The sequence below is a fragment of the Pseudophryne corroboree genome, chromosome 1, assembly GCF_028390025.1.
Source record: "Pseudophryne corroboree isolate aPseCor3 chromosome 1, aPseCor3.hap2, whole genome shotgun sequence".
In the NCBI taxonomy this organism is placed as follows: domain Eukaryota; kingdom Metazoa; phylum Chordata; class Amphibia; order Anura; family Myobatrachidae; genus Pseudophryne; species Pseudophryne corroboree.
The window spans coordinates 90,750,935-90,822,382 of record NC_086444.1 but is presented as its reverse complement, the minus strand read 5'-3'; the positions used below and the strand labels follow the sequence as shown (position 1 = coordinate 90,822,382).

At 47.4% G+C, this 71,448-nt stretch overlaps 1 protein-coding gene across 1 annotated transcript; it reads right to left on the bottom strand.

The window, feature by feature from the left end:
• Window positions 1-14,564: 14,564 nt before the first annotated feature.
• Window positions 14,565-34,582, bottom strand: PTGER4 (prostaglandin E receptor 4). Its single transcript, XM_063961288.1, has 2 exons — window positions 33,235-34,582; window positions 14,565-15,674 (listed from the first exon to the last, which is right to left on the bottom strand). Exons 1-2 carry the CDS (start codon window positions 34,048-34,050, stop codon window positions 15,081-15,083), a joined length of 1,410 nt encoding a protein of 469 aa, XP_063817358.1. The 5' UTR covers window positions 34,051-34,582; the 3' UTR covers window positions 14,565-15,080.
• Between the last annotated feature and the right edge of the window lie 36,866 nt (window positions 34,583-71,448).

Here is a 71,448-nt window from a genome sequence, read left to right as displayed (position 1 = left end):
ATATTTCTGCCACCGCTACTGAGAGAGCGGCTACATGACCAACCATCTCAACATCAGGCCCATTGTCAAGTATTACAGCTGTCTCAGACTGTGCCAGTCTCAGGTGTCTGCTCCTTCAACAACCTCTATTTCTCATACATCCTAGAGGTTGCTGGGGTCCACTTCATGACCATGGGGGTACAGACGGTTCCGCAGGAGCCATGGGCACTCTTAAGACGTTTCAATGGGTGTGAACTGGCTCCTCCCTCTATGCCCCTCCTCCAGACCTCGGTTTTAGAAATGTGCCCAGGCAGACTGGATGCACTCTGAGGAGCTCTACTGAGCTTCTCTGAAAAGACTTATGTTAGGTTTTTTGTTTTCAGGGAGAACTGCTGGCTACAGTCTCCCTGCTTCGTGGGACTGAGGGGGCAGAAGTAGGAACCAACTTCCTGAAGAGTTTCATGGCTCTGCTTCTGGCTGACAGAACACCATTAGCTCCTGAAGGGTACTGAACGCTAGCCGTGTCTAGATGCTCACTCCCACAGCACGCCGTCACAGAGCCAGAAGTCAGAAGACAGGTGAGTAGAAGAAGACAGATCTTCTATCAAGTAAAGTGTCGGCTGAGGTACAGCGCGGCTGGCGGGAGTGCAGCGCGCCATTGCTGCCCACACACACAAACACTGCAGGGTGCAGGGCGTGGAGGAGGGGGTGCCCTGGGCAGCAAAAACACCTCTATAAACTGGCAAAAAGGGGGCATAAGATGCCCAGGCACAGCCCTACCCCTGCCAGTATAAATATTATGAAAAGTTTCTGAGGTAAAAAGGGCGGAGTTTCTTCCTCAGGCAGCCAGCACACTGCTCAGTGCCATTTTCTCTCTCCTCAGGCTGCAGAGACATCACTGGTCCTCCTTCACTTCTGACTACAAGTATCAGTGCAAAACAGGGGGGGCATAAGCGAATTTGGTGCTTTACAAGTGTGTTTTACTGTGTAAAAAGCGCTGCATGTCAGTGGGCATTCTGTGTTCACAGGCATTAGATACTGGCGCTGGGGTTGGGAACTGGCTGCTCCTATACTGTGTCCCTCTGACAGATTTTACTGTGGGTCTGTCCCCTATAAGTCCCAGTGTGTCTGTGTGTGTGTTGTACACGTGTATAAGACATGTCAGAGGCAGGGAGTTCCTCCCCGGAGGAAACCATTTTAGGGACACAGAAGTGTAATGTGGTGGCGCTGCCGGCACACCAAGAGCCTGCATGGGTGAAAGAAATACGTGATAGTATGCATCATATCAATAGGAGATTAGATAAGTATGAATCTCATGCTGAGTGCTGGAGAAAATCTGTGGAGGATGTGATTTTTCAGGGCTCTGTTCTTCCATCCGCAGGCGACCCCTCTGGGTCACATAAGAGACCATTTGCGAATATTGTGAATACTGATACCGACACGGACACTGATTCTTGTGTCGACGATAGTGACTCCAAAGAAATAGATCATAAATTTACAAAAAATATACAATATATGATTGTGGCTATAAGGGAAGTTCTGGAAGTCACGGAAGCCACTCCTGTACCTCAGGAGAAGGCTTATTTATATAAAGAAAAGAAATCCAAGGTCACTTTCTCTCCTTCTTACGAGCTTAATACACTCTTTGAAGGGATGTGGGTGAATCCCGAAAAGAAATTTCGTATTCCCAAGAGAATTCAGATAGCTTATCCTTTCCCGGTGGAGGACAGGAAAAAATGTGAGTCACCCCCTATGTTAGACAGTGCAGTCCAGGTAGACAAAGAAGGTAATTCTCCCTGCACCTGGCAAAGCTTCACTAAAAGAGCCGGCAGACCGAAAGATGGAAACTACATTGAAATCCATTTATGTTGCCAATGGTATGCTGCTCAGGCCCACAATTGCTTGCGCGTGGGTGAGTCGCGCTATTGAAAAATGGTCAGAAAGCGTGTCATCAGAAATTGACACGATTGATAAAGATGAGATGCTCCTTAAGTTAGGGAATATCAAAGACGCTGCCGCACACATGCTAGAAGCGATGAAAGATATTGGACTCTTGAGTTCACAAGCCGCTACCATGGCAGTATCGGCTTGGCGGGCGTTGTGGATTCGCCAGTGGAACGCGGATGCAGATTCCAAAGGAAATATGGAGGCTCTCCCATATAAAGGTGAGGCCTTATTTGGCGATGGACTGGATGCGTTAGTCCCGGCGGCTACCGCAGGTAAGTCGACATTTTTGCCCTCTGCGCCTGCACCGGCAAAAAAGACATATCACCCGCACATGCGGCCCAATAAATACAAAAAAGCGTGAGGTTCCCCCTTCTTTGCGGGTAGGGGAAGGGGAAAGGGAAAGAAGTCCACAACAGCTTCAGGTCCCCAGGAGCAGAAGTCTACCCCTACTTCTGCCAAATCTTCAGCATGACGCTGGGGCTCCTTTGCGGGAGGCCGCTCGGGTGGGGCCACGTCTCAAACTGTTCAGCCAAGGTTGGATTCTGTCTGGCCTGGATCCCTGGGTGTTGCAAATAGTGTCCCAGGGATGCAAGCTGGAGTTTCAAGACGTTTCCCCATGCCGATTTTTCAAATCGACCTTGCCAGCTTCTCTTCCAGAAAGGGAAGCAGTAACAGCGGCAATCCAAAAATTATGTCAGGATCAGGTCATAGTCCTGGTACCTTTGTCACAACAAGGGGAGGGGTTTTATTCAAGCCTTTTTGTAGTTCCGAAGCCGGACGGCTCGGTCAGACCGATCCTAAACCTGAAAAATCTGAATCTCTACTTGAAACGATTCAAGTTCAAAATAGAATCACTGAGGGCAGTGATTTCCAGTCTGGAAGAGGGGGACTACATGGTGTCTGTAGACATAAAAGATGCTTACCTTCATGTTCCCATTTATCCTTCTCACCAGGCTTATCTGAGATTTGTGGTTCAGGATTGCCATTACCAATTCCAGACGTTACCTTTCGGTCTCTCCACGGCGCCGAGGGTATTCACCAAGGTGATGGCGGAGATGATGGTTCTCCTACGTCAAAAAGGAGTCAATATAATTCCTTATCTAGACGATCTCCTGATAAAGGCGAGATCCAGGGAGCAGTTGTTACAAAACATCACACTCTCCCTGTCAATACTCCAACAACACGGTTGGATCATAAATTATCCAAAGTCACAGTTGGAACCGACGACAAGATTGTCTTTTCTCGGGATGATTCTGGACACAGAAGTTCAGAGAGTATTTCTTCCGGTGGAAAAGGCTCTGGAAATCCAGCGAATGGTAAAACAGATATTGAAACCATCGAGTGTGTCGATCCATCAGTGCATTCGGTTGTTGGGGAAGATGGTGGCGGCCTACGAGGCCATACAGTTTGGCAGGTTCCATGCCAGGATATTCCAGTGGGACCTGTTGGACAAGTGGTCGGGATCCCACCTACACATGCAGCGGAAGATAATCCTGTCGTCAAAAGCTCCTGTGGTGGCTACACAGTTCTCACTTACTAGAGGGACGCAGGTTCGGGATTCAGGACTGGGTCCTGGTAACCACGGATGCAAGTCTCCGAGGATGGGGAGCTGTCACTCAGGGGGAAAGCTTCCAAGGAAAATGGTTAAGTCAGGAAGCCTGCCTTCACATAAACGTGCTGGAATTGAGAGCCATTTACAACGACCTTCAACAAGCGGTACATCTTCTTCAAGATCATTCCGTGCAGATCCAGTCGGACAATGTAACAGCAGTCGTGTACATAAACAGGCAGGGCGGAACGAAAAGCAGAGCGGCAATGGCAGAGGTGACGAAGATCCTCCTCTGGGCAGAAAAGGCTCTGTCGGCAATTTTCATTCTGGGAGTAGACAACTGGGAAGCAGACTTCCTCAGCAGACACGATCTCCATCCAGGAGAGTGGGACCCCCACCAAGAAGTATTCGCAGAGGTGACAAGTCTTTGGGGAGTTCCTCAAGTAGACATGATGGTATCTCGTCTCAACAAGAAGCTTCAGAAATATTGTTCCAGGTCGAGAGACCCTCAAGCAATAGCAGTGGATGCGCTAGTGGCCCAGTGGGTGTTCCGGTTGGTGTATGTCTTCCCTCCACTTCCGCTGATCCCAAAGGTGCTCAGGATCATAAGGAGAACAAGAGTTCGAGCAATCTTAATTGCCCCAGACTGGCCAAGGAGGGCTTGGTATCCAGATCTTCAGGAGTTGCTCATAGAAGATCCTCGGCCTCTTCCTCTTCGCGAGGACCTGCTGCAGCAGGGGCTGTGCGTGTATCAAGACTTACCGCGGATACGTTTGACGACATGGCTGTTGAGCGCCGGATCCTAGCCCGTAAGGGTATTCCCAAGGAAGTCATCCCCACCCTTATTCAGGCCAGGAAAGGAGTAACGTCGAAACATTACCACCGTATTTTGTGAAAACATGTGTCTTGGTGTGAAACCAAGAAGGCTCCTACGGAAGAGTTTCAGTTGGGACGTTTTCTCCATTTTCTGCAGGCTGGTGTGGAGGCGGGCCTCCGATTGGGGTCAATCAAGGTCCAGGTTTCGGCCTTGTCAGTGTTCTTCCAAAAACAACTGGCCTCTGGTAGAGGTTCAGACCTTCGTGAAAGGGGTTCTGCACATCCAGCCTCCATTTGTTCCTCCAGTGGCACCATGGGACCTTAATGTGGTGTTGCAGTTTCTTCAATCGGATTGGTTTGAGCCTCTACAAGAGATAGAGTTGAAGTTTCTCACTTGGAAAGTGGTGATGCTTTTGGCATTGGCATCCGCACGGCGGGTTTCTGAGTTGGGTGCCTTGTCTCACAAAAGCCCTTAACTGATCTTCCATGAAGATAGGGCAGAGTTGAGAACTCATCAACATTTTCTTCCAAAGGTGGTTTCATCTTTCCACATAAACCAACCTATTGTGGTGCCAGTAGTTACTGACACGTTCACTGAGTCAAAGTCTCTAGATGTGGTTAGAGCTTTGAAGATTTATGTCGCTAGAACAGCTCGAATACAAAAAACAGAGTCTTTGTTTGTCCTGTATACTCCCAACAAGATTGGGTGTCCTGCTTCCAAGCAGACTATTGCGCGTTGGATCAGAAGTACGATTCAGCACGCTCATACAACGGCTGGGTTGCCGTTACCGACGTCGGTGAAGGTCCATTCCACTAGGAAGGTGGGCTCATCCTGGGCGGCTGCCCGGGGGGTCTCGGCATTGCAACTTTGCCGAGCTGCTACTTGGTCAGGGTCAAACACATTTGCAAAATTCTACAAGTTTGACACCTTGGCCGATGAAGACCTCAAGTTCGGTCAATCGGTGCTGCAGGGTCATCTGCACTCTCCCGCCCGTACTGGAGCTTTGGTATAAACCCCATGGTCATGAAGTGGACCCCAGCATCCTCTAGGACATATGAGAAAACAGGATTTTGAGACCTACCGGTAAATTCTTTTCTCCTAGTCCGTAGAGGATGCTGGGCGCCCGTCCCAGTGCGTAGTTTACCTGCAGTTTTGTTATTACAGTTACATAAGTTGTGTTATATTAGTTTCAGCATGTTGCTGTCATTGATTCATGCCTGTTGGCGTGTGTTCTGTTGAATGCCATGTTGTGCGGCATGGTTGAGGTGTGAGCTGGTATGTATCTCACCACTAGTATTAAAGTAAATCCTTTCCTCAAAATGTCCGTCTCCCTTGGCACAGTTCCTATAACTGAGGTCTGGACGAGGGGCATGGAGGGAGGAGCCAGTTCACACCCATTGAAAAGTCTTAAGAGTGCCCATGGCTCCTGCGGAACCGTCTATACCCCCATGGTCATGAAGTGGACCCCAGCATCCTCTACGGACTAGGAGAAAAGGATTTACCGATAGGTATCAAAATCCTGTTTTTGTTAAAAAGAGCATATGGTGTTTCCAGGCTCTATGGTACGCAGTTATAAAACAAAAGAAGAAAGAAAAGCTTTCTCCAGTTGACACTTCCATCCGTAGAAGTATATCTGTAGCTTCAACCATCCACAGCTGTGCGTTCCAATACTCAAAGCGTTCCTATCTCTAAGCGTTTTGAAAATTAACAGTTAAAAAAACATTAGAACAAACACTGAACAACACCAAGAAAGAATTCAGGAACATTATGTTTACTCACCAAACCTCTGCAATGAAATCACCAGGACCAGGCCTACTAACCCACTGGCAAAGAACATCAGTAGTGATGTTGAGCAAGGAGCACTGGGGGGGTAGAGCACCAAGGCTAGGCCCAGCAGGGTCATTTTCATCGGATCTTGGTGTGCTCCCCACATTCTCATACCCCCCGTACTGCTCCTATTAGACCAGGATAATTGCCCTCCTTTCGTTGTTTACCAGTAAAGGTGATCTCACCATGTGCTTTCTTTAAAAAAAACTAAAAACTTTTACTGCATACTTCCACCCCACCGTGTGGTATTCCTGTGAGGTGTACCTCCACTGATTGCACATTCTGCCAGCAGCATCTAACACAGTGCACCCCAAATGGGGGCCTCTGGTGGTTCCTCTGCGGGCAGGATGTGCCTCACGTGGATTGTTCATACAGGTTATATTATATCATACGACTACACAAGTGCCCATTCTCCCATGTATGCATTGGGCCCAGGTATGGCTTACCTCCCAGTGTAACTTCCGTAGTGCGCCCAACATGGCTGCCTTATCTGGTATGCTTGTGGATGGGATGGAAATACATGGACCTGACAGTTTTGTTGGTACCCTACTCTGAATGTTAGAACACTGCAATCACCCCCATTTTGTGTCATCTCTTCTAGGGGCGGACTATTCCACCCAGGGTAATCCTACGCAGTGCGCCCAAGATGGCTGCCGCACCTGATACCCTGTGAGGGTGGAATACACAGCCCATGAAAGTTATTACCCAAAATGCCTACACCAGTCCTGCATTATGATTACTCTATGCATTCTAGGTTTTCATTTTTATGTCTGTGTGTATTGCTGTATTAATCCTCTGTATTATGTTTATTGTTCTGATGTCTGTAAAGCGCCTTGAGTCCTGTTTGGAGAAAGAGCGCTATATAAATAAAATTATTATTATTATTATCTCCGACAGTCAATCAGACAGGTTGTTAACATAAAATAATCATCAGGCTTGTCATGTGCTATGAGCTGATGGAAATTGCTCTTTATTTCTGCTTTTAATGTCATTTCTTTATGATGTGGAGTTGAAGGTAATTGCAGGCAGACGCTGCCAATAACACTTGGCCGGGACGGTGTGAAACTTACAGACTACACAATAATGAAGAAAATGTGATGTGTTTGTAGTTGACATTGCAAACATCATTCACAGGTACGTACTGCGTTCTATACATAATGGAGCTATTTGCCTAATTCTGCGTGATGAAACGTCCGCGTCTTCTTCTTGTCTGTTTTCCAGACTTATGGAAATTTTTAGGCTTAACATGAATGCAATTTGCTTTGTGTCGATAAATGACCGGTGCATGAAATACTCCCATAGAAAATCTGTCATGGATAAGCAGATGGCCTGTTCAGTTACCTGCTGTATTATTTAAACATGTATTTTATAATAACAATTAACTCTGTAGACGCACAAGAAACGTGAAGGTGGCAGGAATAGAAAAGAGAGAAAAGAGGTTAATAAAGTAAGGGAGATTGAAAAGAGTATTTTCCATGGTTCGGAAATGTCAGGTCTGCCCGAAGGATTGTAACCATGGTACGTACATGTGCAAAGAGCAGGCTTTCTATACAGCCCCACAACTGACAGACGTATTCCAGCCAGCACACCGGATCTATCTAAGGGTTTTTCTGTAAGGTTCCAGGATCTGAGGGATAGGGCAGAAATTAAGACAAATCCACCTCAGCTTCTATCCCAGCTGGTCTGTTCTATTCATAGAGCATTGCCCTCTGGGAAATGTCATTTACACTGGAAGTCGTCTGAGTCTTATCCCCCAACATTCCTGATGTCCTTTGGTCATAACGCTAGTAACCGCACAGATATGGGAGTTCGGCTGAGCATAAGAGAGCAAGTGTTAGGGTAAAATTGGCCACAATCCAAATTCTTTCCCATGGAATAGCGAAAGCTATGGTCCATACTTTCCATAGTCCGGATTTCCCCATAGCAAAGACAGGTCCTCAGTCAATGTAATTCTGTTCCTCATATCATTTCAAAGCCATAATTGAGACAACATAAGCCTTTCCCACAAACCAACAAACTAGACCCCTAATTGGTGGAAACTGTTTCTACATTTTCGTAAAGACACATTCACCTTCCAATAGGCTCTTCCTCTTTTAGGGTCTGAGAATTAGGACTATTGGAAGCCTCATGCTCAGTCATAAAACTTTACTTTTAGAGCAGACACTTTTGAAATGAAATGCAGCCAAATGTTCTGTTATATTAATGGCAAGGTTAGGGTACCATACTGCAGTGCCCCGCACATAACCTGGCAGAAATACTGGAAACAAATCTGAGTATCTGAGAGCTGCACATAAAGGACGTTTGAGGCCCAGCTAACATCCCTTTAAGCATTATTAAAATACAGCATAACTCTCATCTAGACTTCATGTTCTACATTAATTGTATACAAAACAACTCCAACCTGTATCATTTCTGTTTGTTGCAGAAATTTGATTTTTCTTTTGTCTTTCAAGTGTTCTTTTTTTTTAAGAGCCTTTTTCATTCACATGGGGTTTTTTTTCTGTGCAGGGTAAATACTGGCTGCTTTTGCATGTAGCCCAGAAATACTGGACAGCTTTATTTTTACACTGTAATGTATATTTCAGTTTAGACACCCCTCCCACATCCTAATCTATATTTTTGAGGAAATGGTTTGCATGGGCTATAAACATGCTCTATTTTTTGTTTAGTGTTGGTAGTCTTGGTTTGAGAGGAGGATGAGTGGGGATGTATGGGAGGATGAAAGGGGGCTGATAGGGTATGAATGGGGATGAATGTATGATGGTAGAGGGAGAATGAATGGGTGGGAGTTTGGAGTTAAGTATGTGCTCCTGGCAGGGCTGCCATCAGAAATTATGGGGCCCGCGACTGGCCAAATAGGCAGCGCCCCCCCCCCCCCCTCCCCCGAAAAAATAAATAAATAAAATAAAAAATATCAAATAAAAATAAAATAAATATATATATAAATAAACAAAATAAAAAAGAAATATATATTTAATAAATAATAATAATAATAATTCCTATGGCTCCATCATCGTATTATTTAATGCCCCAGTACCTGTAATGTAGTTGTAATCTTTGTCAGGGGTTCTGTTGATCCTCCTCCCTTCCCTGCCACCGCAGCAGGCTCTTCAGCAGCCTGCTTCTAGCAAAACTATTGAAAATGTCCCTCCCAAAATGGCCACTGGCTCGGAGGAGACGGCCATCTTAAGAGGGACATTTTCAATAGCCTGCTTGCGCTGGGCAGTGGGAACACAGAGGCAGTGGTGGTGGGCGGGCAGCGGCATGAGCCCTCTCCTCTCTGTCAGAGAGGCCTGGCCCGGGACGGCTGTGCCCGCAGCACCCCCCTGATGGCGGGCCTGGCTCCTGGAGACGGACAGGGACTGGAGAAAGGAGGGTTAGAATAAAGATTGCCTAGAAATTTAGAATCAAGAGGAGGATTCAGAAGGGAAGACTTTAGGTGGAAAGGGACGGACTAAAGAGGTTGTTTTTGTTATTTTCTTGTTTAAATATAATTTTATGATTATGTGGTATATGTAAAAGTTTTGGTTTGGTTTATTTTTTGTTCAGAATTACATATGGAATATGCTGGTACCTTATTATTTATTTGAAATTGTAAAAATATAAATATGTGATTGCAATTTTCAATAAAAACATTCCCAAATCTAAATCTATCTGCAAATGTTACATCTGCCCCACCTGCAGGGCAACATGGTTTTACCTAGGTGCACAGGGCCCGATTCAGAGTTCGACACAGAAATGTGGCAGCACGAAGATTCATGATTAAATCGGGAATCGGTGTCTGCACAAGGTCCATTGCGATGTCGCCATTAGCTCCCCTTTGCTGCTGCCTGATTTACAGTAAACGGCATTGCGGTAGTAGGGAGGGGAGGAGGGAAGCCTGCATTCTTGCAAAACGGGACCATGTCGCCTAATTTTCTGGGAGGGGAGAACCAAGGGTCTGCGTGTCACCACGCAGACTTCCTGGCCTCGCAGCCCCAGCTTCCATTGGAGCTTCCATTGGCCAGCTACATAAGCTGAGGCTTGCTAAGTTGTCCGTCTGCATGGAACATTCCTAGGTTGCTACGTCGGGCGCAGGTCTGGTATCGCAGCTACATGTGGAAGCGACTCTTCTACTGAGACCTTCTCCTGCATGTCCCTCCTTCTAATCGGACGGAAATTCAATGCAGTCTACACGCGGCATTGAATTTCCGCCCATCTCTGAATCAAATACAGTTACTTGCTTTACTTCCAAATCAGAATCCGGCCCAGGTGGACCTGTTCTTGCTCGGGCTCCTCACTGTAGGACAGGGTCTTTCTGGTCATCATGTGACGTGATGTATAGACAGCCTCTCTTCCAGTGTTTGGTGAAAATGTTATCGCCCTAGAAGTGTTGTCCTGTTTGTGACATTTCCCAGAACTCTGTTCTTCTGGATAAGACTGACCTTTTGCACTTTTAGACTCCACCCACCCACTTACATAACATAACTCAGCCTGGAAATGCTGTATGGTTTATTGTATTGTATCAGTGCAGATAAACCACACTTAGGTATAGGGTGACTTTGTGCTAGTTTAATGACTTTGGTGGTCATTCCGAGTTGTTCGCTATGCTGCGATTTGTTGCTAAATGCGCATGGTACGCAGGGCGCATGCGCTTAGTTATTTAACTAAAAACGTAGCAGTTTTGCTGTTGTTCGTGCAGCGCTTTTCAGTCGCACTGCTGATCGGTGAATGATTGACAGGAAAGGGGCGTTTCTGAGCGTTTTCCGGGAGTGTGCTAAAAAATGCAGGCGTGTCAGGTTTAAACGCGGGAGTGTCTGGCCGAACGCAGGGCGTGTTTGTGACGTCAAACCAGGAACTAAACGGACTGAGGTGATCGCAATCTAGAAGTAGGTCCGGAGCTACTCAGAAACTGCAAGAAAATATTTAGTAGCAATTCTGCTAATCTTTCGTTTGCTATTCTGCTAAGCTAAGATACACTCCCAGAGGGCAGCGGCCTAGCGTGTGCAATGCTGCTAAAAGCAGCTAGCGAGCGAACAACTCGGAATGAGGGTCCTTGTTTTCTGCATATTGTCAGTGGTCCCTGAATGCCAAAGTGGGAGACAAAGCATTTAAGTACTCATGGTGGCCATTTATCAAAGCTTGAAGTGAGATAAAGGGGAGGAGATAACCAACTAATCAGCTCCTAACTGTGATTTTTTTTTTTTAAACCAGCTTGTAACATGGCACTTAGGAGCTGTTTGGCTGGTACTTCATCTCTCTCCAAACGTTGATACATCTCCCCCTAAGTTCTCTGTATGGGTACAAAAGTAACTCTACAATCAAACAATGAATATACTGATGTGGCCATTTTATTAACTCTGACATTTTGCACTATATGAACGAAATTACACATCCAACGTTTGACTATTTTTATATATATTTCTACATTTTCAGGTCAACTTTTTAATGTTTTTGATAAACAGTATTATTTGTCTATTGACTTTTGTTAATACATTTAATAAGAATACATTATTTTATCATTATTTTTAAAAAATGTAACTGAACTAATTATTTTAAGATTTTGATGTAGCTACGTAAGCCACTTTCTAAATTTGTGTCTTTGCAATAATATTTACCATTAATTGAGAGAATAGCAGAGAATAATTTATTTAGTGGTTAAAGGTAATGTCTCTACAATAAGAACACAGTAGACTGTGGGTGCACAAACATGTAAATGGGAGCCACAGAACCCCAACTGGGAGCGGGCTGGAAGCCACAACTATCCAAATTCGTTTTTCTTTGGTGTGTACTTTTACACAAGTACAATATCCAAGTGAAAGTAGTGTGGGAGTGGTTTATGGAAATTCAGACAAAGTTCATCCTTAGGTGGGTGTGGCTTTGCTCTGGCATATTCCATGAGTTGACTCAACTAGCAGACACTAAAATTGTTAAGGGAGCTGATTGCTCCAAAGTTTTCAGATCACAGTAATTCACCTGTTGCCTTCACCCAATAGAGGTAGCCATTTTGAACAAATAATTCCATTTATCATTTCATTAGGACCCAGCGACACCACTGAGGTATGAAACAACTACTGTATTCAACAATGTAATTTTATTGAGATCCCTCCAAAATACCCCATAGAACAAACTGTTGGGTGATCAAACGTTTTGACGAATACAGATTCAGAATGCAGTCACAGTAAAGTAATTCACATGGCCACAGAAAGCAACAGAACATGCTTCTTTGATGATATCCTTCAGACTTTCTCCGCAACCCTAGTAATTATTCAGTTTATTATTTGGATGGGTTGAGCTAAGGTACAGAAAGGTTACATAAGTTTGATGAGACGACACCTATCCGAGGGCGGGATTAAATGTGGTGGGCAGTGCCAATACGTAATTCTCTGCAAGAACACTGCAGGATGGTCTGTGTCAGAGGTGGTCTGCACAGGGCGAGGCTTAGGCAGCCAAGGGTCCTCTGGGGGAAATGTATTGAACATTGAAGAGAGATAAAGTACCAACCAATCAACGCTTTCATATTTTTTTTTTTTTTGTAACATGGCTGTTACGAGCTGATTGGCTGGTACTTTATCTCTCTTTAAGCTTTCCCCCGTGTCTGTAGACTTAATGAACGTAAATCCAAATTGCATGAATGCAAAAATGGGGTTTTGAAAGTCACGACCTCGTGGAAAGGTTCACACTTCTTTCCTTATTAAGGTTGTTTGGTTCAAGGGCCATTTAACAGGTGATATTATTAAAACCTTAGAAGGATTGACTATCCAACTTTGTCCCTGGTGTAATGAACCAGACATCTGTATTCTAAGCGCTACACAAGCTCCAGATTTTGATAACCATAAAACCGTTTCTCCTATTACAAAATTCAAAATAGGTTCTGTCGTAAACCAGTAACGTGTCTACTCCAATGTGCCAACAGATGGAAAAACTGAAGCTGACAGAGGCCAACGGTGACTAAATTGAGCAGAACTGAATGATTTAATAAGCTTTAGATGTTGGTGGAGTGTTAATATTGTTTCAGTTATATCAACTTAATGTACACTGCGGTGGACTGCAGACAATGGAAGTGGCCATTTTGTCAGCTGCACTCCTGGAAGTCATATTTCCACTTACAAAATGGCTGCCTTCATAGTGTACAGATGACATATTGACTGTAAGCCACTGCATAATACATGAATATTTTATATTATACCAGAACATAGTCAGCCTATTCTCAATATGAAAATGATATAGTATTAAGCAATATATTGATCACTAACCACATAGAGGCTTATGTTTTTCGTTTACACATAATCCATTGTTGTAATAAACACAGTTTCACGTACATTGAACAAAAGATAATCCATTACTGAAGATTCTCAAATGCTTATTAATTTGCATATTTGCTACTAGGTGTTCCCTAGTGTCAGTGGCATTGTATGCAAATAGGGGCAGAAATATACCCAGAAGCCTTGTGGTAGTTTAAGAAGAGAGCTACCCCCTCCACTGTAATTTTAGATAGGAGGGATGTGTTTTTTTGTAAACCATACATGTGGGCTTATATACACAAATATAGTTTGGATGACTGGTAACTTCTAATTACATAGCGATTGAAGGATTGTAACCAGCGCACTTTTTATTACTGATACTGCTTATATATTTATGATTGTATCTTAAAAGAGGTTTTTTTGTGAATTAGTTATTGTTTTTACCATGTAACTAATACTTTGTAACTAATGCTTTGGCAAGATTCCCACCCCCTGGAAGCTTACTGGGTATTTCTGCTGGCCAAACTCCATAACTATCATCCTCTGGCCTCTCCAGGTGAACAGTGGCCAGCTAACACGTCCTGTAGGTCTTAGGTCTCTGCTGATCTGAGCAAAGAACAGGTGGCACCACACAAACAGTAATGAGGGGAACTGCTGATTTGAGGTGCAACACCCCCAAGGTGAACCATGATTATTTTAGAGAGGGGTGTGGCAAGCAAAGGTGGGCTTCCATTTATCTTATCCTATTCCCAATGCCCACTTATTCTCGATTAGGGATGGCCATCAATGGTACTATTGGTGGTTAACCTTGATGGTATAAGACTATTCACCAGGGAACCACTGATGGTTTCATCCACCAATGTTCATCCCTGCTCTATTACTACCTAGGTTGTGGGTCAATCAGAGCCAGGGGGTGGAGATTTTGTGGGAGCATTGGAGGCAGGGCTAGGCTCCATGTCCTGCCACTAAGTAAAATAAATAAATTGAGGGCTCTGTGCCATCGATGGTGGAGAAGCATTGGTTCCCCCCATCGAAGGCAAAACCATCTAACATTGGTGGTTAACCATCGATGGTTACAAACAGTTTGTGTGCACAAACTCTACATCTGGCCATAACTATCAATGTGTCAGTTGTTAGTTAAGTGTCAATTTAGTGCAAAACTGTATTAGAATATTTAATGAAAGCTCTCCAGCAATATTCTTGAAAAAAAGAGGATATTGCATTTAAATTCTTTAAACTAGACATTTTAATCTGAAAACCTTCTCACAGAGAAGACAATAAATACATTCAAGATCCCATATACATATATTCATCCATAAAAATTCACATTTTTTTTAAAGCTTAGCTAGAAACATTGACATCAGACAAACTTGTCCATTAAAATGTCAACTAGGTAATCAGGAGTCATAAAACAATTGATCTTCTGTCCCTCAAAAAACAGCCATCCTTTACATAAAGGTGAAGCTGCGGAGTCTTCAAAAGTGCCAGTGGAATATGCAATAGTGTCAGGAGAAAAACAAAAAACACACACAAAAATGAATGTTTCCAATAAACTGAACACTTTTTTTTTTGCATCTATCAGTTCTTTGGTCTCCAATTTTGTCAGGAACCCTCAGATGTCTTAAAGGACGAATGGAGTTCTTGTAACAAGACCGTAGTCCTTTTTGGGAGTAAGTAGAACATTATGGTCATTGTACCAGCTAATAGCACAATTACTAAAATGTAGTTCTTGAAGTCGCTATATACATTTTTCCGATACATTCAATGTTTCGTCGGGAAAAGTGACGTGCAGTGGATTCCCCTTGGGAGAAGAGCCGTTTTGAGTGGCCCTTGTTGGCCGAGTCTCATTTTCTAGCAGTACCTGCTCAGATTCTGGACCATGAGAAGAAACTGACTGGTCAGAACCACGTAACGTCCGGTCTGGTGCCCCGGGAAGATTGACGGCCATGGTAGCCCCGGGTAAAACTGTACTACCCCTGAAGCTACCATCACTTAGTTCAAGAGGGTACAGTAAAGTCTGTGATGTTGACACTTCCCGTAACTCTCTGGAAACAAAGGAGGGGGAATGACTTGAAAGAGCAGACGATGCCCTTCTGCCCTCGGTGCAGTTAAAACTTCCTGCAGAGTGTGGTCTTCTGCCACCGCCAATCCTACAGAAGAGGCATTTGATCTTTTCTATAACTTTGCTCAGTACTGTCTTTCGAAGGAGGATATAAATCCAAGGGTCCAAGATGGGATTCACCGAGGCAATTCGGATAGCCTTCAAGTCTAGGTTGCTTGATATATCGGTCACCAGTGGTGGCTGGTAGAGCTGGTTGATGAAAACTCGTACCTGGAGAAGAAAGAGATAAGTCGACACAATTAATTATTAATGAAGACAAAGAGTGGTAATCTTCAAGAGTGGAAGATAAAACATTCCTAATTACTGCAATCAAATGGGAGATGGAAAGAGCAATTAATATAATACATACTTTTAGATTTGCTTATAGGGTGTGATGCTTCTTTATCTATAGAGCACAGACCATATAACGTATACATCCACAGCACGTTATCACATCCCTATAAAATATACACATCCTGAATATTTTTTATGGATGCTTTCAGCTTTACAATATTGACTGGCATGACCATCTGCTTGGCTGAGTCTATTCGCTGGAGACGAAACACGCCATTTAATTTTTAAGAGCTGAAACAATATCACCTTTTCATCAAAGTAGAAACTATGTCTGCAGTCTAAATATGTACAGGAACGGAAAGGGCTGTAGGCATTTCTTTTAAGTACTAACAAATACCAGACAGAGATTTATGCACCAATACCACTGCAAATTAAGGTTGTGGTTAAACCCAGTAGAATAAAAACTTTGTATATATCAGACAGCACAGGAAAATAAGATTACACAGAATGTAAAACATCAAGGGACCCCTATTGTCTGCACTCGGTGGGAGCTGTCATGTTGTGGCTGAATCAATAAGCAGGAGAATGCAGTCTAGCCAATCACAACCTAAGATCACTCCTAGAGTCCAATGACCACAGAGTGGTCCAGAATACTCTTACTTGTGGTATGGAGAACAAATGTAGTTGGCACTCCACAACTCTTAGTGTATATTATTAATAGTCTTCAAATGGGGTAGTGCATGCTTGCTGCAAGTCATGTTTTCCAACTAACCTGTGATGCTTCTCGACTATCATTGCCTACAACTGCATAATACTGGATTAAACAACAGCAATTTTATTGGTTCTGTATTTAGAACTTACTTGGTGACTTTTCATCGCTCCACCCTGGGAGAAGCCCGGAGAATTGATGCAGATGACCACTACGGGGGCAGAGGGCTTACAATAATATGCTTCTTATAGAACTGCTGTATGCTTGGTCAGATAGGCATCATCATTATTAAAGTACACTTGCGCCAGCCCTATCCTTGGGGCAAGAGGTTAGTCTGCAAACAGACTTATTAACCAAACAGTATTCATAACTTTGCATTCCAGTTGACAGTCATTCACTAACATGCAATGCCCAGTAACCATCCAGTTACGCCCTTCCAGCCGCAAAGGGGGGGTGTCTGAGACGCACAGGATTCAGCATCGCTTGTAGATGCATGCGCTCTGCTACAGAGCTCGGGCAGTGTAAGTACACGCCTAGATACACCTGCACAACTGACTTGCGTGCAACTGCATCTTCCCCATTGTCTTCTGCGTTGTGTAAAAATAAAACATACTTGCCAGCTTGCTCTTGTATAATAAATCTAAACAAAGTACAATCGTTGGCTAGAGGGTGTAAGCTAAGTGGTAAACAGGCTAGGGGGTCCATTTACGAACCCTTGGACAGAGATTAAGTGAACGGAGATAAAGTATCATCCAATCAGCTCCTAACTGGCATGTCACAGGCTGCGTTTAAAAATTGACAGCTAGTAGCTGATTGGCTGGTACTTGATCTTCGTCCAGTTTGTCTCCATCCAAGGCTTAGTAAATACACCCCTAAGGGCCTTATTCAACAAACTTAGAGATAATTCCAAAAATGAGTGAAATGGGGTTGAGAGAGGGCCACCAGGGGTGCGAGAGGAGGCGCAGTTTGGCAGTGTTTTAGCGCCATGGCAACTCGCACCCTTGCGGCTAAGTGGTTTGACCCCTTACTTTGAAGTACCTGAATCATGCGGTTGGAAAACTAATTTGGGGAGGAGAGAGAGAGGCGGGGCGCGGGGGGAGGGGTTGGGATTGAGAAAAAACTGCTTAGTAACCGTCAGTTCTGGTGTTTAAAATATTTATTTTTAGAAGAGGGTATAAAAATGTACACATGCGGATCAACCAGTTTTCCTGACATGTATGGAGATGCAAATCTTCCATTTCAGAAATAGTTTCCTTAGCGTCTTGATCTATTAGTGTGTACAGGGTGATGCTAATCCCTTCCAAAAAAAACCAGCTTGTCGAAACTTGTTGGACGAGTCACTAAACAGTTTCTTACAGCTAGAGCGTTGTCTTGCCGGCGTAGCGTTTCCTAATCACCTGCTTCGGCTGATCAATGCTATTAATGAACTCAACAGAGCAGCCACAAACCTGAACCCTAACCCGAACTGTGTACTGGACCTTAACCGGACATCACCAACATTGGTAAAATATATACATTTTACTGAACATTGGCAGATGTATTAAGCCTGGAGACGTGATAAGGCAGTGATAAGTGCACCAGCCAATCAGCTCCAATATGTAAATTGACAGGTAGGTAGCCGATTGGCTGTTGCGTTATCACCTTCCACTTATCACTGCTTTATCACTTCTCCGGGCTTAATATATATGCCCCAATATTAGCAAAATAAAGTGATTTTCCTGACAGATATTTAGTGATTTAGAGCAATTGAATAATTATTATTCGTTATCTTTGGCTAAAATGTCTGTTACCGTGACTACTGCTAAACAGGACACGCAGAGAAATGGTCCTAGAGCGGAGACTTATCGCGACGACCTCTATTACAGATTGGCTGCACATCTCCTGGGATTAATGCAAAACTGAAATAAATGGGGCGTTTACAGACGCTGCCCGCTGAGATATACTGACAGGGGACAGATCACATAACAGAGGTAATCAGTGGCAACTTTGGGGCGTTTTCATTAACATGGCGCTAATGGCAAGGTCAGTCTAGAAAGCAGAGAGGATAATAATAAGTGACATTCATCTGTCTTGGCTACGGGACAACTAATCCACAGGGCACAGATAAGTAATGGTGTTTATTTCATGTCAAGCGCTTCTTACAATATCTTTTATAATAGAGTTGTTTCTGAAGTGCCACTGTGTCACCCTGGGGAGTAAAACAACAATAAAACATAAGTGCCAACAGCACACACCATACTTGTCACACACGTCATGGGGCCTAATCACTTATTCATGAGAATGCATCCAATCAATTTCTTCGAGGAAGACGTTACTGAAGCATGACGCACATACATTAAGCTTGGTGCTAAGTATGATTTGCTGTGTGCTGGTATAGGAACTTCTAAGAAATAAAAAACAGATCTATTCTTTTTTTGTCCGCGATAGTTTCCACTCTGATCACCTGTAGCGGCTGGAAATGAAATGCGAATTTCAGTATCTCATTACATATAGGGATTGTTCGCCTGGGTATATGTGTTGTATGCCACTGTGTCCAATAGGTGGCAGCACCTGCAAATCTTTCCCTGTCCTCACGGTTTACAGACTGAATAGTTTGTACAATAAAATGGCAATGTTCTATTACAGCGGGCACTGCAAGGAATGATATATCGGAGCCAGGCCGCCCTGCACTCCTCATTACTATGCTTTGTGTCCAATGCCTTTGACAAACAGAAGAAAACAAAACAAAAAATGCCTAGCGTATCACTTATCACACTCCACCCTTTTCTATATTGTTTGCATTCAGATAAGTAATCTGCCGTCTGTGGAAGCCTAGCAGGCTGTACTATATTTTATTATGTGTATTTACATGTGACTGCCTTTTCTGCTACTTCAATGTTCTGGGGTTTCGCTGTCTCATTGTTGTTCTGGGTTAAAATGGGATTCCCAGTATCAGGTTATTTTAATGTATTGGCTTATATGCACCATCTTGAATTCTCTATTACATACACTCCTTTATATTGTGGTAAACATGATGACTTTGCCTGATGATACAGAGATAAGGCTGGAATACACAGAAAGATGCTAAATAGATTAATGTAATAAAGAGAACTGAAGCTGAAAAATCACTTTAAGAAACACATTTTAAGACCTCCATACATGCTGCAATCTGGTCCTTAAGCATGAACACTGGTCAGATCACTCAGGAAGTTGGCCGGCATTGGTAAATGTCATCATTCCTGGTCAAACGATGACTCCCCCCAAAACCATCATTCCTGGTCATACCATGACCTCCCCCCAAAACCACTCAGAACAATTATAATAAACTCTGCAATTTGACCTGGAGTAAAATTGAGGTTCTTAGCATAATTTTTGGCCAAAAATGTGGGCCCATATACTATGGCAAGGTCGGTCCCTCCCTAACATTCCTAAGGTCCAAGTCCAAAGCATGGGAATCCCTCAGGCCAGCACAATCCAACCGCCCCAAGGCACCACACTAGTAAGAAGTAGCAGTTTAAGTGTTAAAATAATAAGTAGCATCTAAGTCATAAAAGTGTTACATAGGTGAGAATCAGTAATTAAGGTGTTTAAAAGTGTTACATAAGTAAAAAACAAACAAAAAAACAACAGTTTAAGTGCTAAAAAGTGTTACAATAATGATGCCTCGGAGCACACATCAACCCAGGGGGCCCCACTGCTCTAAACCCATTCCTAATACTAAACACATTACATAAATGTATCCAGGACTTACCATTCATAGTGCCTATTCCAATATACATACTGAGTGTATACATCACCCTACCAAACTGACCAATCCAATTTGCACCATACAGACCACTATAATTTGTAACAGATTTTAGTTAGGTGGCAAATGTTCAATATCACACACACAGTATGCCTCTGTTTCCAGAAATCTCAGCAGCCCTATAAGACTAATAGAAGTATTCTCAGTCAGCCAATAAAAGATATCCAATAAATGACCCTATGTTCAGTTTATTAAACTCCGTCATTACAGTCCAGGTTTAAAGGCTATCCATGCTTGAATCTGGATGGTTAAATCAAATTGACTAATTAAGTCGTGTGTGTGTGTGTGTGTGTGTGTGTGTGTGTGTGTGTGTGTGTGTGTGTGTGATGGCGGAGTTTGGGAAACTGGCCTATTCCAATATAGTGCTACATTATTACGCAGTTCCTACTTTTTCTTCTCTATGGGGTTGTCATTTGCACTTCGGAATCCTACAGTTCAGTGACCTATCTTTAATAAAAACTCCCAGTAGTGTTCTGGTTGCAGCTATGAACATCTAAGGTACGGTCCTATAATTGTAGGATATCTATACATTTATTGCTCAGCAGCCAGGCAACAGATGAGGTTCCATCCTTGAAGGACAAACATACATCAAAAGATGAACCTGTCAACAGACTTTAAGGGATTGTTTGAGGATCTCTCTGTAGGAGACATGGCACAGACATCCCCTGTTATCAGCATAGCACCACTGGCATGTAGTGTCCCATGATACAAAGCGCCTTAGGCTGGGGGCTAAACAGTCTAATCAAAGAATTTAGGGACAAAACAAAATACACTTGAAGTAAGAGTTTGGCATTTTAAGGAACAACGCAAGTACAAGTCTAGGGAATCTGATTTAGTGCAGCACTGCGGAGAAGTGATAACGTTTACATGTTGTATAGCTACATACTACACAAAATCAAAGTATTCGGATTTTTCCACTACTGTGTCACCGGTCATTGAACTTTCAGATAAAATAATTTTTTTCAGAAAAATTAACAACAAAAAAAGCAGCAGATAAAGAAGTTAGAAAAGCAGACACATCATAGACAAATTGAATTACACTCCCAGATGCCAAGGAATCATTTCCAGAGGACACAGTAAATACAGGAAATATATACTCCCAATCTGGTTTTCTTTCATTAAATGCACTGAGAACCCTCTGCCCTGCGTCTGCCTCCCTGTATGACAGCACACCCACAGTGGCAGGCAGTCTGCATAGTAATCGCTGCCCCTATACTCTGTGGGGGGATCCGGTCTTTAAGTCGACAACACTTAGGTCGACACTCATTGGTTCGACCACTATTGGTTGACATGCATTAGGTCGACATGGCAAAGGTCGACATGAGTTTTTCACATTTTTTCCAACTTTTTCATACTTTACGATCCACGTGGACTACGATTGGGAATAGTAACACAGCGAGTCATGCAAGGGGACACAGGGGGTCATTACGAGTTGATCGTAGCTGTGCTAAATTTAGCACAGCTACGATCATGTTCCCAGACATGCGGGGGGGACGCCCAGCACAGGCATGTCTGTCCGCCATCCCCCCCCCCCCCCCCCCGCGCACAAGTACAAAAGCATTGCACACCGGCGATGCTTTTGTACTTGTTGAGTAACTCCCGGCCAGCGCAGCTCCTGCGGCTGACTGGGAGTTAGCCGGACTGCGCCCCCAAAACGGCGGCCAAACGCTGCTGTGTCGCCCCCTCCTGCCTCTGCCTGTCAATCAGACAGAGGCGATCGCTAGGGAACGACGGCCTTCGGCCATCCGGCATGTGCTTGCGCAGTTCCAACCCAATCGCTGCAAACAAGTGCCGCGAGCGATCGTGTCAGAATGACCCCCATGGTGCACTAATTGGGGTTCCCAGGCACTTTTATGAAGAAAACACATTTTTTTTTAAAACCCTCATGTCCACCTGCTGTGTCGATCTATTTCAGGTGTCGACCTAGTCACTGTCCACAGCCACTTTTTGGATAACTTATCTATAATGTAAGTGCAGTGGGTTTGTGCATTGGTTCCTCTAGCCTGCCTGTACATGCAGCGTATTGGGTAGTAATTACTGTTGTATACTCGCTATTTCTGTTTAACAACAAAGACAAAATGACTCCTGCTCAAACTTGTTGGGACTATTTGGAGAAAGGAAAAGACACTTCTCCCAGTAATATGACATGCCTGCCTGCTTATGTAGATGCATGACCTGGCCCTCTGCCCGCTGTCTATCCTATCCATGCCAGGTGCCGCTCTTCTTTCTAGTTTTGCATTGTTCTCTTTGCCTGTCAATCTAACATATAGACATATCTATATTTGTTCTATTATGCTATACGTGGAAGTCTGCATTAGCAACACAATGAGCTCTGCAGCCCGAAGGCATGACCATCAGCAGTCTACCTTCTTCTGACTTCACAACTGCAAACGCAACAATACACTATGTAGTGTAGCCTTTTACCTAGGAAACAGATGTCAGAGGATTTATCACTGCAATTTTGTCATTAGCCGCAACGTATTTACTTCTGTAGCTGAGCACACGTTAAAAGTGGAGTGAATGGAGATATAAAATGAATTGGTTTATTTCACAAGAGGAAACCAAATGATATTGTGTACAGTGAACTTCAAATAAAGGTTTCACACCACACCACACCCAGTAGTAAATGGCCATAATCATGCCACCTTGTTTTCCCGTCTGTTCCAAACTCAATCAAGTAGGTGGATTCTGTATTATGTGTACATACAGACTGCGGTACGGAATGTAGTTGGCATCCCAACATTCAAGATACCGGCGGTCAGAATACCAATGCCGGATTCCCAACAAGGCTGAGAATCCAGACCTTGGTATCCCAACAGCCAGAATCCCTCCTGAACATAAGTATACCGGGGAGGGGGGTAGGTGTTAGGCATTAGGAGGAAAGTTAGGCTGTGGGAGGGGACAGTTAGGGTTAGGCTGCATGGGGTGGTTAGGGTTAGGCACTAGGAGGAGAGTTAGGTTGTGGGGGGAGCTTAAGGTTAGGCTGTGGGAAAGGAGGATTAGGCTGCGGGAGAGGAGGGCTAGGGTTAGGCTGCGGGAGAGGAGGGCTAGGGTTAGGCAGCGGGAGAGGAGGGCTAGGGTTAGGCTGCGGGAGAGGAGGGTTAGGCTGTGGGAGAGGAGGGTTAGGCTGCGGGAGAGGAGGGCTAGGCTGCGGGAGAGGAGGGCTAGGCTGCGGGAGAGGAGTGCTAGGCTGCGGGAGAGGAGGGTTAGGCTGCGGGAAAGGAGGGTTAGGCTGCGGGAGAGGAGGGCTAGGGTTAGGCTGCGGGAGAGGAGGGTTAGGCTGTGGGAAAGGAGGGTTAGGCTGCGGGAGAGGAGGGCTAGGGTTAGGCTGCGGGAGAGGAGGGCTAGGGTTAGGCTGCGGGAGAGGAGGGCTAGGGTTAGGCTGCGGGAGAGGAGGGCTAGGGTTAGGCTGCGGGAGAGGAGGGCTAGGGTTAGGCTGCGGGAGAGGAGGGCTAGGGTTAGGCTGCGGGAGAGGAGGGCTAGGGTTAGGCTGTGGGAGAGGAGGGCTAGGGTTAGGCTGTGGGAGAGGAGGGCTAGGGTTAGGCTGTGGGAAAGGAGGGTTAGGCTGTGGGAAAGGAGGGTTAAGGTTAGGCTGTGGGAGGGAAGGGTTAGGCTGTGGGAGGGAAGGGTTAGGCTGTGGGAAAGGAGGGTTAGGCTGTGGGAAAGGAGGGTTAGGCTGTGGGAAAGGAGGGTAAGGGTTAGGCTTGGGAAAGGAGGGTTAGGCTGTGGGAAAGGAGGGTAAGGGTTAGGCTTGGGAAAGGAGGGTTAGGCTGTGGGAAAGGAGGGTAAGGGTTAGGCTTGGGAAAGGAGGGTTAGGCTGTGGGAGAGGAGGGTTAGGGTGTGGGAGAGGAGGGTTGGAGAGGAGGGTTAGGGTGTGGGAAAGGCAGGTTAGGTTGTGGGAAAGAAAGGTTAGGTTGTGGGAAAGGAAGGTTAGGCTGTGGGAAAGGAAGGTTAGGGTAAGGGGTAGGGTTAGCTTACCTTGCAAGAAGTGCCAGGATTCTGACCAACAGGATGCCACTGTCGGTATTTTGACCGTCGGCATCCTCACCGTCGGGATCCCGTTCCCAACCCCTGCCATACAGCAGGCACTAAACTACATGTAAGAATAATATCCTTTGTGATTAAGGGGCACATTTAATAATAACTGCAGAATTGCCGCGATTATTAACACTCAGTTTGCGGGGGATGTTTTCATCTTTAATGAAAACATCCCCACTATGTATGTATGGAAACCGCAGGGACAATGGCAGCAATAATCGCAGTTTCTTCAGCTGCATTTTGGGGGAACCTTTCATGTTTGTGAAACACTCCTCCCGGGGAATCTGGCAATGCGCACGTGAACAGCAACAGAATCGGGACCAGTGCCGGATGGCGGCTGCGGGAGGGAGATCAAAAGATCTTTCTCCTGCTACTATGCCTCCAACGGCTTAAAGCAGTTTACTCCATCTGCAGATGGTGTAAACTAACCAGGCCAAACTCTGGAAAGTTTTGCTTTTCAGGGTTTAGTACATAGGGGTCTTGTGCTAACGGGCAATCTGCAGGAGATTTCTGCATTGTGCTATTAGTACATTGCCGCAAACCATAAAACGATGCAGAAAGTTCAGTTACCACATAATTTTATGGAAGAAAGCTTGATAAATAGGCCCCTAAATGTTACATCTATGGTTATACTTTATGCTGCTTGATTACTTGTACTCAATGATTCTTTCTAAAAACTCATTATGGCCTCAACTGCTCATGTACTCAATAGTCAACGGACGCAATAAAACGTTTGTAACAACATATTGATTTAAATTAACTCAACTGAAGACGATACTTCTGCTACACAGCAATTAACGATCACCTATTTAAACCTCCCCATAACAAAGAAGCTGCTCTATGGGGGTCATTCCGAGTTGATCGTAGCCGTGCTAAATTTAGCACAGCTACGATCATTCACACTGAAATGCGGGGAGACGCCCAGCACAGGGCTAGTCCGCCCCGCATGTCAGTGCCGTCCCCCCTCCCGTAGAAGTGCAGAGGCATCACACAGCGGCGATGTCTTTGCACTTCAAGAGTAGCTCCCGACCAGCGCGGCTTTAGCGTGCTGGCCAGGAGCTACTCATCGCTCCCCGGCCCGCAGCAGCCGCGTGTGACGTCACGCGCCCGCTGCGGTCCACCCCCCCTTCACCAATTCGGTCCGGCCACGCCTCCGCTGGCCGGACCGCGGCCACGAAACAGCGGCCAAACGCCATTGTCCCCCCCCTGCCCAGTGACGATCGTAGCGGCCTTCGGCTGTCTGGCATGCGCGGGCGCACTGCGACGCCGGCGCAGTTCTGACCCGATTGCACCGCTGCGATAAACTGCAGCATGCGATCGGCTCAGAATGACCCCCTATATCTGGTAACTGATTGACAGCAACCGAGATACTGAAAGTCACTGCTGTAGCTTAACCCTAAAAATCAACTGAATTTCTTCTGGTCTATACCCAAATGCTAAATCGTTACCTTGACAGGTGCCCATGTTCACAAGCTAATATGCCCCAAATTGCTGTGTTTGTGGGCTGTAGAGGGTGGCCACACTTACTAACTCCAAATGTGCGCAATCATCTCCCAACCACTACGCTCTCTAAACACCCAGTCTCGCTTTTTTGCTGTGTTTGTGCCCAACTGCAAAGTGCGGCGGAATATTCTGGCGCTATATGAATACTTAAAAATAAATTGCGATCTATACTGTCTGTTTTGCTGGAATATTTTATAGATGTCCAGATATTGGGGATTATTCAGAGTTGTTAGCACACAAAAAAAAAGTTAGCAATTGGGCAAAACCAGGTGGGGCAGATGTAACATGTGCAGAGAGTTAGATTTAGGTGGGTTATATTGTTTCTGTGCATGGTAAATACTGGCTGCTTTATTTTTACACTGCAATTTAGATTTCAGATTTAAAACACCCCACCCAAATCTACCTCTCTCTGCACATGTTACATCTGCCCCACCTGCAGTGCAGCATGGTTTTGCCCAATTGCTAACTTTATATGTGTTGCCTGAGCTAAGGGGGCTACCTATTTATGCTGTTTGTTGGAAATTGTCCGCACGCCCGTTAATACTACAGGCTGGAGCTTTGTCATTTGTTTGTTAGAACGTTTGATCAATGTTTAAAATGCCTGCTGATAGGTTATTACAGAGAGAGGTCTCTTACTTGAATTAACTTTTGTTTTAACTTTTAACTAATTATTGAGATTAAGGGCAGAGTGCAGCCCTTTTAATGAATACTGTAGGCGGCCGCAGAGGTGTATCAGGTTGCCTATGACTGTCTCTGAAGGCTATACACTTGGGTAGCACAGGCACAACCACTATGATCGCTTAGCACTGCCCGGAGAGATGTGCAGCTGAGGGCCCTCTGGCACCGCAATGTGCCACCGGCTCTGTGATACATTACATTCAAGTTAATGTGAAGGTTTCCATTCAGGTGTCCAAGGCTAAAAGTGTAATCACCAAGTGTACTCCGTCCCAACTAGTATTTGATATGGGAATATTTCTTCTGGCTATCAGCTGAAAAGAGAGAACATTTAGCAGTTTTGGGAAAAACAAATTGACACAGCTGCTGAAGCTGGCCGGTCGTATTCCTGAGTACACAAACCAACATGTGCGGCTGCTATCACACACACAGTGAGGGTGCAGCGGATAGTGCTGGATAAAGATTTGGCAGCCTTGGGTTGTACCGTATCAGGGACTGATACAGAAACAGGGGACACAGAAGATAATGAGAAAGCCTTTATTTGCTATCTGAGAAGACAGCAGATGAAGGAACCTGAAGCTGGTCTGAGGATAGTAGATGAAGGAACCTGAAGCTGGTCTGAGGATAGCAGATGAAGGAACTTGAAGCTGGTCTGAGGATAGCAGATGAAGGAACCTGAAGCTGGTCTGAAGATAGTAGATGAAGGAACCTGAAGCTGGTCTGAAGATAGTAGATGAAGGAACCTGAAGCTGGTCTGAGGATAGCAGATGAAGTAACCTGAAGCTGGTCTGAGGATAGCAGATGAAGGAACCTGAAACTGGTCTGAGGATAGCAGATGAAGGAAACTGAAGATGGTCTGAAAATAGTAGATTAAGGAACCTGAAGCTGGTCTGAACATATCAGATGAAGGAACTTGAAGCTGGTCTGAGGCAGTGGCGGATCTAGACTTTACTTTTAGGGGGGGGCGGTTTAAGAATATGACTCCTCCCCTCTACTCATAGCCCCTCCCATTTAGTTATGCCCCTTCCCATTTTCAATACTGAAGGGGGGAAAACACAGAATATTCATTTACACACACACATACATATAGTTAATGCAGAAGAAAAGACAACTTTCCAAACACATTATGCTGCTGTCTCCCCTGCTATACTATTTAACTTATTACTGAGGGGACCCAGACAACTACATGGTATTTGGGAGTGCTAGCTATCTCCCACAATATACAGTATAAGACTCCAATGATCCAATTAAGTATCAAATGGTTAGTCTCCATAGACGGCACTACCACCTTCACAGCAATGGATAACAAAACCCACTGTAATCTTACAGTGGTGTTTATTATCCATTGCTGTTATTATCCCACTTTATTCTTTTTGTCAGGAATGCGTATTCCTGATGAAAAGATTTAAAAAAAACCTTGAAACACTGAAAACCTATGCCAAGCACCAGTACGTTATGTTATCCATTGCTGTGAGGGTGGGAGTGCCGTCTATAGGGACCAATCATTTTATATATATATATATATATATATATATATATATATATAACCCTATACCATTTACATTTAATTTTAAATAATAAAAGAAAAAAGTCACTCATTATTGTCTTACTTTTTACTGTCTGTGTATTGAGATCCCCCTATGCTGATGAGAGACCGCTATGTTGATGAGAAACCGCTATGCTGATGAGACACTGCTCTGCCGATCTGACTGTGCACAGTGCAGTGACTGCTGCACACTCCTCCTCTCTCCTGAAACCCAACACATCATTCCTCAATCGATGCGCCCGCCGCTGCCTCTTATTACCCGACTCCCGGCTCCTTCAAAGCAGCCACGCGGTGGCCAGCCTGAGTATACCGAGTGGCTGTGCAGGATTTCACATCCTCAATGCACGGCCACTGCGCTAACAGCCCAGCAGTACACTGCAGTGCCATCAGTATGACGGCTGTCAGTAGCTGCAGGTGCAGCGCTTCAGATTGAGGATGAAGACTAGGCTGTGTCACACTGCAGTGCCAGGTGGCAGGGACTCTGTGCCTGGTGGAGTGCCCTGCAAACAGTGTGGGGGAGGACACTGCTTTCTTTGTTCCTCCCGGCTGCCTTTCCTTGTGTGCTCCGACCGGCTCTGCGGGCCTCTGAAGCTGGAGCGTTGTGGCCGCGGCGAAAGAACTGTATGGGAGTGGCTTCTCAAATAAATGTGCGGGGTAAATGTAGGGTGTATGGGGGGCGGTCGCCCTCATCGCCCCCCGCTAAATCCGCCACTGGTCTGAGGATAGCAGATGAAGGAACCTGAAGCTGGTCTGAGGATAGCAAATGAAGGAAACTGAAGCTGGTCTGAAGATAGTAGATTAAGGAACCTGAAGCTGGTCTGAACATAACAGATGAAGTAACCTGAAGCTGTTCTGAGGATAGCAGACAAAGGAACCTGAAGCTGGTATGGTCTGTTCATGGTCTAGACCAGTGGTTCCCAAACTCGGACCTCAGAACCCCACACAGTTCATGTTTTCCAGGTCACCCGGCAGGTGCACTGTGTATCACTAACTGTCACATTTTAAAAAACCACAAGTGACCTGGAAAACATGAACTGTGTGAGGTCCTGAGGACCCAGTTTGAGAACCTGTGGTCTAGACTGATCGCTGAATGGTCAGATCTGTACTAAAAATGTCCAGACAGGGGTTGGCTGAACAGAACGTAAAGATTCCACTTTGGAGTGTGAACAAAGATGACTTACACGCTTACATTTCTGTGCCTGTATTTTAATTTGCACACATCTTAAGATATTTGCAACTTTTTGAAAATATTGCAACCTTTTAAACTTTTTGTTTAAGTTAAGAATACAGACGTTTCTGAAGCAAAGACACCACAATCATCGTCAGCTTGTACCTGGTTTATATAGGTGCAACATTTGTGTTTCATAGCTAGCACATTTCATGAGTTGTGCAACTCAAATAATAAATGTCCAAAGGACAGCCTTATCTTGTATCTATATGTCTTTATTATGTTGAACTTGCATGATAAACACGATCGTAAATCTAGAGTAAATATTTACGGAAATAAAGGTAAAAGGGCCCTGCCAGCAATCTGACATTTATATATATAGATTCAGACACATGGTGCTACGTACAAATAATATGGTAAAATGAAATCTAATTGACCATGCAACTTTGTACATATGTGTCCAGTTTAAGGTCCAAACGTCTTAAATATATTTTTCTATTTGATCAAGACTGGTAAAAGAATGGATGACTACACACTATACTAACAGTTTAGTTGTGGCCGAGTTTGCAGAAACAAACTTCAAAGTTGGGGGAGGGGGGTTGGTTTCAGGGGCAGGGGTGTGTGCGAAGGGGGGCGGGGGGGGGGGGGGGGGGGGGAATAGTGATCTCTCTGAAACCAGCTATGTGACAATAGGAGGGTTCAATGTGGATGATAAATACAGCTATATGGTTAATTGTGGATGGGGTTCTATAGTCAAAAATGTGGTCCGAAGTCAGAAAAGTGTAGCGGGTCATGTGTATACTACTTCTGTAACTGCTACAAGTGGCTCTGATGTTATATAACAGTGAATGCTTTGAAGCGCTAGACTTCCCTGCATGCTCCAACATGCTAATTACAGCGCTACAACATAGGACAAGCCTGGAGAGCTAATGATTCTCAATGCACTAGGTTCATGCAGTATATCCCAATGTAATGACTCGAAGTACAGTTACTTATGGCGCTAAGATTTCTGTCTCTCTTTGTTGTCATGGAGCTTGAATATTTGGTTTATGTCTAAGCTACATAATACTCTGAGGCAGAATGTAGTGAAAATGACTCAACGTTTCTAAACCAGCTCAATTGCCTATTAAAGACTATTTGCAATTAGTCCAAAATTCCTGTGCCACTTTTATTCCTACCAAAACCTCGGTACTGCCTGACAACAAATACATTTGGCAGCCCAGTGACTAATTTAAGGATTAATTCATCTTGGCTGAAGCTCCTCCGATGTCATATTAGAAACGTCCGAGCAACAGCCGCGTGCTGCTGACGCAAAGATAAACACAAAGATTCTGGCATTGATCTGAATGTTATGGGCTTCACAAAAAAGGGCATTACAATGGAATACAAACAATCATATCATAGTAGTCTATAGTATAGACATATATGTATGCAGGCAGACACATAGTAGGTACAGTTACACTACTGTGACTTATCCTGCAAACCATTTACTGTACACTGCAATCATTTCTACCCCTAACTGTGATATTATAGAAGAGATGGCTGAATAGGTCATATAGCGGAAAGCTCTGTGGTTAGCCGTGTATAATCCGTGTAGCATGTGCGTTTATATGCTCACTCTCTGTGTTTGTCACTACTGTTGATATTAGTAACAGGATTCGGAAGTTGTTCTTCCAATAAATTATGTGAAATACATAAACAGCTATAAAATCACAGGAAGCGTAATAAGTTATAATGTTAACCCTCGGTGTGCTAGCCAAAAGTACAACTACCTCCATCCAAGTGACATGTATCCAAGAAACTGAGTACTTGTGCGTTTTAAGTGCACTATATAATAACATAGAAAGACAGCCCTTGCTTTATTTATTAACACATCTGTCAGAACTGTAACCAGTAAATGATGTTACAAGCTCCTTTGGTTATATGACTTTACCTGCTCATTTTTTCTCTCTCATTTAAAAAAAAAAAAAATCGATTCTCGCTGCCAACTCCAGCGCTGCACCTCTACCGGTTTATACAGGGTGGAGCGCATTCTGTGTTAATTATGTTGGCAAACTGGCAGGACAAGGAAATCAGTTCTATAATCACATCTACACAACAGGCTACTGTTTAACAATCGCAGAAGCCGATCTACTGGGGGGAACCTAGTTCGTGCATAAATTGCTGCCTTTGGCTATTGCTCATTTCTACATAAAGTGTTAATGCAAACCAAAATACAATAGTTACAGTGGCGCGCCTTGTACTCACTACCATGCATAATAAAGGTAAATAGTAAAGAATAGCTGAATTATACTCAATGCAGGTGATCTATCCTGCAAACTGTACTGTGTAAGACACGGGGTTAACACTTTCATCATTCTCTCTAGACACATGTTTACATTTACAGCTGCATACTTACAAACAGTAACAAAGCACACATAAACAAATACATTATGTGGATGCATGGATAGATAGATAGATAGATAGATAGATAGATAGATAGATAGATAGATAGATAGATAGATAGATAGCCCTTTAAATTGAGATTACAAATAATGTCAGATGTCTTTGTGTAATGGTTAACCACAAATTGTAAAAACTTCTGTGCGATGACAATTTTCATGGTGAATGCAACACTAACCCCCTTAACGTTTCTCAGCAATGGATCTCCTATTAGTCACCCTGACTATCAAAGACCTACTCAGTGGCTATAAAATGTGACCTTACAATTGAAAATAAACTGGAAGTTTTTGCAGCGGGTAAATAATTGTCATTCCAAAGGTCAAGCTATTACTCCGGCTTTGTACGGCTTAGCCAACAAGCACCATGTGCAACCATAAAACCGAACTCAAATGATCTTGCAATTAGAGCTCATCTGCTAGCTTGTTACTATAGGGAAATCCTATAGCGCAGATATTACTGGAAGCTCAGAAGCTCTCATATCAGCGATCAGTGACGTTTCTAGGTGTCTGGTGTGAATGTTTGTAGTGCATGCGAGACAAACTGATTCCACAGACCAGGTGTGTGGCCGGAGTACACGGCTGCACCCAGGTGAAACCTGCAATGCCACTGTCCACTAACCAGCCTCTTCTCACTGTATACAATAGGTAATTGCCTTTTGTTTTAATAAGAGAATATTAAGAAGGGATAATCAATTGAAAACCCTCCCACATGACCCAGACACGGACCATCTCTGTATTTCACTAGTATTAGTTTAGTTTTGGGAGGTATTTATCAAAACTTGGCAAGAGATAAAATTGCGAGAGATAAAGTACCAACCAATTAGCTCCTGTCATTTTTCAAACACCGTTGTAACATGTAAGTAAGCAGCTGATTGGTTAGTACTTTTTGGCTCACAATTTTATCTCTCTCCAAGCTTTGATAAATAGCCCCGACTAAAAAAATATACAACACATTCTGAGCTCTTCTTTTGTGTGTTAATAATTAATTTTTTTTTATCATGTGTAAAGCACTTTCGGTAATACTGGGAGCAATGGGTCATATAAATAACACTACTACTACAATTTTTTATTTTATTATTATTATTATTATTATTGATTTAGGATTGCATTGCGAAGTACCCAACTCATCAGTTAAACAGACCAGAGGTTTTCCACTCCAACCCTGAAGTACCCTCAACATGTCATGTTTTCAGGGTTTACTTTTGTGCAAGCAGTTTGGATAATTACTAAACCAGCCAACTAGATGATCAACAGGTCATGTTTTCAGGATTTCCCTTTGTGCAAGAAGGTGTGATAATGACAAACCCAGCCAACTAGATTATCAACAGGTTATGTTTTCAGGATTTCCTTCTGCGCAAGCATTCGGGATAATTACAAACCCAATTAACTAGATTATCACCTGTGCATAATAAAAAAGTAATCCAGAAAACATGAATTGTTGCGGGTACCTGAGGTTCGGAGTTGGGAAGCACTGAAATACTGCAGTGTTGTGACCAAAGGCTCTCCAGCTGTGGTGGAACTCAAAGTATCACCATGCCATGGCAGCATGCTGGCACTTGTAGTCCGGAGAGCCCACACCCCAGCTTGCCCGCCTTGAAAAGTGAGCGCAATTGCGCAGCGCATTCCCACTCACCACCAGGGGGATGGAGCAGATCAGCACCACCACGGAGGTGGCGATCAGCAGGATGACCATCTGGATCTCGGCCCCGGCCATCCTCCGGAAGCTCCTGCGCCGCCTGAAGTCGGAGATGCGGGTGTCGGTGCCCAGGGAGGTGCGGCGCACGAACTGCCGGTGCATGCGGATGAGCGCCACGCACACAAGCACGTTGCACAGCACCGTCACCAGGATGAGGAAGGAGCTGAAGCCGGCGTACATGTAGGAGTAGGCGGCGTGGCTGGAGACGTTGGTGCGCCAGTCTATGAAGCACCAGGTGTACGGGTACTGGAAGGTGGTCTTGCCCAGGCCCATGCTGGGCAGGGCGCAGAAGAGCACGTTGGAGGCGTAGATGGCGCACAGGGTGAGGCCGGCCAGCCGCTTGTCCACGTAGTGGTTGTAGAAGTACGCGTGGTTGATGGCCAGGTAGCGCTCGATGGACATGGCGCAGATGATGCTCAGGCCGGACAGGCCGAAGAAGAGCAGGATGAACGAGCTGTACTCGCACAGGGCATGGCCGCCCGGCCAGCGGTTCTGCACGTACGTGGCGATGGTCACCGGGCTCACCAGGCAGGTGCCCAGCAGGTCGGTCAGCGCCAGCCCGCACACCAGCGTGTAGAACGTGGTCTCCTTCTGCTCCTTGCGGGACTTGCACAGGACGATGACGGCGATCGTGTTCCCCACCACCCCGAAGATGAACATCACCGCCGGGATGGTGGGGGGGCGGCTGCCGCCCAGGCTGCTGCCCACGGCGCTCGCGTTGCCGGGGGCGCTCATGTTCTGCTCGGCGTACATGCTTCCTGGCTCAGGTCAGTGCCAGCCGGGCATAGTCCAGTGGTGACCCCCACCCCCCCTCCTCCCAACTCTGTGCCAGGTCTGTGTGCTGCCCACAGTCAGTGCTAATGGGCTGCAGCCAGGTAAGTGCCAGGTGTACAGTAACTCTCCTCCTGGTGCTGTACTGTCCTCCTGGTGCTGCTGGGCTCCTCAGTCTGGCAGAACGTCAATGGTGTGTGTGAGTGTCAGCTCTGCGGTCAGGGCAGTGCTGGCTGTCATGCTGGGTGCACGGCTCCCCTCTCTCAGCACCAGGCACCTCTGCTCCCTCAGCCTCTGCAGTGCTGCTGATAATAAGTTTCTCCTATTCTTCTACTGAAGTTTGTGATGAGGGGGTGAGGTTTGTGCTCTCCTCCCCAGCCCGGTGTGATTGGCTGGGGTGGTGTCACTGATGTGGGCTACTGTCAGATGCAAACCCTCCCGGGGGCAGCAGCCTCACACCTCCTATCTGCTGCTGCTGCTGCTTTCCCCTTTGTAACTTTCATTAAAGTTCACGCCTGCTAGAGATAGACAGCCACCCCGGCTCCCCATGCACACACCCCATCCACCCTCCTGTCACTCCACCTGCAATCTGTAGCACATACTATAAAGACATTAGTACAGCATTATGCTAGTCTCCTATTTGTTATATCTGCGCTGCCAGTCCCAAGAGCTTACAATCGTCCAGACCACAAATATCTCCCACACCTGTAGTTCTTTTTTCCAAAAAAAATCTCTCTCTCTCGCTCTCTATCTCTCTATCTAGTAAGCTTGCGAGCAGGGCCTTCCTATTCTATGTCTGTCTGCTTTTACCCAGTTTTGCACGTCGTCAGTTTTGCTCTATTACTGTTCTAATTGTAACACGCAACGGAATATGCTGCACTATATAAGAAACTGTTAATAAATAATAAATCTATCTAATATATATTATTACTATCTGCCTTACTCTAATAGATCAGGTAAATAAAAAACTTGTACCATTTCTTTTTACATCATTCTAATTTACTCCTACTTGATTGTAAACCCTGTAGGTAAGGGATTACTCCTGCAAAGGATTTATTTATGATCAGGACATAAAGAGAATCACATTTCCTCTAAGAGGTGAGAAGAGAGACAAGTGTGCTTGCATGTATGTGTATATGTAACAGACTTGCACGGTAGCACAATCACTGACAGGGAAGTTACTCTTGTGTAAGTGCCGTGGTCACTATGGAAAGTTGTAAAAAAGCAGAACACCTCTTGAGAAACAACGTGGGGCGAGGGTTCAATGTGATTGCACGCTATCTGATTATCACGTCTCAGCAGTCAGTGTATTTCCCCTATCAGAGATATAGAGAGCTCTCTCCGTACGGGAAAGTACTCATGCTCCACGCTGGGGCTCTCTCATGTCATGTATAAAAGGTTTGGTCAGATGAACATCACTAAACGCCTAAATACCTTTCCAATATCGTCACACTAAGCAGTATGATATACGGTTGCATAGAACTGGGGGCGAGCGGCTGTTGGACTACATGCCCCAGCATGACTTTATTGGACGTGTTGGGACTTGCTGGCAAGCTTCCTATATCTGTTCTATAAGAAAGTGAGTAAAGGATGGCAGGGCATGATTGGACTTGTAGTTCCACACACCTGGGAAGCCATGTGACACAGAATGATATACAATATTAAATGATATTAAGAAGCAGTAATGTGATATCAGGAGTGTCTGCCAGTTTTGTCGGTTCCTCTGCTCTCGAATGGGATAAGTAATGTTATTGGAAAGGTTAGGGTTAATCCCCCCCCCCCCCCCCCCCCCCATGTGATAGAGACACCTAAGAATGACATTTGCAAGTGTTTGAGTTCCACCAAAAGTAATGAGTCTTATTTAGATCAGTAACGTCAGCAATGTCTGCGGTGACACGAGCCTGCGTCACACTTCTGCTGTCACCGCCAGGAGTGTCTCCCGGGCTCTCCACTGTGGACTGGAGAACGGCTCGGAAGCGACGCACATGGGTCTGTCACATACATACATTTATTGCTAGGGCCATATACAAACTGGCTCCAAACATATGGAGTCATTCACTGGCTGACAGCGTAATGAGATTGCAGTGCTGGTGATTTATACTGTGTGACAGCATATTACAGTGCTGCATGGTCAGTTTATCATCATTATCTGCACGCTCTAATGAGATAGAAACTTTCACTACTTAATGAGTCTGCGAAGCGCTGTCAGCACTCAGGATATTTCTCTGACTGGTTTCCATGAATCCTCTGGGATGAATCAATGACATATTTTGGTGATGATGTAGTGTTGTGCAGCGTCTTTGGAGTGTGCTGTGCTTGTGTATAGCAGAGGGAGGCAGCCTGTGTCTGTTCCTGTACATTTCTGTGTACTGCAGGGAGACAGTACAGGAGGTGCAGCTGTTCTGTGTCCAGGGGAGGGGGGTTTGAGTTCACCACTGATGGGCATGTGAGTGACAGTTCACTACTGATTGGACGCGTTAGTGCCTGTGCACTACTGATAGGGTGTGTGAGTGGCTGTCAGTGATCGCGCTGATCCAAAAAAAAAGTGGGTCCCAGGGACCCCTCACTTTCAAAAATTGGGGTCCTACCGGTCCTTTTCTGGGTCCCATCGAAATGAAGGTTCTTATTAATCTTAATCTTGTTTGGACACTTCAAAAGTGTTGCAAGGTGGGGGGATGGGGTGATAGTGCTGCTGGGCTGTGTAGCATGCAGGACACCCTGCACCAGAGCTGTAACTAGACATTTTGGTGCCCTTAGGCAGAAAGTGAATTGGTGTTCCACCTTACTAGATCGCAAAGTACAGGCAGTGCGCGCCGCAAAATTTGAGGGGCGTGGCTTCATGGGGAAGGGGCGTGACCACATAATAGTGCCAATTCACATTACACCACACAGTAGTGCCACTTATACAGATTGCACCAGGTAGAACCTCCTATACACACTGCGCCAGGTAGAGCACGTTATACATATTGCACCAGGTAGAGCACATTATACATATTGCACCAGGTACAGCATGTTATACATTTTGCTCCAGGTACAGCTCGCTATACACTTTGCTCCAAGTAGAGCACATTATACACATTGCTCCAGGCAGAGCACGTTATACACATTACACCAGGTAGAGCACTTTATACACATTGCTCCAGGCAGAGCACGTTATACACATTACACCAGGTAGAGCACTTTATACACATTGCGCCCGTTAGAGCGCATTATTATACACATTGCGCCCAGTAGAGCACGTTATATACATTGCACCAGGTAGAGCACGTTATATACATTGCACCAGTAGAGCACATATAAACGTTGCACCAGGTAGAACACTTAAGACACATTGCACCAGGTAAATCAAATATAAACATTGCACCAGGTAGAGCACGTTATACACAATGCGACCGGTAGAGCACGTTATACACAATGCACCAGGTAGAGCACGTTACACATATTGCACCAGGTAGAGCACGTTACACACATTGCACCAGGTAGAGCTCGTTACACACATTGCGCCAGGTAGAGCACGTTACACACATTGCAGCAGGCAGAGCACGTTACACACATTGCGCCAGGCAGAGCACGTTACACACATTGCGCCAGGCAGAGCACGTTACACACATTGCGCCAGGCAGAGCACGTTACACACATTGCGCCAGGCAGAGCACGTTACACACATTGCGCCAGGCAGAGCACGTTACACACATTGCGCCAGGCAGAGCACGTTACACACATTGCGCCAGGTAGAGCACGTTACACACATTGCGCCAGGTAGAGCACGTTACACACATTGCGCCAGGTAGAGCACGTTACACACATTGCGCCAGGTAGAGCACGTTACACACATTGCGCTAGGTAGAGCACGTTACACACATTGCGCCAGGTAGAGCACGTTACACACATTGCGCCAGGTAGAGCACGTTACACACATTGCGCCAGGTAGAGCACGTTACACACATTGCGCTAGGTAGAGCACGTTATACACAATGCGCCAGGCAGAGCAAGTTATACACATTGCGCCAGGTAGAGCGCCGAGACACATTGCACCAGGTAGAGCGCCGAGACACATTGCACCAAGTAGAGCGCCGAGACACATTGCATCATACCCCGGGCACACACACAGCAGCTACCCACCACACACCCTGGACGCGCACACACACACACACACACACACAGCATCTGCCCACCTTATACTCCGGACGCACACACACACAGCATCTGCCCACCTTATACTCCGGACGCACACACACACAGCATCTGCCCACCTTATACTCCGGACGCACACACACACAGCATCTGCCCACCTTATACCCCGGACGCACACACAGCATCTGCCCACCTTATACCCCGGACGCACACACAGCATCTGCCCACCTTATACCCCGGACGCACACACACACACAGCTTCTGCCCACCTTATACCCCGTGCACACATACAGCATCTGACCACCTCATACCCCGGGCACACACACAGCATCTGACCACCTCATACCCCGGGCACACTCAGCAGCTGACCACCTCATACCCGGGGCACACTCAGCAGCTGACCACCTCATACTCCAGGCACACACACACACACACACACACACACACACACATCTGCCCACCTCATAATCCCCCCCCCCCCTCTTATACCCCGTGCACACACCCAGTAATTGCCCCCCAACCCCCATACAACCAGGACACACAAGCAGTAATTTAACCTTCTCTCCCTATACCCCGTGCACACACCCAGCAATTGCCCCCCCCCCCCCCCCCCCTCCCAAACAACTCGGACTCACAAGCAGTAATTGACCATCTCCCCTTGTACCACAGGCACACACACACTAACTGGCCCCCTCCACTTACACACCGCAACAGTGCAAGCACCTCCTCGTTGGCAGAGCCCATATGGCAGGCACGGCGAGAGCCGGCAGCCCGAAGTCCGTTTACAGCAGCGCGGAGACCGGGATGGCGGGAGATGTACACCGCACACACACACGCTGGCCGGCGCTCAGAGCGGCTGTCAGGAGCGGTGGGGAAACTGACCTGCGGAGAGGCGGTGCGCTCAGTCCATGAGCACGGGCGCCGGAGCGGAGGGTTCAGGCAACAGCAAGTCTGTGATGAATCGGCGCCTCCGCGGTGCTCACCTTCTCCCGCCACAGTCACAGGCATCAATCACTGACTTAACAGGAAGTGATTGGCTGCTGCAGCAGAGCGCGTCCCCGGGGACTCGCCCATTTCAGAAAAGTGAGTCACCTTCCCTCAAAATCGGGTAAAATACGCGCTATAGCGCGTTTTTGCGATCACTGGGCTGTGCACTACTGAAGGGCACGTTATTGACTGTTCACTATTGATGGGGCGAGTGAGTGGCTGGGCACTATTGATGGGGCGAGTGAGTGGCTGGGCGCTATTGATAAGGTGCGTGAGTGTCTGCACTACTGTTGGGGCGCATGAGTGGGTGTGCACTACTGTTGGGGGGCGTGAGATCTGTGCACTACTGTTTGGGGGCGTGAGTGGCTATGCACTACTGTTGGTAGGCGTGAGTGGATGCACGACAGAGGGGTGTGTGAGTAGCTGTTCATTACTGATGGGGCATGTTAGTGGCTGTGCACTACTGATGAGTTGCATTAGTGGCTGTGCACTACTGTTAGGGGCGTGAATGGATGTTAACTACTGAGGGGTGTATGGGTGGCTGTGCACTACTGACGGGGCGTGTGAGTAGTTGTGCACTATTGTTAGAGGGCGTAAGTTAGTGTACACTACTGCTAGGGGGTGTGAGTGGCTGTGCATTACTGTGGAACACGTGAGTGGCTGTGCACTCCTGATGGGGTGTGTGAGTGGCTGTGCACTGCTGTTGGGAGGCGTGAGCCACTGTGCACTACTGAGGGGGCACGTGAGTGGCTGTGCACTACTGAGGGGGCGTGTGTGCACTACTGACGGGGCGCGTGAGTGGCTGTGCACTACTGACGGGGCGCGTGAGTGGCTGTGCACTACTGACGGGGCGCGTGAGTGGCTGTGCACTACTGACGGGGCGCGTGAGTGGCTGTGCACTACTGATAGGCATGTACTGTATATGCAGTTTATTAATGGTGGGTGCATGAGTAATGATCTGGCAGCTCACTACTGGTAGGCATATCAGTGTCATGTAACTATTGATGGGCAACAAGCAGCAAATAACTACTGCTGTGACTTTTCCTTGGATTTAGTATTTTTGTATACATGCTGGATGGTATATTGGAGAAATAACTGCTGTACGCATTAATATTAAGGGTTGCTGCTCAGAGGCATATTACTACTTCTGGGCATAATACTGGGTATTACTAGCTATTAATATAGATGATCATATAATAGTGGAGTTATAGGGCTGTGCATAGTGTTACTGATATACATATTAGTGACACATTTAGAGGTTGCTGTAGTCAGTCTTTTGTCTCACTGCAACAGATTGGGGAAGGGGGGGGGGGGGGGAGCGGGACCTGGACCCTTCAACAGGTAAACAGTAAACCCCCCCCCCCCTTTTCAGCACCACTGCTACAATGTTAAAGTAATGTGCTGCCTACAATAGTAATGAGTGATGCACAACACTGTGCTAAAATGAGCGTACACATGGCAAGATACATACTTACAGAAAAGGTTTTTTTTGTGGATTTATGAAACTTAGGGGCTTATTCAGGTTGCATCACTAACCGTTGCGACCGCAATAACCCCGACTGCAGTGGTGGTGCACACGCACAGGTCCTGTGCGCTAGCAGCCAATGCAATCTGATCGCATTGGCTGCGAACGCCTCTGCCTGATTGACAGTCAAAGGTGTTTGTGGGGCAGGCGGAGGGTGGAGACAGAGCATTGAGGGGGCAGCGCGTTGAAAATGGGGGCGGTGGCATTTTTGGGCCTGTTGGTGATATTACATGCATCTGCTCCGATCAAGAAAATGGCGGTGGACCGCATGCAAACGCAGGCTAGCTGCGGCTGCAGGGCAGGGGGTCTTCCACGGTTGGTAGGGAGGGGTCTTAACTCCAGCAACTGAGAGGTTTGGCAACGTCTCATAACTAAGTAAAAAGATGCACGTAATTCAACCCCCCCCGGGTCATTATGATCCAACCTCGATGACGCAGCATTAACTATATTATACAAATGAGGCTACTTAACTATGAGCACTGGGCTTTAGGGGCTACACTCACTCTGGGGAGCCCATAAGTTTGCGCTGGGTCTTCTCATTCCATTGCCAGCTGCTCTGCTGCACAGATTTAGGTGCCGGACAATTTGCACGCAAGGCATTATTACATGTCCACTCACTGCAGGAACATTATACAGACACCATTCCATAGACCCTTATCAGCAACATTACCAGACCCCATTGGCAGTCACATTCCTCAGATTCCATTTTGCAGGAGCCAGGGGTCCAGCACTGCTCTCAGAGGAGGTAAGTGATGTAGCTCTGCAGTGCAGGAGTCTAGCTGAGAGACCAGGGACTAGTATCTTGCTGGGGCGTGTATTTGCCTGCAGGAGATTTATGGCCTGACTGTGGGTGAAAGTTACAATGCAAATGCTCATTTCCAAACAGCTGGCCTAACATTGAGTTCTGGGCAGGCCATTTAGCTAGGATAGAAAGAGCATGAAAACTAGTATCAGCCAAGGCTTTCCAATAAACAAGGGTGAACCAATGTGGTCACACAGGGCCTGACTCTCATTTGGAAATAAAGTAAGAAAGAGCAAGTACACGAATATCCCTTTTCCATTGATAATGTCGATTTATCTTTACAGGAATAAAAGCTATACCTTAAACACACCATCAATACACTTTAAACCTTTAGCCGCTGCGGCCGCTATACTTAGTTCACACTCTACGCACCTTTTACGCTATGTGCGGACAGAGTCCCGTACAGTGTACGGACTTTGCGTACACACGCCGCGCTGAGAGTACTTTGTACACACCCAGAGATACACTTAAAACCTTCTACAGCAATGCAATAATAACAATAATAATAATAATACACTTTAAACCTTAGCAGGGCAATGAGCACACAACACCAATTGTGATTAACCGCTGGCTTCCGACACCACAGTGGATTATTTCTGAAAGGGGGTTTACAATACAAATTATACACTACAATACAGACAATATATATAACAGAATAATGGCTACAGTCAATGTACATACGTGAGAATATTCGCGTGCGCTTCCTGGTCCAGTCCTCCGTAATCAAATAGATAACGTTGTGAGTCTTGTGGCTGGCCGGCCTGCAGCAGGCTTTATTTATACAAGTCTTCCAAAAGCAATACAATGGATACTGTAATCCCTTTGTCCATTGGACACAGGGATGCACCTTTACAGTACAGGAGAGGTCATAGGTTGATTTGAAAAGGTAGGTGATGTCTTTCTCAACTGCTCTTGTGGGTGGTCTCCTCTGGATTCCCGCCGCATACATAATATACAGTAAATACAGTTTATATCTATATTCTGCTTCTACACCTAACTATCCGCAGGAACATGCGATCTTCCGCAGACCAACACCGGAATGTTTCCCTTAAAATACCCTACAGCTGGATACCAAATACCACCTTATAACCTTAGTCTGTCCCCTCTTATCCTGTAAAGGTGAATCCCTTTGTTCTGCAACCATTTAAACAGCTATAACTTTTTGATGTGGTGCAAGGAGACTGTGTACATTGTGCACTATTTGGATTAAATATGTAATGTGTTCTGATGGCCCTCCTTGCGTATCACTGACCTGGTTTGGGAGTGTTGTGGACTCGGGGTTTCTTCCGGTGACCGGGAAGAGGAACCGCAACTGGGCCGCAGCAGAGATGGCCGAATGTAAGTTTTCCTCATGCAGGATCAGGTCGGCAAACAGGAGGCACACGTGGACGCTGAAGGTCTCCTGAAAGACAGAACTTGAAAGGTGCTGGTGAATCAGAGAAGAATACCAGGTGCTGGAGGCACAACTGCGCTTACGTGCGCTGGGGCTTGGAGACACTGAAGTGTTTGTAGGCGCTGAAGTGCTTGGAGGCACTGAGGTGCAGGGAGGCGCAGAAGTGCTTGGAGGTGCTTGCAGACACCGAGGTGCTTGGAGGCACTGAGGTGCTTGGAGGCGCTGAGGCGCGTGGAGACACAGGTGCTTGGAGGCGCTAAGGTGCTTGGAGGCACTGAGGTGCTTGGAGGTGGTAAGGCGCTTGGAGGCACTGAGGCGCGTGGAGACACAGGTGCTTGGAGGCGCTTGGAGGCACAGAGGTGCTGGGAGGCACGGAGGTGCTGGGAGGCACGGAGATGCTGGGAGGCACGGAGGTGCTGGGAGGCACGGAGGTGCTTGGAGGCACGGAAGTCTGGCGATCACCACTCCTGGGGAACTGATGATACTCAGGCACTGATGCAGTTCCTGGTGCCTGAATTTATACTTCCCACCACCAGCTGGTTGGTGGGAAGTGCCTGATGACGTCACCCGCCCAGACGCCGAGCCGAGCGACGGGAGCCGGGAGCCGCCAGCGAGGACGGCCGCAAAGAGGACCAGCGCGCCCGGAGAGGTAAGTAAGGGACCCGGGGCGGCGGCGTGACAGTACCCCCTCCTCTAGGGGTGGCCCCTGGACATTTCCCAGGTTTCGTAGGGTGCTTGGCATGGAAGATCCGGATTAGTCGAGGAGCTGAGACCTCAGAAGCTCCTATCCAACTTCTCTCCTCAGGACCATAACCTTTCCATTCTACCAGATATTGCAGGTTCTTATGAAGATAACGAGAGTCCAGAATAGTTTTGATCTCGAAGTCTGTCCCAGTTTCAGTCTCTACCGAAGTGGGGCTTGAGGGCTTAGAATGAAAACGATTAAGGATGAGAGGACGAAGGAGAGAAACATGAAAGGCATTTGGTATGCGTAGATGGGAAGGTAATCCCAACTTGCAGACCACAGGATTCAGGATTTGTAGCACAGGGTATGGACCGATGAACCTTGGGGCAAACTTCATGGTGGGTACCTTTAGCCGGAGGTTACGTGTGGAGAGCCATACCCTGTCTCCAACCTTGTATTGAGGAGCGGCTCGCCGTTTCTTGTCTGCGAAGAACTTGTATCGGACAGAAACCTTTTTAAGACTAGCATGAACCTTACTCCAAATTTGTCTGAAGTGTAGTAGAGTGGAAGTCACAGCTGGAACCTCTCCTGTTGGAAGAATTGGTAATTCCGGAATTTGTGGGTGGAAGCCATAGTTGATGAAGAACGGAGATTCGCCAGTGGAGGAATGAAATGAATGGTTATGTGCAAACTCTGCCCAAGGCAATAACTCTACCCAGTTGTCCTGTGAAGGGGATAGATACAGGCGGAGGAAAGTCTCCAAGTCTTGATTGACTCGTTCCGTTTGCCCATTAGTTTGGGGGTGATAAGCGGACGAAAACTTAAGTTTAATTTGTAAGGCCAAGCAGAGAGCTTTCCAAAACCTTGCGGTGAACTGTACCCCTCGATCAGAGACTATTTCTTGAGGCAACCCATGCAACCGAAAATGTTCTCGGACAAATATTAGAGCTAATTTAGGAGCTGTCGGCAGACCAGTCAAAGGAACAAAATGCGTCATCTTCGAAAAACGGTCGACGATCACCCAGACAGTGTTGAAACCTTTGGAATAGGGCAAGTCGATGACGAAGTCCATGGAAATGTGAGTCCACGGTTTCATAGGAATGGGGAGAGGACGAAGTAACCCAGCAGTAGGTAGATGGGGAGATTTATGCTGTGTACACTGTGGACAAGAATTAACGTAATCCTGTACATCCTTCCTCATGGAGTCCCACCAGTAAGATCTTTGCAGAAACTTGTACATCTTCTGGGCGCCGGGATGACCGGAAAACTTGGAGATATGGGCCCACTGTAGTATCCTCGACCGGAATTTAGCTGGTACGGACTTTCTTCCAGGGGGAGGACCTGGAGTAGTTGAGGCAGCGGAGACAGAAATTGGATTCAGAATTAAACTCCGCTCAAAAGAATCCTCTTCATCTGTGGGAGTTTGTGAACGGGACAGTGCATCCGCTTTAGTATTTAAAGTCCCAGCTCGGTACTTGATAACAAAAGAAAATCGAGTGAAGAAGAGTGCCCATCTAGCTTGGCGAGGATTCAAGCACTGTGCGGTTTTGATATACAACAAATTTTTGTGATCAGTGTAAATGGTAATCACATGTTTGGCCCCTTCTAAGAGATATCTCCACTCTTCCAAGGCAGATTTAATTGCCAAGAGTTCCTGGTCTCCAATAGTGTAATTTCGTTCAGCCGGAGAGAATTTACGAGAGTGAAAGCCACACGGATGTAATTTCTTATCTGAGGCGTACTGAGAGAGAACGGCCCCAACTCCGACCGAGGATGCGTCAACTTCTAGGAAGAAAGGTTCCTCGAAATTTGGTTGTTGGAGTACTGGAGCAGACATAAAAGCCAATTTCAAGTGGGAAAAGGCCTCTATGGCTTCGGGGGGCCACAAACCCGGGTTGGAACCCTTCCTCGTCAAGGCGGTAATGGGTGCAACAATGGTGGAGAAACTTCTAATGAACTTTCTATAATAGTTCGCAAAACCCAGGAATCTCTGTATTGCTTTCAAGGAGAGTGGCTGTGCCCAGTCCCGAATAGCGGAAAGTTTCTCCGGGTCCATGCGAAGCTCCATCCCCGAGATGATATAACCGAGGAACGGTATTGATGTTACTTCGAAGGTACACTTGGATAACTTGGCATAGAGATGATTCTCACGTAGACGGCGGAGTACCTCTTTGACCTGTATCCTGTGTTCAGCAAGGTCTTTGGAAAAAATCAGTATGTCATCCAAATACACCACGACACTTAGGTATAACATGTCTCGGAAGATTTCGTTGACGAATCCCTGGAAGACAGCAGGAGCATTGCTAAGACCGAACGGCATCACCAGATACTCATAATGCCCATCCCGGGTATTGAAGGCGGTCTTCCATTCATCTCCCTCTCTGATGCGTATAAGGTTATAGGCCCCCCTCAAATCGAGCTTGGAAAAAACGTGGGCACCACGAACTCTATCAAATAGCTCTGTGATTAGAGGCAAGGGGTATTTATTTTTCTCTAACGTCCTAAGTGGATGCTGGGGACTCCGTAAGGACCATGGGGATTAGCGGCTCCGCAGGAGACTGGGCACAACTAAAGAAAGCTTTAGGACTACCTGGTGTGCACTGGCTCCTCCCACTAAGACCCTCCTCCAGACCTCAGTTAGATTCTTGTGCCCGGCTGAGCTGGATGCACACTAGGGGCTCTCCTGAGCTCCTAGAAAGAAAGTATATTTAGGTTTTTTATTTTACAGTGAGATCTGCTGGCAACAGACTCACTGCAGCGAGGGACTAAGGGGAGAAGAAGCGAACCTACCTAACAGGTGGTAGTTTGGGCTTCTTAGGCTACTGGACACCATTAGCTCCAGAGGGATCGACCGCAGGACCCGACCTTGGTGTTCGTTCCCGGAGCCGCGCCGCCGTCCCCCTTACAGAGCCAGAAGCAAGAAGAGGTCCGGAAAATCGGCGGCAGAAGACTTCGGTCTTCACCAAGGTAGCGCACAGCACTGCAGCTGTGCGCCATTGCTCCTCATGTACACCTCACACTCCGGTCACTGATGGGCGCTGGGGGGGGGCGCCCTGAGGGCAATATATGACACCTTGGCTGGCAAATCTACATCATATATAGTCCTAGAGGCTATATAGATGTAAAATTACCCCTGCCAGTATTCCAGAAAAAGCGGGAGAAAGTCAGCCAAAAAAGGGGCGGGGCCATCTCCCTCAGCACACTGGCGCCATTTTTTCTTCACAGTGCAGCTGGAAGACAGCTCCCCAGGCTCTCCCCTGTAGTTTTCACGCTCAAAGGGTTAAAAAGAGAGGGGGGGCACTAAATTTAGGCGCAATATATGTATACAAGCAGCTATTGGGGGGAAAATCACTCAGTTATAGTGTTAATCCCTGAATTATATAGCGCTCTGGTGTGTGCTGGCATACTCTCTCTCTGTCCCCCCAAAGGACTTTGTGGGGTCCTGTCCTCAGTCAGAGCATTCCCTGTGTGTGTGTGGTGTGTCGGTACGGCTGTGTCGACATGTTGGATGAGGAAGGTTACGTGGAGGCGGAGCAGAGGCCGATAAATGGGATGTCGCCCCCTGTGGGGCCGACACCAGAGTGGATGAATAGGTGGAAGGTATTAACCGACAATATCAACTGGCTGGATGACGTAGCAGCTGTGGGACAGCCGGCTTCTCAGCCCGCGCCTGCCCAGGCGTCTCAAAGGCCATCAGGGGCTCAAAAAACGCCCGTTACCTCAGATGGCAGACACAGATGTCGACACGGAGTCTGACTCCAGTGTCGACGAGGTTGAGACATATACACAATCCACTAGGAACATCCGTTACATGATCTCGGCAATGAAAAATGTGTTACGCATTTCTGACATGAACCCAAGTACCACATAAAAGGGGTTTTATTTTTGGGGAGAAAAAGCAACCAGTGTTTTGTTCCCCCATCAGATGAATGAATGAAGTGTGTAAAGAAGCGTGGGTTCCCCCGATAAGAAACTGGTAATTTCTAAACAGTTACTGATGGCGTACCCTTTCCCGCCAGAGGTTAGGTCACGCTGGGAGATATCCCCTAGGGTGGAGCGCTCACACGTTTGTCAAAAAAGGTGGCACTGCCGTCTTAGGATACGGCCACCTTGAAGGAGCCTGCTGATAAAAAGCAGGAGGCTATCCTGAAGTCTGTATATACACACACTCAGGTTCTATACTGAGACCTGCAATTGCCTCAGCAAAATAGTGCTGCTGCAGCGTGGTCTGATACCCTGTCAGATGATATTAATACCCTAGACAGGGATAATATTTTGCTAACATAGAGCATTTTAAAGACGTCGTCTTATATAGGAAGGATGCACAGAGGGATATTTACCGGCTGGCATCCAGAATTAATGCAATGTCCATTCTGCCAGGAGGGTATTAGAAACCCGGCAGTGGACAGGTGATGCTGCCTTTAAAAGGCACATGGAGATTCTGCCTTATAAGGGTGAGGAATTGTTTGGGGATGGTCTCTGCGACCTCGTATCCACAGCAACAGCTGGGAAGAAAATTTTTTACCTCGGGTTTCCTCACAAAAGCCTAAGAAAGCACCGTATTTTCAGGTACAGTCCTTTCGGCTTCAGAAAAGCAAGCGGGTCAAAGGCGCTTCCTTTCTGCACAGAGACAAGGGAAGAAGGAAAAAGCTGCTCCAGACAGCCAGTTCCCAGGATCAAAAATCTTCCCTCGCTTCCTCTGAGTCCACCGCATGACGCTGGGGCTCCACAGATGGAGACAGGTGCGGTGGGGGCGCGTCTCGGGAACTTCAGGGACCAGTGGGCTTGCCCACAGGTGGATCCCTAGGTTCTGCAAGTAGTATCACAGGGATACAGGCTGGAGTTCGAGGCGACTCCCCCTCGCCGTTACCTCACATCAGCCTTGCCTGCTGCCCTCGGAGAAAGGTAGTACTGGCGGCAATTCACAAGCTGTACTTCCAGCAGGTGAAATCAAGGTACCCCTCCTTCAACAAGGCCGGGGTTACTATTCCAAAATGTTGTGGTACCGAAACCAGACGGTTCGGTGAGACCCATTCTAAAATTGAAATCCTTGAACACTTATATACGAAGGTTCAAGTTCAAAATGGAATCGCTTAGGGCGATTATTGCAAGCCTGGAGAATTTCAGGGTATCACTGGACATCAAGGATGCTTACCTGCATGTCCCTATTTACCCTCTTCACCAGGTGTACCTCAAAATTGTGGTACAGGATTGTCATTACCAATTCCAGACGTTGCCGTTGGTCTGTTCCCGGCACCGAGGGTATTTACCAAGGTAATGGCCGAAGTACTTATACCGTACTTGGACGATCTCCTTATAAAGGTGAGGTCCAGGGAGCAGTTGTTCGTCGGAGTAGCACTATCTCGGGAAGTGCTACAACAGCACGGCTGGATTCTGAATATTCCAAATTCGCAGCTGGTTCCTACGACGCGTCTACTGTTCCTGGGTATGGTTCTGGACACAGAACAGGATAAAAAGGGTTTCTCCCGGAGGAGAAGTCCAAGGAGTTGGCGTCTCTAGACGGAGACCTCCTAATACAAATACAGGTGTCGGTGCATCAATGCACGCGAGCCTTGGGAAAGATAGTAGCTTCTTACGAAGAAATTCCATTCGCCAGGTCCCATGCAAGGATCTTCCAGTGGGATCTGTTGGACAAGTGGTCCGGGTCGCATCTTCAGATGCATCGGTGGATAACCCTGTCTCCAAGGGCCAGGGTGTCGCTGTGGTGGTGACTGCAGAGTGCTCATCTTCTAGGGGGCCGCAGATTCGGCATACAGGACTGGGTCCTGGTGACCACGGATGCCAGCCTTCAAGGCTGGGGGGCAGTCACACAGGGAAGAAACTTCCAAGGCCTATGGAAAAGTCAGGAGACTTCCCTACACATAAATGTTCTGGAACTATGGGCCATTTACAATGCCCTAAGTCAGGCTAGACCCCTGCTTCAACACCGGCCGGTGCTGATCCAGTCAGACAACATCACGGCGGTCGCTCAGGGAAACCGAAAGGGCGGCACAAGAAGCAGGATGGCGATGGCAGAAGCCACAAGGATTCTCCGATGGGCGGAAAATCATGTGTTAGCACTGTCAGCAGTGTTCATTCCCGGAGTGGACAACTGAGCAGACTTTCTCAGCAGACACGACCTCCACCCGGGAGAGTGGGGACTTCATCCAGAAGTCTTCCAAATGATTGTACACCGTTGGGAAAGGCCACAGGTGGACATGATGGCGTCCCGCCTCAACAAAAAGCTACAAAGATATTGCGCCAGGTCAAGGGACCCTCGGGCAATAGCTGTGGACGCTCTGGTAACACCGTGGGTGTACCAGTCGGTGTATGTGTTCCCTTCTCTGCCTCTCATACCCAGGGTAATGAGAATAATAAGAAGGAGAGGAGTAAGAACTATACTCATTGTTCCGGGTTAGCCAAGAAGAGCTTGGTACCCAGAACTCCAAGAAATGATCTCAGAGGACCCATGGCCTCTGCCGCTCAGACAGGACCTGCTGCAGCAGGGGCCTGTCTGTTCCAAGACGTACCGCGGCTGCGTTTGACGGCATGGCGGTTGAACGCCGGATCCTGAAGGAAAAGGGCATTCCGGAGGAAGTTATCCCTACGCTATTTAAAGCTAGGAAAGAAGTGAACGCAAACCGTTATCACCGCATATGGCGGAAATATGTTGCGTGCTGTGAGGCCAGTAAGGCCCCAAAAGGAGGAATTTCAGCTAGGTCGATTTCTGCACTTCCTACAAGTCAGAGGTGACTATGGGCCTAAAATTGGGTTCCATTAAGGTCCAGATTTCGGCTCTATCGATTTTCTTCCAAAATAGAACTGGCTTCACTGCCTGAAGTTCAGACTTTTGTTAAGGGAGTGCTGCATAGTCAGCCCCCGTTTGTGCCTCCAGTGGCACCGTGGGATCTCAACGTAGTGTTGGATTTCCTGAAGTCGCATTGAGTTGAGCCACTTAAATCCGTGGAGTTACAATACCTCACGTGGAAAGTGGTCATGCTGTGGGCCTTGGCGTCGGCCAGGCGTGTATCGGAATTGGCGGTTTTGTCATGCAAAAGCCCATATCTGTATTTTATATGGATAAGGCGGAATTGAGGACTCGTTCCCAATTCCTTCCTAAGGTGGTATCAGTATTTCATGTGAACCAACCTATTGTGGTGCCTGCGGCTACTTGGGACTTGGAGGATTCCAAGTTTCTGGACGTAGTCAGGGCCCTGAAAAGTATATGTTTCCAGGACGGCTGGAGTCAGAAAGACTGACTCGCTATTTATCCTGTATGCACCCAACAAGCTGGGTGCTCCTGCTTCTAAGCAGACTATTGCTCGCTGGATCTGTAGCACGATTCAACTTGCACATTCTGCGGCTGGACTGCCGCACCCTAAATCTGTAAAAGCCCATTCCACGAGGAAAGTGGGCTCTTCTTGGGCGGCTGCCCGAGGGGTCTCGGCTTTACAAATTTGCCGAGCTGTTACTTGGTCGGGGTCAAACACTCTTGCAAGAGTCTACAAGTTTGATACCCTGGCTGAGGAGGACCTAGAGTTTGCTCATTCGGTGCTGCAGAGTCATCCGCACTCTCCCGCCCGTTTGGGAGCTTTGGTATAATCCCCATGGTCCTTACGGAGTCCCAGCATCCACTTAGGACGTTAGAGAAAATAAGATTTTACTCACCGGTAAATCTATTTCTCGTAGTCCGTAGTGGATGCTGGGCGCCCATCCCAAGTGCGGTTGTCTGCAATACTTGTATATAGTTATTGCCTAACTAAGGGTAATTGTTGAGCCATCTGTTGAGAGGCTCAGTTATATTTCATACTGTTAACTGGGTATAGTATCACGAGTTATACGGTGTGATTGGTGTGGCTGGTATGAGTCTTACCCGGGATTCAAAATCCTTCCTTATTGTGTCAGCTCTTCCGGGCACAGTATCCTAACTGAGGTCTGGAGGAGGGTCTTAGTGGGAGGAGCCAGTGCACACCAGGTAGTCCTAAAGCTTTCTTTAGTTGTGCCTAGTCTCCTGCGGAGCCGCTAATCCCCATGGTCCTTACGGAGTCCCCAGCATCCACTACGGACTACGAGAAATAGATTTACCGGTGAGTAAAATCTTATTTTGATGGTAATATCATTTAGGCCGCGGTAGTCGATACATGGTCTTAACCCTCTGTCCTTTTTCACGAAGAAGAAGCCCGCTCCAGCCGGGGAGATAGAGGGGCGAATGAATCCCTTGTGAAGATTGGACTTGATATAGTCTGACATAGCTTGTGTCTCTGGAAGGGACAGAGGATAAATGCGACCCCGGGGTGGCATTTTCCCTGGGATGAGGTCAATGGGGCAGTCCCAAGACCTATGGGGTGGTAACTGGTCAGCCACCTGTTCCGAGAACACATCCTTGAACTCTTGGTACGCCTCCGGGATAAGTTCTTCCTCCGCCTTAGTAGAAACACGAAGCGGACAGACAGGAGTGAGACAGTTAGCGTGACAAAAAGAACTCCAAGACCGAATCTGTGCGGTCTTCCAATCGATATGGGGATTGTGAATTCTGAGCCAAGGCATTCCGAGAACCAGATCGTGATGCATCTCCGGAATCACCAGGAACTCCAAATATTCTTGATGTAGAGCCCCGACCTGTAATTTAACTGGAACCATGTGTTCTGTTATACCCTTGGATATCCTAGTACCATTGATAGCTGTCAAGGAAATAGGCCGTTCGATGGACCGTACTTCCAAATTCAGGCTTTGGACACAGAGGGAAGAAACAAAGTTCCCCGCAGCCCCGGAGTCTAACAGGGCTTCAAAAGACTTGGAAGTAATCTTGGTGGTTAACGTTACAGGAAGCAAACAGTCCGAAGTCGGAGAAGATTTGGTCGTAACCCCCAGCTTGACTCCTCCGGAACAAGCTAGGCCTGCCAGTTTCCCGGACGGGATTTGCAAGACTTGATGAAGTGACCCGCAGCTCCGCAGTACAGACAGAGTTTGCCCTCATGACGACGCTGTCGCTCCTCCGGGGACAATCGGGATCGGTTAATCTGCATGGGTTCGTCTGGACTTGGGACCACCGCTTGCCTTGCAGGGGGAAGCCGGAACCTAGAACGATCCGATCGACTACGTTCACCTCCACGTTCCTGCATCCGGAGATCTACCTTGACACAGAGAGAGATCAATTCCTCTAAAGAATCCGGAAGCTCCCGAGTGACCAACTCCTCCTTCAGGCGATCAGAGAGACCGTTCCAGAAAGCAGCTCTCAGAGCCTCATTATTCCAGCGAAGTTCAGAGGCAATGGTTTGAAAATGAACCACATACTGACCCACGGATCGGGAGCCTTGACGGATGCGGAGCAAATCAGAAGAGGCCGAGGTCATCCTGCCGGGCACGTCAAAAATTTGTCGAAAAGACGTGATGAATTCGGAGTAATTGGAAACCAGTGAATCTGAACGTTCCCATAATGGAGACACCCAATCCAAGGCGGATCCTTCCAGCAGAGAAATAATATATGCCACCTTGGACCGGTCTGTAGGAAAGTTATGTGCAAGTAGCTCGAAATGTACCTCGCATTGGTTTAAAAAACCACGACAATTTTTAGGATTCCCATTATAACGGGACGGAGTAGGCAGCTGAAGGCGCGGAGTGGCACTGGCCGATGGTTGAACATTGCTGGAAGCGGCAACTGGTGCGGCTACTTGAACCGGTGCCGGAATTACCGAGGCTAGAGACGCCTGGATCTGATCCAGACGCCCGGACAACTCCTAGAGGTACTGCATCACCTGACCTTGTGCCGCTTCCTGACTTTGTACTCGGGAAGCCAGATTCTGGATGGCACTTGAGTCCCTGTTCCGATCCCCCGGGTCCATAGGGCCTGAGTATACTATCACTGACCTGGTTTGGGAGTGTTGTGGACTCGGGGTTTCTTCCGGTGACCGGGAAGAGGAACCGCAACTCTGCCGCAGCAGAGATGGCCGAATGTAAGTTTTCCTCATGCAGGATCAGGTCGGCAAACAGGAGGCACACGTGGACGCTGAAGGTCTCCTGAAAGACAGAACTTTAAAGGTGCTGGTGAATCAGAGAAGAATACCAGGTGCTGGAGGCACAACTGCGCTTACGTGCGCTGGGGCTTGGAGACACTGAAGTGTTTGTAGGCGCTGAAGTGCTTGGAGGCACTGAGGTGCAGGGAGGCGCAGAAGTGCTTGGAGGTGCTTGCAGACACCGAGGCGCGTGGAGACACAGGTGCTTGGAGGCGCTAAGGTGCTTGGAGGCACTGAGGTGCTTGGAGGTGCTAAGGCGCGTGGAGGCACAGAGGCGCGTGGAGACACTGAGGTGCTTGGAGGCACGGAGGTGCTGGGAGGCACGGAGGTGCTGGGAGGCGCTGAGGTGCTTGGAGGCGCTGAGGTGCTTGGAGGCACTGAGGTGCTTGGAGACACCGAGGTGCTTGGAGGCACTGAGATGCTTGGAGGCGCTGAGGCGCGTGGAGACACTGAGGTGCTTGGAGGCGCTAAGGCGCTTGGAGGCACTGAGGTGCGTGGAGGCACTGAGGTGCTTGGAGGCACGGAGGCGCTTGGAGGCACGAAGGCGCTTGGAGGCACGGAGGCGCTTGGAGGCACGGAGGTGCTTGGAGGTGCTGGGAGGCACGGAGGTGCTGGGAGGCACGGAAGTCTGGCGATCACCACTCCTGGGGAACTGATGATACTTAGGCACTGATGCAGTTCCTGGTGCCTGAATTTATACTTCCCATCACCAGCTGGTTGGTGGGAAGTGCCTGATGACGTCAGACGCCGGGCCGAGCGACGGGAGCCGCCAGCGAGGACGGCCGCAAAGAGGACCTGCGTGCCCGGAGAGGTAAGTAAGGGACCCGGGGCGGCGGCGTGACAATGCGTACACAAACCCTGCCGTAAATACTCATACCACGCGCCGATGCGCAGGACCGTGGGAGCGACCATACGCAAAGTGCGTACATGTGCACGCACTGCAGAACAAGTGCACGCGCAGTGGTCATGTGTGTGCAGTTTATACGTGCTGTGTGTTCTTCAATATTTTTCGACTTTGACAGTCCACCCTTTGGCAGTCACCAATAACTGCCACTATCTAATCACTAAACAGAAAAAAATATCAATACAATATCTACAGATGATTGGATGGTCGGAGGAGAGTTGTAGGCGGGAAATGTATGACCTAGTGGGAGAGTAAAAAGCATGTATGTATTAATCCATGTCTGAGGGGCATGTATCATCGTGCCGTATATGTTTTAGATAAGCTTCGAGGTATTGCGAAGTATACATTAAATCCTTCTTATCCCGTATTAAGGGTCTGTAAGTGGGCCGACAAACACTACCGAGCTCTTTTCGGCTTATTGTTCCAACAAATGGGGTGCACATTTAGTTGATAATACATGGAGGGGGAACATATGTGAGTGCTAATATATGTGGATATCACCTGTCGACTATGTGTGTCATTAACTGAAGGTTGTAGAGATGAAGATAAGACACATATCTAAAATACATTCACATAACATTTACATAAACATTCTTGGGTAGGGCTGATGTCTTTTCCGGATGGGTGTATCTAGGCAGAGGGGGAGACAAAGGAAAAAGGGTGAAAGAAACAGGCCATGGAATTCATTTGCAATCCTTATCATAACACTGTCTCTATGGATGGGTCGTAAATGAAATCTGCTGCTATAACAATGCCCTCGCTCCTTAAACTCATCAAATTTGTGCCGTGCTTGCGCCGCGTCAGAATTCGAACACACCTAAATATCAAGCCAATAATTATGACGACTCCCAGGATACAAAGGAGAAACTTTCCTACACTCATAATAACATTTTGGGCCCACTCTCCTAATCCTGAGAACCAATTCGTGGGTTCAACCATGAGACCCAGCCGGTCAGCTCATTACCCACAGTGGTTAGGGTAAGGTTGTGTCTCCTCCGGAACTCCCACTTCAACTGCAAGATATCGTCCATCTTTTGATCGATGGTATCTGTGGGGTCGTCAGTGCTGTTTTTGTAATATACGTACAGCACTTCACACCATACTGAGTTGCCAAAGTGACACAGTACCCACCCGTCACGGCTGTGATATAATTAAGGACCATCCTGTGCTGGACCAGTTCCGTCTTGTAAGCTTGTAACTCCCTTCCCGTATACCTGAAGGTGTCGTCATACATCTCAGTGATATTATCTATCAAGTTCGCTAGCTCATGGATATACCTATAATTTATAATTCCTCTGGCAGTACGGGTGATGTCTAATGCGAGAAGGAATTGAATCCCGGTGGATTCGTGGATCAAATTAGAGGCTACGTGCTCTGTCCTCTCTATGAGGTGTCTCTTGACGATGTGTTCATAGCGAGTATGAGTATAAGGAGCCTGAGCACTGCGGTGAACATCTTTCATCTTATCATGGGTTATGGTCATGGCCTCTGGCAACACTCTTCCAACATAACACAATCCCTCTGAGTTTGGGGCAAGCCACTTGTACGCCTTCCTCCCACATATGAAATAGGCATCATCGGGGAGAACATAGGGGACAGAATATGACATTACCATATTACAAACTTTCCAAGTGAAAAACCCCATCCCTAGTTCTCCCATCTGCTCAGTACAAGTATCAGGCTGGATGATATGAGCACAGTACCCTGGTGATACTTCTCCAACCCACATGGTCTTGCTTCCTCGAGAATACCTATACCGAAAATACCTTCCACTGTTGGCTATTTGGCGTACAAGTTCAGAGTCTATGGGTATCCTATCAGCTCTGTGCGAAAAGGCCATTGTCTGGTTATTCCACGTCACTTCCCAATTTCCCGGTTTTCGGTAATTGGAAATATTGAAACATAATAAGGATCTATCTACATGATACTGGTGGAGCTTCAAACTAGGGGGCCTAGAACTATTGAATTTCTTGTCCACCAGTCTCCCACCCCGTAATTCGAGTACCTCATCTATTGCTAAAGGGTACGGTACTAATCCTGACTTGCTCTGACCTTGAGGTACTTGTGAGCACACCCAGCATTCTGTCTGGTTTAAGACCTTACCCACTAGTGAGTGGAAATCACTCAATGGATGACGGTCCATGTTGATATTAAGGCTGGACTGACATCTCTGGATGCACCCATCCTCGATTATGTTCTTACAATTCTTACAAATGCAATTTTCCTCAGCCAATAATCCTTCACAGTGCCTCTGAGCTCCCTGACTACCAGATTGCTTTCTGATACTCGCCTTTGCTCGAGTGATGTGTTGCTCTTGAGATTCTACAAATCCATCCCCGCCATCAGAACTCATTCCAGATCCTTTCTCGACCTCTCTGGAACCCTCACCGAAACAGACTGTCCTGGTCAACATCAGGATTAACAGGAAAACCCGGAACGCAGTCTCTTGGGGTAAGTCCATCTTGTTAAGGGAAGAGAAAGGAAACAAGAAGGGGGGGGGGGAAGAAGAAGAGAAGGAGGGTAGTGGGGAATGGAAAAAATAAAAAAAACTGGTGCGACAACCGCCTCTGGTCTTGTTGTTCTCCGCGCTCAGGTGCCGTCTCAACAGTCCTGCCTCTCAGCTTTCCCGGAACAGACACTCCAGTGATGCGATGTTCTCTACACTCTGCTCTTTGTCACGGGTTCTCTCTGGGTCAGCGACCTTTCTGTAGGGAACATAAATCTTGCATTTCAATGTGTTTAACTGTTGTGTGAAGTGAACCATCTTTGGAAAGTGAAAAGAGAGGGGAAATAATAAAAAGAAAATTTGTCAGATTTGCGTTCACTATCAGGCTGTCACACCATCATGTATATCGGTATCTATGCACAGTCTCCCTTCACCAGTATTCCCATTCTCCACCCTTTGTGCATGGCCAGGCACACTGATACTGGTGTCCCTATGCTGGTGAGATATACTGGGTTTGGGCAGAACTCTGAAAAGACCGAGTAGGCATGTGACGTTTGAACTGTAATCCTGTCAGTGAACGTAAGTGATGAAGAGGAAACTTTGAAGACAAACCACAGAGTTTAGTAACAGATAAGTTTGTAGAGGCAAAAAAGATTTTACAAAGTTTGACATCTGGATTGGGCACTACGGGGAATGATTCCCTAATCGGTCTGTTCCCCTTAAAAAAATTCTATGTGTGTTATATCTCTACTGGGACTATCCCAGCCATCAATCCAATGTCTTGTCCATTCTAAGTTCATAGGGAACCCGGTATCTTTGAGATAATTTCCTCAACCTGTGATGGACATGCATCTAAAACAGTGAAAATGCAACATTAGTCTTCGTGGGTATCTAACATATTTTGTGCTTCCTGGGTGGGAGCGCTCAACATGTTTACCATCTCTAACAAAACTCCTGTTAAGTTATTTAGAGGTCACTTCTGCTAGAGAGAGAAGCAGAAGTTTAGAGGCCTCCTCCTGACCCCAGTAAGTTGTCGAAAGGGTAAAGTTGCATTTATTCTGTTCTTCCCATTAACCGAATCTGTGTTTTTCTATACTCTATCGTGATTCCTTACTATATGTCCCTTGATCCCGTCTATGGGGTATATTTACTAAGATTCGTATTTTCCCGTTTGAGGTCAAAGTTCAATCACGAATGACATCGAAAGTGTAAATATGCAACTTTTTGAATTGATTACGACTAATTTACTAAGCTGCCGTATTCTGCATTTTCGGGTTTTCCGATGTCGATGTCATTCGTTTTTTTTTGGCAGTGTTTTACGTGAGTGACTTGTAAAACACTACCGACTTTAATACAATGAATCTCGGCCGGATCTGAGAGATCCGTGCTGGGCTTCATTGTGCACCTTGTGAAAAATAAATAAATGTTTAAATGTAAAAAAAAAAATTGCGTGGGGTCCCCCCTTCTAAGGCAAACCAGCCTCGGGCTCTTTGAGCCGATCCTGGTTGCAGAAATATGGGGAAAAAATGGACAGGGGTTCCCCCATATTTAAACAACCAGCATTGGGCTCTGCGCCTGGTCCTGGTTCCAAAAATACGGGGGACAAAAAGCGTAGGGGTCCCCCGTATTTTTGAAACCAGCACCGGGCTCCACTAGCTGGACAGATAATGCCACAGCCGGGGGTCACTTTTATACAGTGCCTTGCGGCCGTGGCATCAAATATCCAACTAGTCACCCCTGGCCGGGGTACCCTGGGGGAGTGGGGACCCCTTCAATCAAGGGGTCCCCCCCCCCAGCCACCCAAGGGCCAGGGGTGAAGCCCGAGGCTGTCCCCCCCCATCCAATGGGCTGCGGATGGGGGGCTGATAGCCTTTGTTCAAAGTGATTGATATTGTTTTTAGTAGCAGTACTACAAGTCCCAGCAAGCCTCCCCCGCAAGCTGGTACTTGGAGAACCACAAGTACCAGCATGCGGCGGAAAAATGGGCCCGCTGGTACCTGTAGTACTACTACTAAAAAAATACCCCAATAAAGACAACACACACACACCTTGAAAGTATAACTTTAATACATCCATCCACTCCTCCATATACACATACTTACCTTATGTTCCCACGCAGGTCGGTCCTCTTCTCCAGTAGAATCCATGGTGTGCCTGTAGAAAAAATTATACTCACATAATCCATGGTTGAAGGCTCCTCTGCTTGTAATCCTTTTGTAATCCACGTACTTGAAAAAATAAAAAAACGGATACCCGACCACGAACTGAAAGGGGACCCATGTTTTCACATGGGACCCCTTTCCCCGAATGCCAGTAACCCACTCTGACTGATGTCTAAGTGGGTTTCTTCAGCCAATCAGGGAGCGCCACGTTGTGGCATCCTCCTGATCGGCTGTGTGCTCCTGTACTGTCTGACAGGCGGCACACGGCAGTGTTACAATGTAGCGCCTATGCGCTCCATTGTAACCAATGGTGGGAACTTTCAGGTCAGCGGTGAGGTCACTTTCGGTCAACCGCTGACCTGAAAGTTCCCACCATTGGTTACAAAAGAGCGCATAGGCGCTACATTGTAACACTGCCGTGTGCCGCCTGTCAGACAGTACAGGAGCACACAGCCGATCAGGAGGGTGCCACAACGTGGCGCTCCCTGATTGGCTGAAGAAACCCACTTAGACATCAGTCAGAGGGGGTTTCTGGCATTCGGGGAAAGGGGTCCCATGTGAAAACATGGGTCCCCTTTCAGTGCGAGGTCGGGTATCCGTTTTTTTATTTTTTCAAGTACGTGGATTACAAAAGGATTACAAGCAGAGGAGCCTTCAACCATGGATTATGTGAGTATAATTTTTTCTACAGGTACACCATGGATTCTACTGGAGAAGAGGACCGACCTGCGTGGGAACATAAGGTAAGTATGTGTATATGGAGGTGTGGATGGATGTATTAAAGTTATACTTTCAAGGTGTGTGTGTGTTGTCTTTATTGGGGTATTTTTTTAGTAGTAGTACTACAGGTACCAGCGGGCCCATTTTTCCGCCGCATGCTGGTACTTGTGGTTCTCCAAGTACCAGCTTGCGGGGGAGGCTTGCTGGGCCTTGTAGTACTGCTACTAAAAACAATATCAATCACTTTGAACAAAGGCTATCAGCCTCCCATCCGCAGCCCATTGGATGGGGGGGACAGCCTTGGGCTTCACCCCTGGCCCTTGGGTGGCTGGGGGGACGACCCCTTGATTGAAGGGGTCCCCACTCCCCCAGGGTATCCCGGCCAGGGGTGACTAGTTGGATATTTGATGCCACGGCCGCAAGGCACTGTATAAAAGTGACCCCCGGCTGTGGCATTATCTGTCCAGCTAGTGGAGCCCGGTGCTGGTTTCAAAAATACGGGGAACCCCTACTCTTTCTGTTCCCCGTATTTTTGGAACCAGGACCAGGCGCAGAGCCCGGTGCTGGTTGCTTAAATATGGGGGAACCCCTGTCAATTTTTTTCCCATATTTTTGCAACCAGGGCCGGCTCAAAGAGCCCGAGGCTGGTTTGGTTTAGGAGGGGGGACCCCATGCATTTTTTTTTTTTTTTTTAATTTATAACATTTCCCCCCCCTTCCCACTGAAAAACATGCACGGATCTCATGGATCCGTGCATGCCTATACAAACACGGGATAAAAAAGCAGGTCTGTTTTTTTTTTAGCACTTTTTCACGATTTGTATTTTAGCACGGCAGTGTTTGGCTATTGTCGGCAGTGTTTGTGTTTTGCACTTTTTAGTAAATTCCCGATTTCTACCAAATTGCAGGCGTATTTGACCGATGGTGTATTGATTTGTGATTTTTTTCCAAGGACTTCCAAAATATTACGAATGCCCTCATCACTGCCGTGATTTTTGCTTAGTAAATTACCGAGATGACACTTTGAAGAAAAAACGGCATCTCGGTTAAAATCGGGACCTTAGTAAATATACCCCTATGTGTTTAATAACGTGGCTTGTTTTCTCTGTCTAGGGGTCTATATTGGCTATGTGTTCTACTACTCCTACAATCCCTGGCAAAATGCCCTTCCTTCCTACAAGTGTAGCATATCCTAGGTCCTTACTTACTATCCGTGTTTTGGGGTTTAGGTTGATGAGACTTTGGTGTAAGGGCCTGTATTCTTTCAATCCTCAGCCTCTCCTCCTGCAGTTCTCTACGCCTAGCAATATTCTTATGGTGTTCAATCGCACATTCTCTAAGACAAGCTACTGTGACCTTTTTCCAACTAGGCAAAGATGTTTGTACTCTGGGGTGTGGCCACGGCGGTGAAGGAGTAGGCAGCAGATCTCGGGAGCTCCCCGATCAAATAACTCCTGAACCCATCCTGAGTCCCTCCGGAGTGTCTACTCCCCAGTGCTGGTCCCCCCTCACCTCCGGGCAGCGGCGGGCACCCTCGTCCGCGGTCTCCGTGTGCTGGCTGACCGCGGCGGACGACTTCCGGAATTTGGGCCTGTGACTCCTCCGGATCCCCGGCCTCGAGTTTGGCGCTCCCGGCCGCGCAACTCCCGGGGCCTCATTGGCGGGCAGGTGGGCGGGCGGCGCTGTCTGGCTGCAGGAGGCACCTTGGAGGACACAGTTATCCCTCCTACGCCTGGCTGGCTGAGGCCCAAGACTTGCTGGCTGGACAACGAAGACAGGTACTCCAGGGGAAGTGCCTGTGAACCCGGGGGCCATTTTGGGTGCAGCTCCACACATAGCCTCATTGCACAGCTCTCCCATTCTACCCTGCAGGGGCTGCATATAGCTTGGAACTGACTGAACTGTTGTGCTGCTCTAATATCTCACAGAGTACTACACACCAACATCCTACCTTTGCCTCCTGGAATTTGCTGCAGGATATTCTCTCCTCAACATTACCTTTATTTTTACTTTTACACAAAGCCTGTGCTTCCTATCCATTGATATATTGACCTAAAGATCGGGCACGGTTGCTTTCCGGCACTGAATACATACAACCTCGCTGCTGCCGCCTTCTGATTGCACTTCTATATTGTGACCCTATCCGGGGGTTTGTGTGACTGCTCCTTGTTCAATATGGTTAGAAACGGCCAGAGTGCGGCCGCGGCCAAACTGGAGAGATTTGTTAGGCAACCCAACCCCAGGGTGTCATCGGCTCCACCTCAGGGAGCCTCTCCAACACACTCATGCTCCCCCTCTGCGTCTACTACCAACTACCCAGCGGCAGTAGAGGCGCCGTCTATCCAGCAGGTGCTGGAGGCTATAGCGGGCAGTGAACAGCGTCTCTCCGATAAGATGGAGAAGGTGCAGTGCGATCTCTCCTTACTCCGACAAGATGTTCAGCGTATCCGTGAGAGAGTGGGTGAGGCGGAGACACGCGTCTCCAACTTGGAAGATATGTGTGGCCCCCTCAAGCAATCCGTGTCCACGGTGACCCCGCAGGTTTCCTCCCTCCAAACCAAGCTTCTAGACATGGAGGGTCGGCTGAGTAGAAACAATGTAAGATTTGTGGGCCTGCCTGAGAGAGAGGAGGGCTCGCAACCGGAGGACTTTCTCGAATCTTGGCTTAAAGAGATGTATGGCGCTGAATCCTTTACGGCCCAATTCACGGTGGAGCGTGCACATAGGATACCATCTCGGCCGCTACCTCCTGGTGCCCCTCCTCGCACCTTCATTGCCAAATTCCTGCATTATAAGGATCGTGACTCGGTTCTCCGCCGGGGTCGTACGAAGGGCCCGTTGGTCCGTAATGGTGTCAGGGTGTCGGCCTTCCCGGACTTTGCCGCAGACGTCCAGAAGGACCGAGCCCAGTTTATGCCTATTAAACGACGTCTGCGAGACCTCAACCTCTCATACTCCATGCTGTTTCCCTCTCAGCTCCGGGTTGTGGCGGATGGGGAGACCAAGTTCTTTAATTCTCCTAGAGAGGCGGCCCAATGGCTGGACAGATTTGCGCCGGGTGCTCGTCAGCTGGCTCCGGACTGACTCCCTGCGTTGAAGATGCTGGGATCTTGACTACTGGAGGAGACGACCATAGTTCGGGGAGCCCCCCCCCCCCCCTTTGCTTTGGTGGCTCAAGACTTTTCACGTTCAAGTGGTACTGGTTAAAGAGGTTTAGCTGAGAATCTAGGCCTTCTTAGCATTTGGTAGTTGGGGTTGGTTGTTTGGGATATAAGTATGCCGCTGTTCGGGGTGGTGTACGGGGAGGGGAAGGATGGTTGGGTTCTTTCTTTAGTTTGTTATTTTTCATATCTATGTATTTTCTGAAACAAGGATGTTTAATATACCGGATGTTATGGCTTACAACGCAGGGCTTGTATATGATATATGTTGCTGTTGCTAATAGTGCTGATTCTCAGATATATTTTGAGAGATGTCTATCCGTGTGGCACATAGAGCTCATCTGGGGTCATGATTAATCTGAAATTTCTGGCATGGAATGTCCGAGGTTTGAATAATAAAATCAAACGCTCTTTAGTTTTAAATATGATTAGGAAATATGACCCGGATATTGCATGTCTCAGCGAGACTCACTTAGAGGGAAATAGGTTGTTATCTCTACGACGGGCTTGGGTGGGATGGGCTTACCATGCCTCTCATTCCTCCTTCTCCAGGGGTGTGTCTGTTCTGATTAAAAAATCGGTGCAATTTGAGTTAATATCGATCAAAACTGACCCGTATGGAAGATTTGTATTCCTGGAATGCAAACTGAGTTCCCAGCCCTATTACATTTTAGCGGTGTATGTCCCCCCTCCTTTTTCATATGCTGTGTTGCAGCAAGCTGCCTCTTTTATAGCTTCCTCTCCTGCCACCCCGGTGATATGTCTGGGTGATTTTAATAATATACTAGATTTGTCTTTGGATAGATGGCATTCTCCGAATACTGCGGTGGTGGGTAGTGGTTCTACCAAGTTTGCTGATTTCTTGGATAGCTTACAATGGGTAGATGTGTGGAGGCTTTGTCACCCTACGGCCCATCAGTTCTCCTGTTTCTCCAGCACATATGGCTCCTTTTCTAGAATCGACCTGATACTAGTGTCCCCCGCCCTCGTCCCTGTGGTCACTGACGTCCACTATGAGGCCCGAGGGGTCTCTGACCACTCCCCTTTGTTGATGACTCTTGCTGTGGAAAGTCAGAGGGGGCACTCTTATTGGAAGCTGCACCCTTCTTGGCTGACTCAGCTGGGTGACTGCAGTGACCTGGAGACTCAGTGGGGGGGTTACTTTAACGACAATACAGGGTCTGCCCCGGGGACGATGGTTTGGGATTAATTTAAGGCGTTTTTGAGGGGTTCATATATTGGACGCATAGCAGCTCATAAAATATCCTCTAGGGAGAGGGAAAAGGCCCTTGAGAGTGACGCCAGAGATCTGGAATACCAATATTTGATGGATGGTACCCCCACGACGAAAGCACGCTGGCTGGTGGCTCAATCGGCTTGGCTGGCCCACCTTTCTGATAAAAACTCACGATCCCTCCTCTTTAGGGCTACTAATATTTATATGCAGGCTGATAGGACAGGTAGCCTCCTGGCCCGTCTGATGATCGTCCTGGGACTACGATCACCCAAATGTCCGACAGTGATGGCTCCCTTGCTGACACCACGCCGGACATTGCGCAGTTATTCCGATCTTATTACACTAAAGTTTATAGCTCACAGTTGACATGCTCTACTCTAGATCTCTCATATTTTCTCTGACGTCCTAGTGGATGCTGGGGACTCCGTAAGGACCATGGGGAATAGACGGCTCCGCAGGAGACTGGGCACACTAAAAGAAAGATTTGGTACTACCTGGTGTGCACTGGCTCCTCCCTCTATGCCCCTCCTCCAGACCTCAGTTGGATTTCTGTGCCCGGCCGAGCTGGATGCACACTAGGGGCTCTCCTGAGCTCCTAGAAAGAAAGTATATATTAGGTTTTTTATTTTACAGTGAGACCTGCTGGCAACAGGCTCACTGCAACGAGGGACTAAGGGGAGAAGAAGCGAACCTACCTGCTTGCAGCTAGCTTGGGCTTCTTAGGCTACTGGACACCATTAGCTCCAGAGGGATCGACCGCAGGACCCGTCCTTGGTGTTCGTTCCCGGAGCCGCGCCCCCGTCCCCCTTACAGAGCCAGAAGCAAGAAGATGGTCCGGAAAATCGGCGGCAGAAGACTTCAGTCTTCACCAAGGTAGCGCACAGCACTGCAGCTGTGCGCCATTGCTCCTCATACACACTTCACACTCCGGTCACTGAGGGTGCAGGGCGCTGGGGGGGCGCCCTGAGCAGCAATAATATCACCTTGGCTGGCAAAATAACCACAATATATAGCCCCAGAGGCTATATATGTGGTAATTACCCCTGCCAGAATACAGAAAAAAGCGGGAGAAAAGTCAGCCGAAAAAGGGGCGGAGCCATCTCCCTCAGCACACTGGCGCCATTTCTCCCTCACAGTTCCGCTGGAAGGAAGCTCCCTGACTCTCCCCTGCAGTCTACACTACAGAAAAGGGTAAAAAAGAGAGGGGGGGGCACAGATTTGAGGCGCAGTAAATATTATAGCAGCTATAGGGGACATAATTCAGTTAGTCCCTGCATTATATAGCGCTCTGGTGTGTGCTGGCATACTCTCTCTCTGTCTCCCCAAAGGGCTTTTGTGGGTCCTGTCTCCTTTAAGAGCATTCCCTGTGTGTGTGTGTGCGGTGTGTCGGTACGGCTGTGTCGACATGTTTGATGAGGAGACTTATGTGGAGGCGGAGCAGATGCCTATAAATGTGATGTCACCCCCTGCGGGGCAGACACCTGAGTGGATGGACTTATGGAAGGAATTACGTGCAAGTGTCGACTCCTTACATAAAAAATTTGACGACATGCCAAATGCGGGACAGCCGGCTTCTCAGCTCGTGCCTGCCCAGGCAATTCAAAGGCCATCAGGGGCTCTATAACGCCCACTACCTCAGGATGGCAGACACAGATGTCGACACGGATACTGATACCAGTGTCGACGACGATGAGTCAAATTTAATGTCCACTAGGGCCATTCGTGGCATGATTGAGGCAATGAAAGAGGTTTTACACCTTTCTGATATAAACCCAGGTACCTCAAAAAAGGGTATTATGTTTGGGGAGAAAAAACTACCAATAGTTTTTCCCCCATCTGAAGAATTAAATGAAGTGTGTGAAGAAGCGTGGGCTTTCCCTGATAAGAAATTGGTGATTTCAAAAAAATTACTAATGGCGTTCCCTTTCTCGCCAGAGGATAGGTCACGTTGGGAAACTCCCCCTAGGGTGGATAAAGCGCTCACACGTTTGTCTAAAAAGGTGGCACTACCGTCTCCGGATACGGCCGCCCTAAAGGAACCTGCTGATAGAAAGCAGGAGGCTATCCTAAAGTCTATATATACACACACTGGTGTTATACTGAGACCAGCTATTGCTTCAGCGTGGATGTGCAGTGCTGCTGCTGCTTGGTCAGATTCCCTGTCAGAAAATATTGACACCCTGGACAGGGACACTATATTGCTAACCGTAGAGCATATAAAAGACTCAGTCTTGTACATGAGAGATGCACAGAGGGAGATCTGCCGGCTGGCATCTAGAATAAGTGCATTGTCCATTTCTGCTAGGAGAGGTTTATGGACTCGGCAGTGGACAGGGGATGCAGATTCTAAAAGGCACATGGAAGTTTTGCCTTATAAGGGTGAGGAGTTATTCGGGGATGGTCTCTCAGACCTTGTTTCCACAGCAACAGCTGGTAAGTCAGCATTTTTACCCTATGTCCCCTCACAGCCTAAGAAAGCGCTGTACTATCAGGTGCAGTCCTTTCGACCCCAGAAAAACAGGCGGGAAAAAGGCGGGTCCTTTCTGTCTAGAGGCAGAGGAAGGGGAAAAAAGCTGCACCACGCAGCAGGTTCCCAGGAACAAAAGTCCTCCCCCGCTTCTTCCAAATACGCCGCATGACGGTGGGGCTCCACAGGCCAGGTACGGTGGGGGGCCGCCTCAAAAATTTCAGCGATCAGTGGGTTCGCTCACGGATGGATCCCTGGATCCTTCAAGTAGTATCTCAGGGGTACAAGCTGGAATTCGAGGCGACTCCCCCCCGCCGTTTCCTCAAATCGGCCTTACCGACAATTCCCTCGAGCAGGGAGGCTGTACTAGAGGCAATTCACAAGCTGTATTCCCAGCAGGTGATAGTCAAAGTACCCCTACTTCAACAAGGACGGGGTTACTATTCCACACTGTTTGTGGTACCGAAACCGGACGGTTCGGTGAGACCCATTTTAAATTTGAAATCCTTGAACACATACATAAAAAAATCAAAGTTCAAGATGGAATCGCTCAGGGCGGTTTTTGCAAGCCTGGACGAGGGGGATTACATGGTATCCCTGGACATCAAGGATGCTTACCTGCATGTCCCAATTTACCTTCCTCACCAGGAGTACCTCAGATTTGTGGTACAGGATTGCCATTACCAATTCCAGACACTACCGTTTGGACTGTCCACGGCACCGAGGGTGTTTACCAAGGTAATGGCAGAAATGATGATACTCCTTCGAAAAAAGGGAGTTTTAATTATCCCGTACTTGGACGATCTCCTAATAAAGGCGAGGTCCAGGGAGCAGTTACTGGTCGGAGTAGCACTATCTCGGGAAGTGCTACAACAGCATGGCTGGATTCTAAACATTCCAAAGTCACAACTGGTTCCTTCCACACGCTTACTGTTCCTGGGGATGATTCTGGACACAGAACAGAAAAAAGTGTTTCTCCCGCAGGAGAAAGCCAAGGAGCTGTCATCTCTAGTCAGAGACCTCCTAAAACCAAAACGGGTATCGGTGCATCACTGCACACGAGTCCTGGGAAAAATGGTGGCTTCGTACGAAGCAATTCCATTCGTCAGGTTCCATGCAAGGACCTTCCAGTGGGACCTCTTGGACAAGTGGTCGGGATCGCATCTTCAGATGCATCAACTGATAACCCTGTCTCCAAAGACCAGGGTGTCTCTACTGTGGTGGCTGCAGAGTGCTCATCTTCTAGTGGGCCGCAGATTCGGCATACAGGACTGGGTCCTGGTGACCACGGATGCCAGCCTTCGGGGCTGGGGCACAGTCACACAGGGAAGAAATTTCCAGGGACTTTGGTCAAGTCAGGAGTCGTCCCTACACATAAACATTCTGGAACTGAGGGCCATTTACAATGCCCTAAGTCAGGCAAGGCCCCTGCTTCAAAACCAGCCGATTCTGATTCAATCAGATAACATCACGGCAGTTGCCCATGTAAACCGACAGGGCGGCACAAGAAGCAGGGTGGCCATGGCAGAAGCCACAAGGATTCTCCGATGGGCGGAAAATCACGTACTTACACTGTCAGCAGTGTTCATTCCGGGAGTGGACAACTGGGAAGCAGACTTCCTCAGCAGACACGACCTACACCCGGGAGAGTGGGGACTTCTTCCAGAAGTCTTCCTACTGTTGGTAAACCGCTGGGAAAGGCCACAGGTGGACATGATGGCATCCCGCCTCAACAAGAAGCTAAAGAGATATTGCGCCAGGTCAAGGGACCCTCAGGCGATAGCTGTGGACGCTCTAGTGACACCGTGGGTGTACCAGTCGGTTTATGTGTTCCCTCCTCTCCCCCTCATACCAAAGGTACTGAGAATAATAAGAAGGCGAGGAGTAAGAACGATACTCGTGGTTCCGGATTGGCCAAGAAGAGCTTGGTACCCGGAACTTCAAGAAATGTTATCAGAGGACCCATGGCCTCTACCGCTCAAACAGGATCTGCTACAGCAGGGGCCCTGTCTGTTCCAAGACTTACCGCGGCTGCGTTTGACGGCATGGCGGTTGAATTCCGGATCCTAAAGGAAAAGGGCATTCCGGAGGAAGTCATTCCTACGCTGATAAAAGCCAGGAAAGAAGTAACCGCAAACCATTATCACCGCATTTGGCGAAAATATGTTGCGTGGTGTGAGGCCAGGAAGGACCCTACAGAGGAATTTCAGCTGGGTCGTTTTCTGCACTTCCTACAGTCAGGAGTGACTATGGGCCTAAAATTGGGTTCCATTAAGGTCCAGATTTCGGCTCTGTCGATTTTCTTCCAGAAAGAACTGGCTTCACTGCCTGAAGTTCAGACTTTTGTAAAGGGAGTGCTTCATATTCAGCCCCCTTTTGTGCCTCCTGTGGCACCTTGGGATCTCAATGTGGTGTTGAGTTTCCTAAAATCACATTGGTTTGAACCACTTAAAACCGTGGATCTCAAATATCTCACGTGGAAAGTGGTCATGTTATTGGCCTTGGCTTCGGCCAGCCGTGTGTCAGAATTGGCGGCTTTGTCATGTAAAAGCCCTTATCTGATTTTCCATATGGATAGGGCAGAATTGAGGACTCGTCCCCAGTTTCTCCCTAAGGTGGTATCAGCTTTTCACTTGAACCAACCTATTGTGGTGCCTGCGGCTACTAAGGACTTGGAGGATTCCAAGTTACTGGACGTAGTCAGGGCCTTGAAAATTTATGTTTCCAGGACGGCTGGAGTCAGGAAAACTGACTCGCTTTTTATCCTGTATGCACCCAACAAAATAGGTGCTCCTGCTTCTAAGCAGACTATTGCTCGCTGGATTTGTAGCACAATTCAGCTGGCGCATTCTGCGGCTGGATTGCCGCATCCTAAATCAGTGAAAGCCCATTCCACGAGGAAGGTGGGCTCATCTTGGGCGGCTGCCCGAGGGGTCTCGGCTTTACAACTTTGCCGAGCTGCTACTTGGTCAGGGGCAAACACGTTTGCTAAATTCTACAAATTTGATACCCTGGCTGAGGAGGACCTTGAGTTCTCTCATTCGGTGCTGCAGAGTCATCCGCACTCTCCCGCCCGTTTGGGAGCTTTGGTATAATCCCCATGGTCCTTACTGAGTCCCCAGCATCCACTAGGACGTCAGAGAAAATAAGAATTTACTCACCGGTAATTCTATTTCTCGTAGTCCGTAGTGGATGCTGGGCGCCCATCCCAAGTGCGGATTGTCTGCAATACTTGTATATAGTTATTGCCTAACTAAAGGGTTATTGTTGAGCCATCTGTTGAGAGGCTCAGTTGTATTTCATACTGTTAACTGGGTTAAATATCACGAGTTATACGGTGTGATTGGTGTGGCTGGTATGAGTCTTACCCGGGATTCAAAATCCTTCCTTATTGTGTCAGCTCTTCCGGGCACAGTATCCTAACTGAGGTCTGGAGGAGGGGCATAGAGGGAGGAGCCAGTGCACACCAGGTAGTACCAAATCTTTCTTTTAGTGTGCCCAGTCTCCTGCGGAGCCGTCTATTCCCCATGGTCCTTACGGAGTCCCCAGCATCCACTACGGACTACGAGAAATAGAATTACCGGTGAGTAAATTCTTATTATCTGGGGGGTATTCCACTGCCCGCACTCTCCTCTGAGGCCCGTGAGGTACTGGAGGCGCCTTTGACGCTCGCGGAGGTGACTGCGGCTATTGGTGTGTCCCCTAATGGCAAGGCTCCGGGGTGTGACGGAATTCCCTCCGAAGTATACAAAACTCATATTGATTTTTTCGGGCCCAGGCTCCATGCCTTATACTTAGATATATTTGCCAATAACGAACTTCCCCCCTCTATGGGGGAAATTTACTAAGCTCCCGATTTTGACCGAGATGCCGTTTTTTCATCAAAGTGTCATCTCGGTAATTTACTAAGCACTAATCACGGCAGTGATGAGGGCATTCGTAATTTTTTGCAAGTTCAGGTAAAAAATTACGAATGAATACACCATCGGTCAAAACGCGGCTGTTTAAGTATGAATCTCGGTCATTTACTAAGAAGTGCACAGCAAAAAAAAAACAAACACTGCCGTGAAAAATTACAACTCGTAAAAAAGTGCTAAAAAAAACAGACCTACTTTTTTTTTCCGTGATTGGATAGGCATGCAGGGATCCATGAGATCCGTGCATGTATATCAGTGGGAAGGGGTGGGAAAGTTGTTATTTTATTAAAAAAAATTGCGTGGGGTCCCCCCTCCTAAGCATAACCAGCCTCGGGCTCTTTGAGCCGATCCTGGTTGCAAAAATATGGGGGAAAAAATGACAGGGGTTCCCCCATATTTAAGCAACCAGCATCGGGCTCTGCGCCTGGTCCTGGTCCCAAAAATACGGGGGACAAAAAGAGTAGGGGTCCCCCGTATTTTTAAAACCAGCACCGGGCTCCACTAGCTGGACAGATAATGCCACAGCCGGGGGTCACTTTTATATAGTGCCCTGCGGCCGTGGCATCAAAAATCCAACTAGTCACCCCTGGCCGGGGTACCCTGGGGGAGTGGGGACCCCTTCAATCAAGGGGTCCCCCCCCCCAGCCACCCAAGGGCCAGGGGTGAAGCCCGAGGCTGTCCCCCCCCCATCCAATGGGCTGCGGATGGGGAGGCTGATAGCCTTTGTTGTAAAAGAAAAGATATTGTTTTTAGTAGCAGTACTACAAGGCCCAGCAAGCCTCCCCCGCATGCTGGTACTTGGAGAACCACAAGTACCAGCATGCGACG

What these genes read in the sequence shown, in the direction of transcription:
- PTGER4 (XM_063961288.1), bottom strand. Translation starts at nt 34,050, where the DNA reads ATGTACGCCGAGCAGAACATGAGCGCCCCCGGCAACGCGAGCGCCGTG. An exon ending in TCTGCTCCATCCCCCTGGTG is followed by an intron (nt 15,675 to 33,234) that starts GTGAGTGGGAAT and finishes TTTCTTCTCCAG; the next exon opens with GTACGAGTTTTCATCAACCA.